This window comes from Pteronotus mesoamericanus, unplaced genomic scaffold (assembly GCF_021234165.1).
Source record: "Pteronotus mesoamericanus isolate MK-2021 breed Mesoamerican mustached bat unplaced genomic scaffold, CSHL_Meso_final scaffold_85, whole genome shotgun sequence".
NCBI classification, from domain to species: domain Eukaryota; kingdom Metazoa; phylum Chordata; class Mammalia; order Chiroptera; family Mormoopidae; genus Pteronotus; species Pteronotus mesoamericanus.
This window is the reverse complement of record NW_026555329.1, coordinates 52,301,329-52,373,417: the sequence shown is the minus strand read 5'-3', so window position 1 is coordinate 52,373,417 and position 72,089 is coordinate 52,301,329. Positions and strand designations below refer to the sequence as shown.

Sequence of the window (72,089 nt, the reverse complement as noted above, 5' to 3'; positions counted from 1 at the left end):
AAAAAAAAAACATAAAACCCTCCTTTGTGACTAGTCTGTTAGCTACTGGGCAGATAAAAGATAATAATGGGATGTCCTCTGACCCCATAACAACCCTACTGCTATATTTCTAAATCACTTTTGGACCTATTATAGAAGTAGTTCTTTGATAGTTATTAATGTAAAATTTTTTTCAAATGATTTTTATCTTCTAATTAAATGACCTCTTTGTAATGACCTCTAGCTCTTGCAGCCTGCCACGGGATAGGACTTATTCCAGATATCTTTGATTGCTCTTCAAGTTATAACCCAAGGATGGGTCAAATTAGAAGATTTTGGCTTCCCTTTGGGTGTTATTCTAGGAACCAGGTCCATTCAATTACCTCAACCCACTCATCTCTAGTATAATATATTTTTAGATTAAGAAGAAGATATTTTGTTCACTAATTGTCCTCTGGTATATGCTACCGATAAAACTCCCAGTACAGAAACATATCCAACTTTTGAGCTGAGATTTGTATAGGAAAACCATTTTTTTCAATACCCTATTCTAAAGTTGCAGCCTTACTTTAATTTCTAACTTCTAATTCTCTTATCACACCCTCAATATAGATTATGATCACTATCAGCTTCTTTCCGTTTTATTAACCAGTTTCTGCTACTTATGATACATTTTATGTTACCCTGATGAGTTATACAGGAAAGTGAAGGCTCTGGCTACCCTTCAATTTAGAACTTTATTCAAACTGTTGCCTAGTCTCCTGGGCTGTCAGCCATCAGGGGTGGATCAACAGGAATTCTCTTCACTATGGGTCACAGAAAAACCACTGATGAAATTCACTTCCAGTCACACAAAGGTCAAAGGCACTGGCTTGAGTGGTGTTATGGGTTTATTTAGAAACAGGTAGATATGTGGGTGTGAGAAGATTGGTGCAGCATGGCTCAAAGGCAAATTGTTGGTTATAATTGATTTTGAATGGCTGACTACCTGCCACCAGATGTTCATCAATTAGGTAAGCTTTAAAACCAATACAGCTGCTTATTTCATGATCACTACCCAGTGGCTGAGGTATTGTTTCATAACATAAAAACTCATCTCTGTGTAGGGTGGCCATGCTTTCAGTTTTCTCTCAACTAGTCATAATGTAGGCCTATAAATATTTTTAGCACCACTTTTATGTCTGTCAAAATGTCCCAGTTTGGACAAAAAAATCACATGAGCATTCTTCCTACGTGCCATGCTGTTCTATGCAATGCACAAAATTTAAGTTAGATATAGATCTTGCCCTATAGCACCAAGTCGTATTAACATCATACACAAAGTAGATCTTACCTCTGAATATCATTAAATTTGATAGTTGAGCTGAAAGAAAGTTTTAGATTGCATTTAGTCTAGTACTTCTAAAGAACTAGTTCATAAATTGATGAGTTAATTTTTACTGGCTTACTGCTTCTCCTGCACCAGTTTCCTCCCTTCATTTTTCTACACTGTATTTGGGGCTGGCTTATTTCCTTATTACAGGTGAAGCTCATGTGGAGAGGACCTCTTTCTCATTTGAATCAATGTCTCCCTGACAGGTGATGGAATGAACTTCTGGGTCTTTATAAAGAAATAGACAAATAGGGAGACTTCAAGATGGTGGAGGAGTGAGTGGAAGTCACACTAACCTCCTCCCAGGAACAATCTGGAATTACAACTAAATTGTGCATAAATCACCTGAAGAACAACTGAACAATAATGAGAGAGGTGACTTAAAACCTCAGACAGACAGAAGAACCTGCTTTGGCACAACGCAAGTGGTAAGGAGTGAGGTAGAAGTTCGAAATGGTGGAATAGGCATCCACGGGTGGCAGCACCAGGGGTATATTGAAACAGCCAGTTGGATCACCCTGAGAAGAGCAGGCTCTAAACCATAAGCAGGGATCTCCAGCCTGCAGCACCAGAGCACAAAAAGCATACAGATAGCAGCCAGCTGTGAATGCAGCAGGGTGCTCTCTGGCAGAGACAGGTGGCTGGAGATGCAAAGAGCCATTAGAAGGGCCAATGCAAAAATTTGTAGTGGCAGCCACTTACCCTGGGCTCCAGTGTAGGAAGGAGTAGAGCAAGCTGGAGCCACCTGAGGAGAGACTGGAGAGGGAAACTTTGAGGAAAGAACAGAGAAAGTGGATGGTGGAGTCCTGGTGCTAACTCATCCCCCGACCTGTACACAGTTGCCATCTTGCTCAGGCAGACCACTCCCCTGAGGAGCAGCAGCGTGAAAGGACACAATAGCCACTCCCCCAGGAGGCTTGGCCACAGCCAAGCATTGCACAGGCCTGGGTGCTGAGTACAGAGCGGCAGTCACAGACAGTAGATCCCTGGCTAAAGGGGACACAGAGTGGTCTAGAGATGCTTGAGGAGAGTCTGGAGACAGAGGCATTGGGGAGAGAACTGAAGGAGTAGCCAGGTGGCTCCTGGTGCTGACTGCTTCCCCATATGCCAGCAGATGTTTTGAACAAGAAGACCACTGCCCTGGAGTGGCAGCAGCATGAGAGGACACAATAGCACCACCTACAAGAGGGAGTCTGCCTCGCTCTGATTGCTGAGGGCAGAGTGACTAGATTAACAATTGGAGGAGACAGACACATTCAATAGAATCCTGGAAGCCTCTTAAAGACTGCTTAAGGTCAGAAGGGGTCAACAGTTGACATCGTCAGAGGTAGATCCAGAGGAAAAAAGGAAAAAATAAATAAATAAAAAAGCAGTCTCCTACCATAGAAGTTCACACCACAAAATCATGAGATCAAGACAGATTAATTTAAGAAGGAGAAGCATAAAAGAAGAGTCTCACAAATAATGGGAAGAAAAAGAACCACCCACCACTAGAAGGGAAAGGAGGAATCCTCAGAAAGAAAGTAAATTAAGTAGAGGCAAGTAAACTATTAGATATTGAGTTCAAAACAACGATTCTAAGGAAGCTCAGTAACCTCAAAGAGACTTACAAAAAAAACACAGGGAAATGATGCGTAACTTCCTGCAAATTATATCAGCATGAAAAAAGACATGGAAACTATCCAAGAGGCAAGACGAAATGAAAAATACAATTTCTGAATTGAAAAACACAGTAAAAGGAATTAAAAGCAGGCTCAATGAAGCAGAGGATTGAATCGGTGAGCTAGAGGATAAGGTAGAACAAAGCTCCCAGAAAGGGCAAGAAAATGAAAAGAGACTTAAAAAGAATGAAGAGGCATTTAGGGAAATTCGGGACAACTTGAAACATAATAATACCTGTATTGTAGGGATACCAGAAGGAGAAGAGGAATAAGGGATAGAGAGCCTGTTTGAAAAAGTAATGATTCAAAACTTCCCTAACGAAGGAGAGAAAAAATCACACAAGTCCAGGAAGCACAGAAGGTAGAATTGAATAGGAACAAAATGAGGTCTACTCCAAGACTCATCATCATTAAAATGGCAAATATCAAAGACAAAGAGAGAATCCTAAAGCCAGCAAGGGAGAAACAGGTAGTAACAGACAAGGGAGTCCCAATGGGCTAGCAGATGACTTTCAACATAAACAATACAAGCCAGAAGGGAATGGCAAGAAATAGTCCAGGTAATGAAAAGTGAGGGTCTAAAGCCAAGACTGCTCTACCCAGCAAGGCTCTCAGTTAAAAAGGAAGAGGAAGTAAGGAGTTTCCCGAAAAAGAATACACCGCCACCAAACCAGCACTACAAGATATGCTAAAGGGTCTGCTATAAGAAGATGAATAAAAAGAATGAAAATGAGAGGAACACAGGTACAAAGAGAAAAAAATGAATAAATACCTATCAGTAATTTCTTTAAATGTGAACAGAATAAATGTCCAATAAAAAGACATAAGATAGCTGAATGGATAAGAAAACATGAGCCACATATATGCTGCCTACAAAAGAGCCACCTCAGAACAAAGGACTTACACAGTCTGAAAGCAAAGGGATGGGAAAAATATTCCAAGCAAATAGATAGGGGGAAAAAAAAGCAAGGGTAGCAATACTTATATGAGATAAAATAGATTTCAAGAGAAAGGCTGTAAAAAGAGACCTACATGAACAATTTTTAATACTCAAAGGAAGAATCAATCAAGAAGACATAAACATTGTAAACCTATATGTGCCCAATATAGGAGCACCCAAATATAAGGAAAACCTTGGGGGACTTCAAGAAAGATATAGACAGTAACACACTGTGGATTTTAACACCCTGTCAAAAACTGATAGATCTTCCAAGCAAAATATCAACAAGGGTATTGTGGAACTGAACAACACATTAGATCAAATCGACTTAACTGACATGTATAGAATTTTTCATCCCAAAGAAACAAAATACACAGTCTTTACAAATGCTCAAGGACCATTTTCAAGAAGAGACGACATGATAGGACACAAAACAAGCCTCAACGAATTCAAGAAACTCAAAATCATAGCAAGCATTTTCTCAGACCACAAGGACTTGAAACTAAAAAAACAACCTCAAAGAAAAAACTCAAAAACATTCAAACTCATGGAGACTGAGTAGTACACTATTATACAATGAAAGGATCAATAGTGAGATCAAAGAAGAAATCAAAAATTTCTGGAAACAAATGAAAATGAACATACAACAGTCCAAAACCTATGGGACCCAGTAAAGGTAGTCCCGAGAGGGAAGTTCATAGCAATACAGGCCTACCTAAAAAAGGTAGAAACATTTCAAACAAAGGACCTAATGCTCCAGCTTCAAGAACTGAAGAAACAATAACAAGAAAAGCCCAGAATGGGTAGAAGAAAGGAAATAATCAAGATCAGAGAAGAATTGAATGACATAGAAACTTAAAGAACAATTCAAAGGATCAATCAATCCAGGAGCTGGTTCTATGAAAAGATAAATAAAATCGGCAAGCCTTTAAGCAGACTCATAAAAAAAAAATGAGAGGATGCAAATAAATAATATCAGAAAAGAAAGAGGAGAAATAACAACTAATAACACAGAAATACAAAGGATTGTAATAAATTACTATGAACAATTTTATGCCAAGAAATTTGGAAACCTCAATGAAATGGACAACTTTCTAGAAAAATATAACCATCCAACACTGAATGAAGAAGAAGTGGAAAGCCTGAACAGACTGATAACAGCTGCTGAAATTGAAGCAGTAGTCAAAAAACTCCCCACTCACAAAAGCTCTGAACTGGACGATTTCATAGGAGTATTTTACAAACTTTCAGGAAGAGCTAACTCCTGTCCTTCTCAGACTGTTACAAAAAATCCATTAAGAAGAAAGATTCTAAAACTTTTTTTATGAGGCCAGCATCATCCTCATCTCAAAACCAGATAAAGACACAACAAAGAAAGAAAACTACAGGCCAATATAACTAATGAACTTAGACACTAAAATCCTCAACAAAATATTGGTTAACTGCATCCAGCAATATATTAAAAAGATCATCCACCATGATCAAGTGGGTTTCATCCCAGGGATGCCAGTATGGCTCAGTATTTGCAAATCAATAAATATAATATATCACATAAATAAATGGAAAGACAGAAACCACATGATCATATCAATAGATGAAGAAAAAGCATTTGATAAGGTACAGCACCTATTAATAATAAAAACACTCAGCAAAGTGGAAATAAAGGGGGTATACCTCAACATAATAAAGGCCATATATAAAAGAATCTGCAGCCAACATCATACTCACTTGGCAAAAACTAAAAGCTTTCCCACTAAGATCAGGAATGAGACAAGGATATCCTCTTTCACCACTTCTAGTCAACATTGTATTGAAAGTCCTAACCACAGTGATCAGACAAGAAAAAGAAATAAAAAGCATCCAAATTGGAAACGAGGAAGTAAAATTATCATGGTTTGCGGAGGACATGATAGTGTACGTGGAAAACCCCATAGACTCCTTCAAAAAACTACTCGACCTAATAAGTGAATTTGGCACAACGGCAGGATACAAAATGAATATTCAGATATCAAAGACATTTTTATACCAACAATGAAATATCAGAAGCAGAAATCAGGAAAATAATTCCTTGTGCTATAACAACAAAAAAAATAAAGTACTTAGGAATAAACTTAACCAAGGAGGTTAAAGATCTATATGTAAGAAACTATACAACACTGAAGAAATACATTTAGGAAGACACAAATAAATGGAAGCATATATGGTGTTCATAGATAGGAAGAATTAACACCATCAAAATGTTCATACTTCCTAAGGCAATATATGGATTCCACACAATCCTTATTAAATCACCAATGACGTATTTCACAGACATAGAAGAAATATTTTAAAAAATTGTATGGAACTATAAATGACCCCTAATAGCTGCAGCAATATTGAGAAAGAAGAACAAAGTAGGAGAGATCACAATACCTCTCACCATAAAAGTCCTAGAGGAGAACATAGGCACGGAACTCTCGGATATCCCATGCAGCAACATTTTCACTGATATGTCCCATAAAGCAAGGGCCATAAAAGAAAAAACTAACAAATAGGACTTTCTCAAAATAAGAAGATTCTCCACAGTTAAAGAAAACATCAGCAGAATGAAAAGGGAACCAACCATAAGGGAAAATATATTTGCCAATGATACCTCAGACTGAAGTTTAATCTACAAAATATTTAAAGATCTCATACAACTCCAGACCAGGAAGACAGACAATCCAGTTAAAAAATGGACAAAGGACCTGAACAGATACTTCTATAAGGAGGACATACACAGAGCTCAGAAACATAGGTAAGGATGCTCATTGTCACTAGCCATCAGAAAAATGCAAATTAAAACCACAATGAGATACCACTTCATGCCAGTCAGAATGGCCATCATAAATAAATCAACAAACAATGGGTGCTGCCAAGGTTGTGGAAAATAGGGAACCCTAGTGCACTCTTTGTGGGAATGCCAACCAGGGCAGCCACTGTGGAAAACTGCTTGAAATTTCCTCAGAAAGCTAAAAATGGAACTGCCTTTTGATGCAGCAATTCCTCTGCTGGGATTATACCCTAAGAATCTCAAAACACCAATTCAAAAGAACCTATGCACCCCAATGTTTATAGCAGCATGATTTACAAAGCTAGGTTCTGGAAGCAATGTAAATGCCCATCAGTAAATGAGTGGATCAAAAAACTATAGTACATTTACAAGTGGAATACTATGCAGCAGAAAGAAAAAAAGCACTACTACCCTCGCGACGGCATGGATGGAACTGGAGAGCATTATGCTAAGTGAAATGAGCCTAGCTGTGAATGACAAATACCATATGATCTCACCTATAAGTCGGATCTAATCAGCATAGCAAGTAGACAAGGAAAATATGACCAGTAACATTGAAAGTAAGAAGAAATCGGCAGGGATGGGAGGGAGGGAGAAAGGGGTGTAGCGGGGACGGGAAGGGGAAGGGTCAGATTAAAGAACAGTTGTAAGGTACACATGGATGAAGCCAAGGTCGGGAAGGACTTAGGGATGTTGGTGGGGGTGAGTGGAGCCGGGGAAAATGGTGGCAGGTAAATTGATACAAATGTATTTGAAAAATTTTAAGAAAAGAATTATGTAAATACTATTAAAATAACAAATGATTCTCATTAAATATTTTGTAAAATAATTTTATGTCTCCAAGGAAGAGCACATTACTATAAAAAATTTCTGCCATCTTAGTCACATCACTTTATGAGGTAGTGGCCTCATTTTTCTTAACATCTTTTAAAAAAATTAAACATAATGTTGTTATACTGTGTAATTTTAGATAATTACCTATTGGATACTTTTGATTCTGGCTGGCCTAGCTTCTGTGTAACTAGAGCTATTTTTTTTTTTCTTAGTCTCTACTGAACTCTAGGAAATATAATCTACTGGCTGCAAACTCTAATACTTATTTATACTTCTTTACATTCTCTTTTAAAAATAATTTTACTTGTATTTAAATAACAGATGTACAGGGTCTTTAAAATTATATAGATCTTAAACATAATAAAATACAATAATTCCATTCTCCAGTGGCAATTACTGTCAAAATTTTTAGTTATTTTTGTTGTTACCTTTATATTCCTAAATAATACATTTAATTTGTTATTTATTGATTTTTTAAAAAAACATTGTATCTCTTTATTTTTAGAGAGAAGGAAAGAGAGGGAGAAAGAGAGAAAAAGAAACATTGATTTGAGAGAGAAGCATCGATCAGCTGCCGTTGCATGTGCACCAACAAGGGAAGACACCTGCAACCCAGGCATGCACCCTCAGCAGGAATCAGGCTGGTGACCTTTTGCTTCGTGGGACAGTGTCCACCCAACTGAGCCACACTGATCAAGGCTATTTCTTGAAATTTTTCAGTTTTAGTTTTCTTTCTGTTTTAGAATGTTTACAAAAATCATCTGCTGCTAACACACTTTTTGTTTCTCCTCACCCCCCAAATACACCACAGTTTTGTTTAATTAAAGAATTGATGTTGTATTGTTATCAATAGGAAAATATTGATATAGATCAAGCTATGTAGTATATCAAACTATGCAATACATTATGATTACACATACTTTACAAACTTTTTAAAACTTGAAATAAAACTACCTTTTTTTTGTTTTATTATTAGGTTTGTTTTATTTTTGTCTATTATTTATTTGAAACCTCCAACTTCCTCACACAGATGTAAACTCTCTCAAACATTAGCTAATTTTAAAAAAATATTGACTTTATATTAAGGTAACATTAGTTAATAAAATTATATAGTTTTCAAGTGTATAATTCTATAATACATTATCTGCTTATTGTATTATGTGTTCACTACCCACAGTCAAGTCTCCTTCTACTATCATTTATCTTCCTTTTACCCTCTTCTAACCGCAACTGTGTATTTCCTTTTGGTAATCAACATATTGTTGTCTGCATATATGAGAATATTTTTTGCTTAATTCCTTCATCTATTTTTCTCAGCTCCTGAAAACCCCTCCCCGATGAGAGTTATCAGTATGTTCTCTTATCTATGAGTCTGTTTCTACTTTGTTTATTTTGCTCATTAGATTCCGCATATAAATCAAACTGTAAGGTATTTGTTTATCCCTGACTGGCTTATTTCACTTAGTGTTCCATTGTGTAAATGTACCAGCTTTTTTATTCACTCATCTACTGATGGACATGTCAGCTGCTCCTAAATCATGGCCATTATAAATACTACTGCAATGAACATGGGGATGTATATATTCTTTCAAGTCAGTGTTTCATGTTTCTTCAGGTATACTTTTAGAAGAAGAATTATTGGGTAATAAAGTAGTTTCATTTTTAATATTTTGAGGTAACTGCATACTGTTGCCCACAGTGGCTGTGTTACAGAACAGCAAGTGGGGTCCTGCTGCCTACTGCCATGCTCTAGGCAAACTTCCAGGGGCAGAGGTTTGGCGAAAAAGGAAAGGAGTCTTTATTTAAAAGCTACATAATTTTGGAATAACATCTTTCATGAATTAGTCACTTAAGCCTATCAACTAAGGCTAAATTCTTTAACTCTTGAGTTTCTCTATCATTCCCCATGATAATTTTTAATTACCTTATTTCAGGAGATCCAAGATGGTGTCAGAGTAGCTGGCAGCTCCATTAATCTGCTCTCAGACACAGACTGAATTTGAAGTCAGAACACAGAGTGGAGAGCAAGTGAAAGCTTCTGTTTGTGAGAGTGTATGCAGACAAGAGCTTGGGGAGTGTGCAGGAGTACACAGAAATTGCCTGCCTTTGGGCCACCTAGGGCTAATGGCCCAGGCCTTCTAGGTGGACAACCACATTCCCCAGCCCAGCATTACTGGCTGCACAGAGTCGGAGAGACTATAGTTCAGCTCAGTACATGCAAGCTACTGGGGCAGCGAAAGAAGGCCCATGAGGTGCAGGCCCCAGAAATAGCACAGTGGGACTAGGCATATCCATGGCTGAATATCTCTGGAGGGTTGGGGACAGCATGCCATCAATGCCATGTGTTATAGTATAAATTAGGTGTCTTTCCAATGCCATCTGGAAAGATTCAGAGAGAAACTTCATTTAAAATTGCCAGAGGCCTGTAAAGAGGTAGCCAGCCCTGACTGCAAGAGACTTCTGTGTGACCTTTGGGGAGGGGGAGAATGAGGAGAACAGGAAACCAAGGGACCAGTGCTACAGCTTGGGGTCCATACAGAAACTCTTTTAAAAGGGGAGCTGAGGCCTACCCCCTCTAGAATACCCAGAGAAATATAACTCTGCCATCCTCTGTAAGGCCAGAGCATGGGCTGTGCCTGGAGTTCCATCTCCCATTTAAAATATTGTCTTTTGGGAAACACAGGAGCCTGCAGCCCAGTCATCCATGTATCCTCAAGGAAGAGAAAGAGAGCCAGTCTCTGCCTTCTTTCTGTTTAAATATTCTGGCCCATGATTCCATGCTTGATGCATTCAAGCAAGCTTCTCAGCCAATTCTGTCATAGACTGTATACCATTGCCTCAGGCGAAATGCTTCTGTGGCCCCTCCTGGCTCCACCTTAGTGATCTAATCAGAACTCTGTATCTGCTGCACCAGTCTGCATTCCCACCAGCAGTCCACAAGGGCTGCCTTTGGTCCACACCTTGCCAGCACTTCTTGTTTGTTGACCTATTGATGCTAGTCATTCTGATAAGTGTGAGGTGATATCTTGTTATGGTTTTAACTTGCATTTCTCTGATGATTAGTTATGTTGAGCATCTTTTCACATATCTAATGGCCATCTGTATGTCTTCTCTGGCAAAATGTCTATTCATGTCATTTACCAACATTTTTTAATTGGAAATTTTTTTTTGGCATTGAGTTTTATAAGTTCTTCATAGAGTTTGGTTATTAACCCCTTATCAGATGCATCATTGGTAAATATGAAGACCCAGAAAAACCTGGAATTTATTTATTAAAAAGTGTATATTTATTCTTACATGTTTAAACTTCAGTCACCTTAAAGTACTCTCCATTTAATGCAATAAACCTATTGAGATGTTTTTCCCACTTCTGAAAACAGTTTTTTTTAATTTAATTTATGTATTTTTTCAAATACATTTGTCTCCGCCTTCCCCCTGTCACTTTCCTCTTCCTCCTCCCCCCTCTCCCTCCCTCAATCCTTCCCCTTTGTTTTTGTCCCTGAGTCTTTGCTATATGTTTCTTGACTTGCCCCTTCCCTCCCTTTTCCCCGCGCCCACCCCTCCCTCCTTCCCTCTTGTCTCTGTTGGTTTCTTTTCCTTTCATTGCTGGTCTTATTTTCCTTGCATCTTTGTATTGTTGGTTAGGATAAAATCATATGGTATTTGTCTTTCGCCTCCTGGCTTATTTCACTTAGCATAATGTTCTCTAGTTCCATCCGTGCTGTTGCAAAGTGTAGTAGTTCTTTTTTTCTATCTGCTGTGTAGTATGAAAACAGTTTTTGAAGTTGTCAGTTTGATGCTTATTAGTGCTTCTGTCATTTTTTTTCACCTCTTCCATATCATCAAAATGTTTCCCCTTGAGGACTTTTTTCATGTGAGGAAACAAACAAACAAAAAAAAAGTAATTTGTGATGAGATCAGGTTAATATGGAGGGTGGGACACAGGGGTCATGCCATCTGTGGTCAAAAACTGCTGAACACTCAGCATGGTGTGGGCAGATACATTCATAAATCATACATCATGAAATGGACAAATGTGTTGAGTCTTCAAAACAAATTCACTAAAGCTGAACACAGATATAGATGGGTTCCTCAGACACTCACCTAGTAGGAAAAGTTTGGATTATAAGGGGCCTGCCATACAGAAGATAATTCTGTTTCGGGCCTTGCTTTGTATGTCCTTTCATTCACTGGGTTATCTTTTAATTTTGTTGATGTGCCTTTGTTGTGCAAAAACTTTTTAGTTTCATGTAGCCTCATTTGTTTATTTTTCTTTTTTTCCCCTTGCCCAATGAGATATATCAGAAAAAAATAATGCTGTGAGAAATGTCTTAGATGTCACTGCCTGTGTTTTCTTCTAGTATATTTATGGTTTCAAGTCCTGCATTTAAATTGTTAATCCATTTTGAGTTTATTGTTGAAACACCAGATAATTTGTATCTTTTGTTTTATTTGAAATTGCTGCATGGAGACTTGATCCTTCTATTCTAACATTCAGGAGGAAAACTATGCAAAATTGTCTTAGAGTTATTTAAGACAGAAGTCTGAAGTAAATCTCACTGGGCTAAAAGCAGTGTCAACAGTCTGCACTTTTTCTGGAAACTCTAAGGAAAATCTTTTCCTTATCTTGTTCAGCATCTTGAATTCTGCTTCTTCCTTGGTTCTGCCCCTCCTTTCATCTTCAGAGCTAGCAATTATACCATCTGACAATGAATTTCCTGCCTTCCAGTTCTACACTTGCAGACATTTGTCATTATGGAGAGCCAACACTGGTAATCCAGGATAATCTCTTTATTTTATGGTCATCTGATTAACAATCTTGTCTCCTTTTGCTTTGGAAACTAACATATTTACAAGTTCTAAGGTAGTACTACATGGACAATTTGGGGAAATATTATTCTGTCTCTCACAAGCTTTTGCATGCCGGTACAGGAATTTAAACATTCAACTTTCTCTTAAACATTTCCACTTAGATATCTAACTGGCATTTCATACCAAACTTAAAATCAAACTCTTGGTTTCCATATTCCATAAACATGTTCTCTATTTTTCCATATATCAGTACTTAGGTAAGTCAAAAACTTTAATTGCTAAAACAAATTATTGATACCTTACATAATCTATATTCACATAAAATCCATCAACAAATTCTGTTTATTCTATTTTCAAAATGTATCTAGAATTTGGCACATCTCCCCAACTTGTTTCATATTCTCAGTTGCTTGCATAGTTCTTAATATCATAGGTGCTAACAAGTAGTTCATGACTGAACTAATATATGAATGCCATTTTTCCCAATGACCTGATAACATATAATTAAGGCTACAAGATGGTGTGTGGCTTTCTGGTTTATTTCAAGTAAACTTGAATTCAAATAATTTTGTTTTCAATGCAAACTAAGGAATATATCTTATATCAGGATTCTTAATTGAAAACAGCAGAAATCATTAACCTAAGCAGTCAATAAATTAATTGTAAATACATGTGGCAGAAAAAAATCAGCAGGAGATTTGGAAAAGCAGGTCTTAAAAATAGGTAGGAGTTAAGGCAGCTACCTTATCCATCCTGACACTGCTGAACCCCATTATACAAATTAAGAGGTTGGGCATTGGTTTTTCTTTCCCTTTTTTTCATTTACATCTTTATGATTTCTAGAGTTTTCTTCCTAGCAATATTAGATTTTTTATAGCAATCATTGTTAATCTATCCCATTATTAAATTTATATTAAGCATGGTCAATTATAAATAAAAATAACACAAAAATAAATTCACATGATTATGTTTTACTAGAACTTCTATTTAATATTCTTTTATTAACTTAAATATCTATGATGTTATAACTAATGACCCCTTATTTTTTCATTTTTTCTTACATATAAGTTGTATTGATTACAAAAACTGAACATTACATTTGATATTTCTGAACTCCAATAACCTAAATATTTATTTAATTTATATTTTTAATATTTTATTGAATTTATTGAGGTGATATTGGCTAATAAAATAATATCGATTTCAAGTATACAATTCTCTAATACATCATCTGTATACTGTATTGTGTGTTTACCACCCATTCATCCCCCCTTTACCTTCTTTCACCTCCTCTTTCTCTTTCTCATCTTTCTTACTGGTAATCACCATACCGTTGTCCGTCTATGATTTCTTTTTTTGCTTAATCCCTTCACCTTTTTCACCTAGCCCCCACAAGACTCCCCTTTGACAGCTGTCAGCTTGTTTTCTGTTTCTATGACCCTGCTTTTATTTTATTTGTTTTGTTCATTAGATTACACATGGGAGTGAAATCATATGGTATTTGTTTTTCTCTATTTGTCTTACTTCACTTAGCATAATCCTCTCCAGGACCATCCATACTGTCACAAAAGGTAAGATTTATTTAAAAACTAAGATCCCTGATATTCAAGTATTTCCCTTTGAATAAGTAGGAAACTAAAGGACAAGATATGGTCCTTAATTCTTTATAGTTGAAATGTTCTTCATATTAGATTACAGTTATTCTAAATGGTCAAACACAGTGCTACTCCATCTTAGTTTGCAATTCATGTGACACACAGTTTTTAGTAGTGGGTCAAACAGTGATGACTAATAAAATTAATAAGACTTATTTTATGTTGGAGCTAATAAATCTTTTATCAGTATTTCAACCACTCTCCTTATGTGGCCTCATTGTTAAGATTATGCCTTTTATCTATGGAAACCAATCTCTTTCATATACAGTTTCACCAAAAAGCTTATAAAATGTGTATTAAAGCAGTATTGACTTGTCTAACAATAAAAAGTACAATTAGGCTTCCAACATAGAACATTTTAATTTGCATAAAGACCTCTCTATTTCTTTTGCTGCAAAGTATAACCAAAAGGTTATATTCTGTTCCATGAGCCACTAATTAATCTAAAATCACTAGATAGATGTACCTATGCAATATTGTCCTGTTATTTATGCAGATTATTAAAACTGAATTTATGTGTAAGATACACCAATAGGAAAACACGGTTGAAATCATTAGAAAAAATGACTAAGGACAATACATTTCTTTTACATAATATTATATAATGTAATAATTTAAGATACTTTCTGAGAGCCACTGTTTTGATAAAAATCATCCCAAAGGTAAAACTTGACATAATTTTATCACACATATTGACTGAGGTTTCTGAACTACATGATGTACAATTTTAAGAGACAACTTTTAACTATCAGAAAGAGTAATTATAAGAAACTTTACCTAAAAATTAGGTAAACTGATCTGAAATATACTTGGTTACTTTAAGAATACTAGAAGTATTTCTGATTTTTAATTCAGAATACAGGTTGTTTCCTGAGGATGTTTGATCCTTGTCATATAAATGCATGTCTCTCTTGTGTACCTGAGAATTTTAATTCCACTTTTAAAAATAATGGAAACATGTGTGACTCCTGTAATTCTTGTGCTCTTTGATCTCCTCAAGTGACTTCTAGGAGGAAAAATTCAGTGCAGGGTTATTTCTCCATTTCTTTGCAAAGGTGGCATGGAAATAATTTGTGACCACTGAAGATAAGCCTTCCCATAATTGTTAAAGAGCAGCATGGCTCCACCAGTGTAACACAGAATGATTTTGCCTCAGGTCACTTCAAGGAATGTCACATCACGTAACACAACATAACCTGATGTAGCCTGATCCAACAGGTCAGGTGCCTGTTGCCTATGTGTAGGGGAAAAAAACTTTTTATTTCTTCTCCGGAAGGGAGACAATGTCACCATGTATAACAAAATGTAAGTTCTAGCTCTGACTACAAGGAATACCAGTAGAAATCATTTCCTTCCCAATTACAGTGAACTCTGTTCAGCACTGAGTTACTTAGGGTGCATGTCATGAACAAGGATGCAATTGTGATTATTTAAAGTAAGCTGAAAGATATCTGCCTTAATTAACACAAATTTAAGAGTAGACAAAAGTTGTAGTAGAGTCAGAATGCTGTGTTCTTTTAAGTGGCAATAAAACAGGAGGAGAGAAAAACAATTATGAAACAAGTAATAGTTAATAAAATAGTATTCTTTTATAAAATAGAGTTATATTTTCTACAGAAAAAATAGATGGCCAAGCAAGTAGAGGGTTGATGATGATGATGATGATTACTACTAACCAAGATAATTGATCATAAAGTTACTAGTCTAGCACTTTTACAGGTCCTCCCCAGGCAGTAGGGCCAGAATTTGGTAACTGGTCCTGAAAGAAGACCCTTGATTGAATCCTTGCTCTGGAAATGTACCAGTGGCAGTTTGTCACTCAATGGCACAGAGAGATTGCTTTGTCACATCTTATTCAACATTGTACTTTTCTCCTGTTGCTCTAACCTTAGGCCCTCTTCCTGTTCATCTTTTTGACATAGAGAAAGAAAGAAAGAAAGAAAAAGAAAGAAAGAAAGAAAGAAAGAAAGAAAAAAAGAAAGAAAGAAATAAAGAAGAGAAAAACAAAGGAAGGAAGGAAGGAAGGAAGGAAGGAAGGAAGGAAGGAAGGAAGGAAGGAAGGAAGGAAGGAAGGAAGGAAGGAAGGAAGGAAGGAAGGGGAGAAAGAAATCTATTTGTGTTGCTTTATTCCTGAATTAAACAATGTAGTTATCCATTGTGCTGGGCACATTTAATAGATAAAAGGGGCATAGCACCCACTGCCTCCCTTCAGTAGGCTTGGCTGAATAAAGAAACAAAACAGGCATACATTACACACTTGAGACTGAGTAAATAAAAAATTCCAGGTTATTACCTGTATTTCCTAGAAAAGGTAGAGAAAGAAAAGAACATTGCCTGGAGTAAAAAAAGAAGGCCTCAGGGATTTTAATTTATTATTACTTGTTTTGAATTTAATTTTGTAATCTCACAAGGAAATCCAAGTCCATTAAAAAGTTAAAAGCACATGTAGTTCACTTGGAGTAATGAACTTTAAAAACATCTGAATTTATCTATAAAGGTAAAGGACATGTCTTTTTAAAATATTTCTTGGGCATATTAAATAATTAATTATTTAAAAATAAAACTGTAGAATTAATCGCTATGAGATCTGCAACAAAAGGTAAATTATAAAGCACTAGTATAGAAATTCATTTTTAAAAAGTTAAAACATGCTTACTTACAAGAGGGTGACCAAATAACCAGTTCTCTTTAATCATTTAGTTGACATGAACCCTATCGTATTTGCCTGTAACCTGTTAGATGTTAAGTGAAGAAAACTGAGTAAAAAGAACAGCTTAAGAAAGATATGAACAAGATTTTAGTGGGAAATAGCAGTTTCATATTTATGTTAACTCAAGGGGTGACACTCTGGATCCAGTTGTGAAAATAAGAAGAAGGTGTATAAGGGGTAAAAGTGGTGAAAACAGCTATTTATATTTTTACAAAGTAGTTTTGCTCTTTCATCAATAATCCTGCAGATTTTTCTGATGAAATATAAAGATAAATATTATGCTTACAAGTATGTTGCCATCTAAGTCAAATATGAATCACTCCAGAATTATTCATCACTTCACCAATAATTTGTTCCACTATTCACACATTTCTTACTTTAGTTCATATAATCAAGATTTGACTGTGCATATATTATAGGCAGAGAATTATAATAAACTAATATATGCATCAAGAATGAGCAATTAAACATGATGTCAGAATTCAGTTCACAATTTTATTTCAAAGGACAATTGGCTTTCAACTGAAATAAAATGTGTACCTCCAATACAAGTGTATAATTTACCACTATCCAAATATAAAATATTTAAAGTCTAAGATATACTTACTATACAAACAGGTTTGTAATGAAAACTAAAATCTTTAATCAAAAGAAATAAATTGTTAAAGTTCAAAAGAAAAAGAATTATCCAAAAAAATGGAATATTGCAGTTATTAGTTATCTGTTAATTTATTTCTGTTGTGCCAATGTTTATTGCTATGTCTACAATTTTAACCAATTACATAATAATTTAATTCAAATTGACACTGATAAAATCAAAAATCATGCTTCTCTTCTGTAAGCAATTTGGCACTCAACAATTACTGAACTATTCTGAGCTGATTTAATTGAGCACAAAACTGAGAAGTGTCCACAAACTATAAACTACATCTAAACACTTCTAGTGGAGTTTCAGTGGCTCATATTTCACTAAGATGTTTCAGTGCATGTGACATCTTTTGGATATTTCTCTCTTTCTCTCTCTCATCTCTCTCTCTTTCTTCTCACCTCTGCTGTTTCTTTTTTCTTCCAAAATGCCAAAAGAAGGAGGTGAATATAAACCACAATTAGGACTAGATCAGGACAACCACGGTCATATGAGAGTCTAACTCTACTATCATCAGGTTTTGCATCTCACACATTAGGATGATCAATTACAAACCTTGACAAAACTATAAAATGGAAGCTCCTGGAACTAAGCTAATTATTAATAGTTGGAAAATAGAATCAAAACCATGCTTATAAAGCTAATAAGGCAGGAATTCCATTTCCTCCAACTCCACTGCCCTCAGGTGAACTAAGGAGATAAACAGCATATTCCCTTCTAAATTTCACAAGAAAGTTTACTTAACCCAGTAGACCCAGTAGAACAATGGAAGAATAAGAGAAGGTGGTTCTATTTTATTTTGGCTTGAAACTTACCTCACAAAGAAAGTTTACACTATGTAAAGATTTTTAGTAATGTACTAACAAGTCTGCAGAATTTGCTGTACTTATACAAGGAAGTTAGATTTGAAAATAAAACTGTTTTTATGTTTGTGGGTGCAATGATGAACAGATGGTGAACATGTGGAATTTATAGAGGCCTTTACCTAATAAAACCTTTTGAGACATTCCAAGAATGACAACAAAGTGATGAGATGGAGCAGAATTGCAAAAGGTAATTTTCTTAACCTTCTGTTTTTTTTTTTAAAGCAGAAAACATAAAACTAACAACTTATTGCCCCTCAAATGCTTATGAATTGTGCATGAAAGAGATAGGAGCCCAAGTTCTCTAGAAACGGTGTCACTATATTATGACTGTGAAGTTCTTTATGAATTGTCTCAGAAAGAACTGGTTTATGAAGTAGATAACTGATTGGGATGCATACTCTTAAAAAGTAGAGTAAGGCAGAGTACAAGATCATGAAATATAAAAAGTTTTACTTAGAATTTTTTTATAATGGAATGCTTTCTTAAATTATAAGAGAATAATTTCTTAAATTATAAAAGCAGATACAATTTTGAATTGTGATTTTATAAAAATATATTAAATTAGCTGAAAATTAGGGAAATGTCCTTTATAAGGTGACTCTAAGCTCAAGATAGACACTAAAACCAAAATTTCTCAGGAAAAACTGATGAGATTCAGACTGGAGGAAAAACGATTGTTAGGACATCAGGCTAAGATAGATCAACATTTAAAGAACATAAATATATTTACAAATGTAAAGCAGAATAATATAGCCAAAACATATCCTACATTTGCACTAATACTTTGCAAATAATAAGATTTGTTTTTCAAGCTAATCACAAAATCGGAATTCACCCTAATGCTTAGCCCCTGCTTACTTCAGTTCAGACCACAGCAGTTTATATATTTAAACCTACTCAAAACTTTTTTTAACTTTATTTTTCAATTACACTTCATGCTCAACTCTATTTTGTAATTGTTTCAGGTGTATAGCACAGTGGCCAGATAATCAAACAGCTTACAAAGTACCCCTCTCCAATATTTCTAGTACTCATCTCTCACCATACATAGTTATTACAATATTATTGACTATATTCCCAATGTTGTACTTCATATCACAGGACCTTATTGTGACTAACAATTAGTAGCTCTTAATATTTTAACCTTCTTCACCCAACTGCTCAAACTCTCTCCCGTCTGGCAACCATCAGTCTGTTTACTCTATGAGTCCATTTCTGTTTGTTTATTCATTTATTTTTTATTTTGCTCTTTAGTTTCCATATACAAGTGAAATCATATGGTCTTATTTTACTGAGCATAATACCCTCTAGGTCTATCCATGCTGTCACAAATGGTAAGATTTCGTTTTTTTAATGGCCGAGTAATATTCTATTGTATATATGTACCATTCCTTCTTTTTTTAAAATTTTATTTTAATTTATTTTTTCAAATACATTTGTCTCTGCCAACCCCCCACCACTTTCCCTGGCCCCCTCCCTCCTTCCCTGTACCATTCCTTCTTTATCCAATCGTTTGTCAATGGGACTCCTGTTACTTCCAGATGTGGCTATTGTAAACAATGCTGCAAAAAGCATAGGGGTGTATATATTTTTTTCAAATTAGTGCTTTAGGTTTCTCCAGATATATACCCAGAAGTGTAATTGCTGGGTCATAAATAGTTGTATTTTTAATTTTTTGAGAACTTTATATACTATTTTCCGCAGTTGCTGCACCCATCTGCATTTTCACGAACAGTTCCTTTCCTTCAAATCCTTAAATATTCTTGTTTGTGGATTTACTGATGATAACCATTCTGACAGATGTGAAGTGATATCTCATTGTGGTTTTAACTTGCAGTTCCCTAATAATTAGTGACATTGAGCATATTTCAGATGTCTATTGGCCATCTGTATGCCCTCTTTGGAAAAGTGTCTATTCAGGCTCTTTGTCCATTTTTTAGTTGGATTGTTTATCATCTTAGTGTTGACGTGTAAGAGATTCTGTATAAATATTCGATATTAACCTCTTAGCAGATATATCATTGACAAATATTTCCCATTCAGTAGGTGGTCTTTCTGTTTTGTTGATGGATTCTTTGCTGTGCAAAACCTTTTTAGTTTGATGTAGTCCCATTTATTTCTTTTTCCTTTTGTTTCCCTTGCGCAAGGAGATATATCAGGAAAAAAAATATAGCTAAGAGAGATATCAGAGATTTTACTGACTATGTTTTCCTCTAGGAGGTTTTTGGTTTTGAGTCTTACACTTAAGTCTCTAATCCATTTTGAGTTTATTCTTGTGTACGGTATAAGACGGTGGTAGTGCAGGTTCATTTTTCTTACATGTACTTCTCTAAACTTTTCAATATGATTTATTGAATAGATTACCTTCACTCCATTTTTTGTTCTTTCCTTCTGCGTCAATGATTAATTAACCACATAGATGTGGTTTATTTCTCAGTTCTTTGTTCTGTCCAATTGGTCTATATGCATGTTTTTATGCCAGTGCCATGCCGTTTGGTTTGCTATAGCCTTATATAGTTTGATAACAGTTAGTATGATACCTCCTGATTTGTTCTTCTGTCTCAAGATTTCTGTGGTTATTTGGGGTCTTTTTTTGTTCCATATAAAGCTTTGGATTAAGTGTTCTAGTTCTGTGAAATGTGTCATTGATTTTTATATAGGAATTTCATTGAATCTATAAATTGCTTTGGGCAGTATGGTCATTTTAACAATGTTAATTCTTCCTTACCATGAACACAGTAGATGCTTTTATCTATTTGTACGTTATTGAATTTCTTTCTTCACTGTCTTGTAATTTTCAGAGGACAAGACTTTTATCTCCTTAGTATTTCTTTTTAGCTATGTTATTTTTCTTGATAAAATTTCAAATGTTATTGTTTTCTTAAATATTTTTCTAATAGTTTATTATTCATGTATAAAAATGAAACATTTTTGGAGATTTATTTTGTATCCTGCTACTTTACTAAATTTAAATTTATTTAACAGTTTCAAATCTTTTGATGAAATCTCTATGTTCTTACACAGTATTATACCATCTGAATATAATGACAGTTTTACTAATTTCCTTCCAATTTGGATGACTTTTGTTTCCTCCTCTTGCCTGATTGCTGTGATTAGGACTTCCAGTGCCATGTTAAATTAGAATGGTTAAAGTGGACATCCCTGTCTTGTTACTAATCTTAAGGAAAATGTTTTGAGTTTTCCTCATCAAGTATGATGTTAGCTGTAGTTTTCTCATATATGTCCTTTATTTTGTTTAGGTATGTCCCCTCTATTCCAATTTTCTTAGATTTTTTTATTACAAATAGGTGTTGGATTTTGTTAAATGCTTTATTTGCATCTATGGATATTATCATAGACTTTTCACTCTTTATTTTGTTTATATGGTGTATTACCTTAATTGATTTACAAATATTTTACCAAACTTGCATCCCCAAAGTAAATCCCACTTGATCATGTTGTGCCATTGTTTTAATGTATTGCTGGATTAGGTTTGCTAATATACTGTTGAGGGTTTTTCATTTATGTTCAACTGAAATACTGGCCTATAATTTTTTTAAAACTCATTCATTGATTTTAGAGCAAGAAAAAGGAAGGGAGAAAGGAGAGAGGGACAGAATAAACAGATAAATATTTATATATATCCAGTGAGAGACAGACAGATAGAAGGAAGAGGAAGAGAGAGAGAGAGAGAGAGAGAGAGAGAGAGAGAGAGAGAGACATCAATTTTGTTGTCCCACTTATTTATGCATTCATTTGTTGCTCTTTACCAGAGGATTTAAACCAACAACCATGGTATATCAGGACAAAGCTCTAACCAGTTGAACTACCTGGCCAGGGCACCTATAATTATATTTATTTGTGAAGTTTTTATCTCATTTTTAAATTAGGAAAATGATGTCCTTGTAAAATGAGCTTGGGAATCTTTGCTTCTCTTGAATTTTTTGAATAATTTGAGGAGGATGAGTGTTAGTTCTTTGAATAGTAAAAATACCTATAAAGCCCTCCATTTAAGGACACCTGTTTGCTGATTTTGATTATTTCTACAATTTTGTTGGTTGTAATTATTCTGTTCAGATTTTCTGTTTCTTTTTAATTCAGTTATGGACTTTAGTATGTTCTAGGAATTTATTTAATTTAGATTGTCCATATATATGCATATAGTTGTCCATAACCTTTAAATTTTTTTTTATTGTTCAAATACATTTGTCTCCATTTTCACACCACCACCTTCTCCTACCCCCTCTCTCCACCCTCCCTCCCTCAACCCTTCCCCACTTTGGCTTTATCCATGTGTCCTTTATACATATTCCTGAACTTGACCCTTTCCTTTCCTTTCCCCGCCACCTTCCTCCCTCCTTCCTTCTCGTTTCTGTTGGTTTCTCTTTTCTTTTAATGTTGCTGGTTATATTTTCGTTGCTTGTTTGTTTTGTTGATTAGACTCTACTTACAGGTGAGATCATATGGTATTTGCCTTTCACCTCCTGGCTTATTTCACTTAGCATAAAGCTCTCCAGTTCCATCCATGCTGTAGCAAAGGGTAGTAGCTCTTTCTTTCTTTCTGCTGCCATAATATTCCATTGTGTAAAGGTATCATGGTTTTTTTACCCACTCATATACTGATGGGCATTTAGACTGTTTCCAGATCTTGGCTATTGTAAATAATGCTCTTATGAACATAGGTGTGTATATATAATTTTACATTGTTATTTTTGAGATTCTTACGATATACTCCCAGAAGTGGAATCACTGGGTCAAAAAGCAGTTCAATTTTTCATTTTTTGAGGAAACTCCATACTATTTTTAGATATATATTCAATGAAATTTTTATTGAAATACCAATAGCATATTTCACAGATGTAGAACAAATATTTCAAAAATTTATATCCAACAAAATAGACCCCAAATGGCCTCAGCAATTTTTATAAAAAAGAACAAAATTGCAGATATCACAATATCTGATTATAAATTATAAGACCACTGTGATGAAAAGAACATGGTACTGACATAAGAACACACATATAAATCAATTGAGCTGAACAGCGAGCCCAGAAATAAGCTCCTGTATTTATGATCAATTGATATTTGACATGGAGGCAAGAGCTCACAATGGAGCAAAGAACTGTCTCTTCAGTAAATGGTATTGAGGAAACTTGACTGGTATATGAAAGAAATGAAACTAGATCACCAACTTAAACCATACATAAGAATAAACTCAAAATGGGTAAAAGACTTGAGTGTAAGTCACAAAACCACAACAGTCCTAGAAGAAAACATAGGCAGTAAAATTTCAGATATCTCATATAGCAATATTTTTACCAATATATCTACTAGGGCAAGGGAAACAAAGGAAAAAAAAATATGACTACATCAAACTAAAAAACTTTGCACAGCTAAAGAAACTATTACCAGAATGAAAATGGAACACACTGTGTAGGAGAACTTATTAACCAATGATACATCTGATCAGGTTTTAATTTCCAAAATATATAGAGAATGTATACAACTCAATAGCAAAAACCAAACAATTCAATTAAAAAAATAGACATAGGACCTGGATAGAAACTTCTCCAAAAGGACATGTAGATGGCCCACAGACCTACAAAAAATATGCTCAACATCACTAATCATCAGAAAGATATAAACTAAAACTGCAATGAGATATCATCTCATACTTGTCAGAATGGCTATCATCAATAAACAATGCAAGTGCCTATGAGGATGCTGAGAAAAGGAACCCTAGTCCACTGTTGGTGGAAATATAACCTTTATTTTAAAGACTATTTTGTCAAATATAAGTAGTGCTACCTGAATATATTTCCATTTGCATAAAATAATTTTCATATCTCCTTATTTTCAGTTTTTGTGTGTCTTTTTGTTCTAATGTAGGTTTCTTGTAGACAGCATATAATAAGGGTTTTGTTTCATTATTCACTCAGCTACCTAGGTCTTTTGATTGGAGCATTTAAGCCATTTACATTTAAAGTAATTATTTATAGGTATGTATTTGTTTCCACTTTACTTTCCTCTGTTCTTTTTTTTCTTCTTAAAGAAGACCCTTTAACATTTTTTATAATACTATACTGGCTTGAAAGTAACAAACTCCTTCAGTTTTTTATTCTCTGGGAAGCTGTTTATTTCTCCTTCAACACTAAGTAATAGTCTTGCAGGGTAATCTTGGTTGTAGGTTTTTGCTTTTCATCACTTCGAATATTTTTGCAATCTTTTCTTGCCCAAAATGTAGCTGTAAGAAATTAGCAGAAAGATTCTTAGGAGCTCCATTGTAGTTAATTAACTACTTTTTTCTGGCTGCTTTAAGATTCTCTTTGTCTTTAATGTTTGCCATTTTAATTATGATATATCGTGGTGTGTTCCCTTTTGTGTTTATCTTATTTGGGACTCTCTGCACTTCCTGGACATTTTTTTCCTTCATATTACAGAAACTTTTAGTCATTTTTTCAAAATTGTTTTCACTCCCTTGATCTCCTCTCTTCTCCTTTTGGTACCTTTATGTTGTGGATGCTGTTATGCTTAATGTGGTCCCAGCAGTCCCTTATACAATCCTCATTTTTTTTAATTTCCTTTTTTCTGCTTGGATTGGGTATTTTTGCTACCTTCCCAAATCACTGATTCATTCTTCTGTTTTATCTAATCTGCACTTAATTTCTTCTAGTGTATTCTTTGTTTCAGTTACTGTAGTCATCATTTATGACTGGTTTATCATGGTTTTTTTATTTTCTATTTTTGTCATTACTCATTGAAGTTCTCAATGAGTTCATCTATTCTTCTATTAAATTCCGTGAACATCCTTACAATCATTGTTTTGAACTCTGCATCTGGTAGATTGCTTGCCTCCATTTCATTCAGTGTTTTTTTTTATTTTTTCATTTTGTATTTATATTTTATTTTATTTATTTTAGTTTATTTTCAGGATTACCCCTGTTGTTTTAATTTTTTGTCTCCCCATTTTGACTGCCTTTCTGTATTTATTTGTGCACATTATGTTGATCTGTTATGTTTCTCACTCCTTGGGGCATGGCCTTCTGTAGCAGATGTTCATTGGGGCTCCCTAATCACCTGAGCTGGTTGTTCCAGGAATGGTCCTTGTGTGGATTATGTGAGTCCTCATGTTGTAGTTGATTTTTGATTGCTGTTGGCCCATTTGTGCGTAGAGATGACTTGTAGGCTGGCTGACTGGGAAGATTGATTCTGACCACAGTGTACAATATTCTGTGTGGGGGCTGGCCTCACAAAATCAGAATTCTTCCCAACGAGACCTGGTACTTACCAATACCTCCCTTTGTGTATGCCACTATGGAGCTAATTGGTTCATGCTCTGATGTTGTCTATAGCCGACTACCAGATGTCTTGGTTCTCAGGCTTCTTGGGCACAACTCCAGTGCAGGTCAATGTCACATGATTCCTGTGACTGTATGTGGGTTACCTGTTAGCAGCTACAAAGCTATCTATGTTTGGTAGCTGCTTCTGCAGGGCCTGTGGTGACATGGGAGGGACAAAGCTGCTTGCAAAGGCTGGCTTCCATATTAACAAAACTTGAAGATCAGCAAGAGGTACAAGGCACCCCAAGATCCCTTTCTGCTTTCCAGCTGCCCTTATTTCCTTATTGATTTTCTGTTCATGTTTTCTTATCTATTCAGGTATTCTATGTTTTTTTTCCTTAATTGGGGTATTTAAGCCATTTACATTTAAAGTGATTATTATGGGTACATATTTATTTCAATCTTATTATTTTAACTATGTTCTTTTTTTTTTTTTTTTTACTATGATTCTTTTTAAAGCAGGTCCTTTTATATTTCTTGTAACACTGGTTTAGTGGTGACAAATTCCTTAAGCTTAACCTGGTCTGGGAAGCTTGTTACTTCTCATTTTATTTTATTATTGTATTTTACTTTGTAATTAACTTAATCCTCACTTAATAATATGTTTACTGATTTTTGAGAGAGAGGGGATAGGAGAGAGAGAGAAAAACATTGATGTGAAAGAGAAACATTGAACAGCTGCCTTCCTATGTGCGCCAACAATGATTGAACCCACAGTCTAGGTATGTGCTATGACTGAGAAAGAAACATACAACCTTTTGGTGTATGGATGATGCTCCAACCAATGCAGCCAGGGCTCTTCTTCAATTTTAAGTGATAACCTTGCTGGATAATTAGTTTTGTTTGTATGTCCTTGCTTTTCATTACTTTAAAATTGTCATGCCAATCATTTGTCCTAAAAAGATTCTGTTAAGAAATCAGCTGGCTATGTTATGGGAGCTCTGGTTAGGTAACTAACTGTCCCTCTCTTGTGGCTTTATGATTCTCTTTGTCTTTAAATTTTGTCATTTTAATAATGATGTGTCTTGGATGGGCCTGTTTGGGTTCCTCTTGTTTGGGACTTTCTGCACTTTCTGGACTTGTATGTCTTTTCCTTCAACAGGTGGGGGAAGTTTTGGTCATTATTTCTTCATATATGTTATCAATCACTTGCTTTCTATCTTCTTATTCTGGAACTTTTATGATTAGGATGTTGTCATGCTTTATATTGTCCCAAAGATCCATTAAACTATCCTCATTTATTATTATTTTTTTGCTTGCTCTGATTGTTTTTTTTTTACTACCCTGTTTTCCAAATTCCGATTTGATCCTCTGCTTTATCCAACCCAATGTTTATTTCTTACAGTGTATTCCTCATTTCATGTACTGTATTCTCCATTTTTTGTTGTTCCTTTTTTATGGTTTATATGTTGTTTTTCATGCTCTTGAGCATCTTTTAACTATTAATTTGAATTCTATCTCTAATAAATTGCTTGTCTCCATTTTATTTAGTTCTTTTTCTGGAGATTTCTCCTGTTCTTTCATTTGAGGTCTTTTTCTTTGTCACCCCATTTTGACTGCCTCTTTATGTTCCATAATTTAGTTATAATTTCAGTATAGTCTTAGGAGGATGTGAGTGTAGCTTCCACCTACTTTACTTTTATTTTGAATTTCAATGTTCTTTTATGTTATCTCTCCATTCCCTGTAGTCTTCACAACCTACTCCTTGAAGTTGTCAGAGTCAAAGAAGCAGAAGAAAGTTTATTTAACCAAAATCATGTACAAATAAGTACTATTGCTTACCACAGTTAAGTACTCTAAATACCTAACTAGGACCATAAAATAAAACAAAATAAAACAAAAAAATGCTTATTTTATATCCCAGAATATCAGCCAGTTGATACTCTCTACAACTATCAGATTACATGCCATCATGAAAGCAATACCAACAAAGTAACAACAACAAAGTTGCTGTAGCATAGGAAAGAGAAGAAATCATAGCCCATATGGAATAGCTGATTTTCCTACAAGGAAAGTACTGAATAGTTTGCACATTAGCTGGTATATGCATGAAAAGAACAAAATAGAAGTGGAGAAGTGCCCTGGGGTGGTAGAAAAGATTATTTGGAACAGATATGATGAGAGTCAAGAGTAAAGAATGGTGATTTATAACCTTAAGGCTTTTTTCCCCTGGTGTTTTTTTTTTTTAAAGTACACTTATGTTTTGAATGATCTACCAAAACACAAGGGATTGTAATATTTTTCATCTATTCTGATTTATCTTTTTGATAAAAATCTATGAAAAATACCCATTGAGAAAATCATTATTTTAGGTATTTAGTTTACTATTGGTGTAGACATATAAAAGCCTAACCAGTCCAAGAAGAGACTGTTCATCTTTTACTCCCACTCCAATTATATCCCTTACCCTGGGAAATAAACAGAATATAACTTATAATGGCATTTCTCACAACTCATTGATCATAAATCATTGCTTGGTAGCTGATGTCTAATAAATAAGTTTTTAAGACTAATCAGAAGATGATATTGTGGTTATCAAAGATGCCATGGATTGAATCCTGGTGAAGATTACAGATGTCTTAAACTTAGTATTCCTTTGTTTATATAATTAATTTGGCTTAAATTTAAATACACTCATGACAAATATTAAGGCTTTGAAGCAAATGCTAAATACTGTTTTTTGGCAAAAATTTATACATTTAACTCTCCATTAATAGAAAAGGTAAAATAATATCAAGTAGATGCCAAAATAAAAATTATAACAAGGAGGGACCAAAACATAGGAGAGTGTGTGTCAAATAATGGTCATAGAAAGCATTAAAATTTATTAGCCAATGCTAATTATTAAAGTTACTGGAAAATTCACAAGAACTGCTAATAATTTAATTCAGTAGAGAATTGATAGCGCATGATGGTCAGCGATGTTAATGGAAAAATTTTCACACAAAAGTGTTCATTTTCTGATGTCATCTCAGAATGGCAAAAAGCTGTGTGAGTTTTGACTTGCAATGATGATGATTTACATAACTTTGTATTTCTTTACATTTTTTAAATTAATTCCTTTATTGTTCAAGAATAGTTGTCTCCATTTTTTAACCCCCACTGTCTCTGGCCCCACCCACTCCCAACTCCCACCCTCAATCCTTCCCCACCTAGGCTTTGTGCAAGGGTACCTTACGCATGTTCCTTGATTTGACCCATCTCCTTCTTTTCCTGGTTACGCACCCCCACCTGCCCTCTTGTTACCGCTGGTTTGTTTTTCTTTCAATGTTGATGGGTATATTTATCTTGATTGTTTTGTTGATTAGGTTCCAATTATATGTGAGATAATATGGCATTTGTCTTCCATTGCCTGGCTTATTTCACTTAGCATAATGCTCTCCAGTTCCATCCATACTGTTTTGAAGAATGGTAGCTCTTTCTTTCTTTCTGCTGTGTAATAATCCCTTGTGTAAATGTACCATAGTTCTTTGATCCACTCATTTATTTATGGGCACTAAGGTTGCTTCCTATACTTGGGTATTGTAAAATGTGCTGTCATGAACATGGGGGTACATAGGTTCTTTTGAATTGGTGTTTTGGGATTCTTAAGGTTTAATACCAGCAGTGGAATCGCTGGATCAAAAGACAGTTCTGTTTTCAGCTTTTTGAGTAAATTTTATACCATTTTCCACAGTGGCTGCACCAGTCTGCATTCCCACTACAGTATACTGGGGTTCCCTTTTCTCCACAACCTTGTCAGCACCTGTAGTTTATTGATTTATGATGGCCATTCTGACCAGTGTGAAGTTGTATCTCATTGTGGGTTTAATTTACATTTCTCTGAAACTAGTGATACTGAGCATTCTTTCAAAGGCTCTGACCCCTGTTTATGTCCTCCTTGGAAAATTTTCTGTTCAGGTCCTTTTTCCATTTTTTAATTGGATTGTTTGTCTTCTTGGAGTAGAGTTGTGTGAGTTCTTTATATGTTTTAGAGATCAAACCATTGGCAAATATCGTTGGCAAATACATTTTCCCAAACAGTTGGTTCCCTTTTCATTTTGCTGCTGTTTTCTTTAGCAGTGCAGAGAAGATTTTTAGTTTGATGAAGTCTGATTTGTTTATTCTTTCCATTATGTCCTTGCTCTGTGGGACATATCAGTGAAAATATTGCTGCGTGAAATATCTGAGAGTTTCCTGCCTATGTTGTCCTCTAGGACTTTTATGGTGTCGTGACTTATGTTTAAGTCTTTTCTCCATCTTGAGCTTATTTTTATGTATGGTGTAAGTTGGTGGTCGAGTTTCATTATTTTTGCATATTGCTGTCCAGCTCTCCAAACACGACTTGTGGAAGAGGCTATTTTTACTCCATTATATTAATTGAATATTAATTGACCACAGAGACATGGGTTTATTTCTGGGCCCTCTAATCTGTTCCATTGATCTATGTGTGTATCCTTATGCCAGTACCAGATTGTTTTGATTACAGTGACCTTGTAATATAGCTTGATATCAGGTATTGTGATCCCTCCTACTTTGTTCTTCTTTCTCAAAACTTCTGCAGCTATTCAGGGTCATTTAAAGTTCCATATAAATTTTTGAAATGTTTGTTCTATATCTGTGAAATGCATCATTGGTATTTGAATAGCAATTGTGTTAAATCTATACATTGCTTTGCAGAGTATGAACATTTGGATAATGTTCATTCTTCCAATCCATGAACATGGTATATGCTTCTATTTGTTTGTGTTTTCCTTAATTTCTTTCTTTAGGGTAGTGTAGTTGTCTGAGTACAGATCATTTACCTCCTTGGTTAAGGTTATTTCTAGGTACTTTATTGTTCTTGTTGCTATAACAAATGGGATTTTTTTTCCTGATTTCTTATTCTGGTATTTCACTGTTGGTATAAAAAAAATGAATTCAATTTCTGAATATTGACTATATATCCCCCTGTTTTGCCAAATTCAGTGATTAGGTAGAGAAATTTTTCACTGGAGTTTATAAGGTATTCAATGTACACTATCACATCATCTGCAAACAATGACAGTTTTACTTCTTCCTTTCAAATTTGGATGCTTTTTATTTATTTTTCTTGTCTGATCACTGTGGCTAGACTTCCAATACTATGTTGAACAGAAGTGGTGAAAGCAGACATCCTTGTCTTGTTCCTGATCTTAGTGGGAATACTTTTAGTTTTTGCCCATTGAGTATGATGTTGGCTGTATGTTTTTCAGATATGGCCTTTATTATGTTTAGGTGTGCCCCCTTATTGCCAGTTTTCATCATAAATATGTGCTGTACCTTATCAATTGCTTTTTCTGCATCTATTGATATGATTATATTATGTGTTTTTTGTCTTTCCTTTTGTTTATGTGATATATTATGTTTATTGATTTAAAAATATTGAACCATCCTTGCATCCTTGGGATGAATCCCATTAGATCATGGTGGATGAGGTTTTTAATGTATTGCTGAATGTGGTTTGCCAATATTTTGTTGAGAATTTTAGCATCTATATTCATCGGCATTATTGTCTTGTAGTTTTCTTTCTTTGGTGTGTCTTTATCTGGTTTGGGAATTAGGATGATGTTGGCCTCATAAAAGGAGTTTGGGAGTCTTCTGTCTTCTTGAATTTTTTGGAATAGTCTGAGAAGGACAGGGTCTTACCTTAGCTCTTCCTTAAATGTTGTATACAATTATGGGAAACCATCAAGTCTAGGGCTTTTGTGTGCAGGGAGTTTTTTTTTTAAATTACTGCTTCAAGTTCACCAGTTGTTATCAGTCTACTGTCACCCGGTATTTACTGTCTGTAGCTGCCTCTCTCTACTCAACTGTCAGGCTTAAGCACCGCAGGTCCAGGGAAGAGTCTCTCCTGGGGACGGGACTATTGTTTCCTCTCATGGTACTGTTGCTCAGAGAAGTGGTCAGCCTGAGCAAGATGGCTGCTACCATGGAAGGGATGACTCAGCACTGTGATCCTGATGGCCAGTCTCTCAGCTTTCCCCCAAAGTCTTCATCCCCAGTCTCTCCTCAGACATCTCTAGCCCACCCTGCCCCTGCCTTTGCTGGAGCCCAGGGTAAATAACTATAAATAAAAATTCATGTGTTGGCCCTTTAAATTGCTCTTTGCATCTCCAGGCACCCATCTCTGGCAGATAGTAACCTGCTGCTTTTTGCAGCTGACTGTTACCTGTGCACATTTTGGTCTCTGGTGCTGTAGTCTGGGGATCCCCACTTATGATTTAGAATCCACTCTTCTCAGGGGGATCCAGCTGGCTACTTAAATATCCCTCTGGTGCTGCTGCCCGTGGGTGTCCTGCCCTCCTTCTCGAGTCTCTACCACACTGCTTACCAGTCATGTTGTGCTAAAGTTGATTCTTCTGTCTCTATGAGTTTATAAGGTTTCTTTCTCACTATTGTTCAGTTCTTTATTCTGGGTGATTTCTGCACAATGTAGTTGTAATTCCAGATTGTTCATGGGAGGAGGTCAGTGTGACTTCCATTAATTCCTCTGCCATCCTGCCCCTCTGGTGTATTTCACTTTCTCCATTTCTTTGTATTAATCAACTGTACATAATATGAAATATGTACCCTCTATTGTGGCAACAGGGTTTAATCATGAATCCAAGTATATTCACAAACGTGTGTTTCTTATGACTTTGGCACCCAAAATTGAAAGTGATTACTAGCTAATTGTGCATGGGATCTCCAAGAACTACTTAGCAATATAATTTGGCCTTCAGATTTGAAATTATGAAGGATCCCACTTCTTAGCAAGAATCAAATGTCACTGGTTTTCTTAGTGCACAAAAACATCAAAAATCTCACAGATAATATGTGGTATGAAAACGTAATCTTCCCTATTTTCTAACTAAGCAAGGAACATTACATTGAATTTATTCCTGTTATATTTAATTTGCTGAGTTCAATTACTATATGGATTGTACAAGATAAGCTATCTAGCGAGATTGGTGTCTATGCAGTTAATAATATTCAGACCACAGGGATCAGTTGGACAAATGAAGGACCAGAACTGATAGCATGTTATTTGGTATTATTTGTCAGCACAGTTTTTTAACACAGTTGCCCAAGTTTATTGTTTCATAACTGTTCCTGTCCCTTCCAAATTTTGCACATTTGCCTCTCCCATCCTCCTATTATTCTTTCTTCCGTCCAACTTGTATATTTAAATTTATTTATCCTTCAATGCCTGGCGTTAATCTCACTTATACTATGATACATTTTCTGATTATCTCTTGATGCCACTTATTTGCATAAGCACTCGTTATCTGTATTTTAGATTTGATACTCATACTTTCCTATATCATTTGACATATATAATTATTTAAATCTTAGTAAGTCCAACCATTAAAAGACAATAAACTCCTTTTAACCAAAAAAAGTTTCTTAATTCTTTGTCTTATAGTGCATAAATCTCAGTGGTTTCCATATAGGAGACAGCAATAAAAACAATGAAAGGATCGTTAAAACCAGAGTCAGATATGTATATTTAAACATTAATTAGCTCTGTCATTTAAAAATTCTGAGAGAATTCCTAAGATACCTGAGCCCCATGAGAATCAGATACAGTATCTCGTTCAGTGAAATGGGAGAATTCCTGGGCAATTTACCTCACACTTTGTTGTCAGGAGCAAATGATATCACATGTATGAATGGGCTATATTCATATGTGAATGGATATATTGCAAATATATCTCATTATTGTAATGCGTTTAATACATGTCTGAGCATAATTTTCAACACAAAGTTTTTAATTCACAGTATTCAACTACAGTTTTTAGCTTTTTCCCAAGAGAAGACAGAATATAAAATCTCCCAAATATTTAAACTTGTTCAAATATAATTTAATGTAATGAGTAAATGGAAAATGAGGTGAATGATGGCAGTAAATAGAGTAAATGACCGTGATGGGAAAGAAGGTCTGTTGATCTGGAGTCAGACATAGCATGCAGCTCAGTAAGACCAGGATTTTATATTTCTATGTAAGAAGGCTTGTTTAAATGTAAATCATATTTTTAATTTTTTTATAGTTCAATTACAGTTGTCCCCATTTTTCCCCATTACTCTCCCCTGCCCTACCCACCCCCAACCTCCCACATTCAATCCTCTCCTTCATTGCCTTTGTCTATGAGTCCTTTATTCATGTTCCTTGAGGACCCTTCCCCATCTTTCCACTGTTATCCCCTGACACCCTCCTCTGGTCACTGTCAGTTTGTTCTTTATTTCCATGTCTCTGGTTCTATTTTGCTCTCTTGTGTGTTAACTAGGTTCCACCCATAGGTGAGATAATGTGGCATTTGTCTTGCACTGCTTGGCTTATTTCACTTAGCATAATACTTTCCAGTTCCATCCATGCTGTCACAAAGAGTAGTAGTTCCTTTTTTGCTGTGTAGTATTCCATTGTGTAAATGTACCACTCATTTTGATGCACTCATTTAATGTTAGGTGCTTAGGCTCTTTCTAGCACTTGGCTATAAGTGCTAGTATGTTCTAAGTATTTCATTAATTTCTTTAATTAAAAACTATATTCTTGCCCTCAAGAAACTTCAATATGAAGTGCTCATCTTGGCACACATATGAGGTCTGTCTGAAAAAATTCAGCCATTGTTAATGTAAAAAGAACAGTTTGTGCGACCTTGATGTAACCAGGCAGCCAAAGAGAGTGGATTGGAATGCACATGCATGAACAATGACTGCAGCACTGTGCTAGTCAGTGGAGGTGGTAGATGCCATTGAGTGAGCATGTGCATTGTATGACCATTGTATTCAGAATAACTGAGCAAGGATAGCAATAAATCTGCATCAAATTTTGCATTAAGTTTAAATATTCCTCCACAGAAACTATTTTGATTATTCAGAAGGCCACAGCTGTGGGCAACTGGTAATTGACACTTCATTGCAACAACATGCCCACTCATGCATCACATCTAGTGCAGAGTTTTTGGTGAAACATTAGATCACTCAGGTGACTCAACCACTCTATAGCCCAGATTTGGTGCCCTGTGACTTCTGGCTTTTCTAAAAACTATAATCACCTTTGAAAGGGAAGAGGTTTCAGACCATTGATGAGATTCAAGAAAATATTATGGAGCAGCTGATGGTGACTGAAAGAACTATATGAGATCCCAAGGTGTCTATATTGAAGAGGACAAAAGCATCATTGTCCTGTGTATAATATTTCTTGTACCTTGTATCTTCTTCAGTAAATGTCTCTATTTTTCATATTACATGATTGAACACTTTCCAGACAGACCTCATTTACTAGAATTGGAGTGATACAGAGAAGAGTAGCATGGTCCCTCCACAAGGATGTCACAAAGGTTTGTAAAACATTCCATATTAGAGAGAGGGAGAGAGAGGGAAGGGAGGAAAGAAGGAAGGAAGGAAGGAAGGAAGGAAGGAAGGAAGGAAGAAAGAAAGAAAGAAAGAAAGAAAGAAAGAAAGAAAGAAAGAAAGAAAGAAAAAGAGATGAATAGTCCTCCTATAGGATAAAAATTTGAGCTATAATATGTGAAACAGTTCAAGTTCTAAACTTGTTAAATTTTGATCTCATTATTTTTTATTTTGACTAAAAAACAAATAAAAACAGTTGTAAAAACTCCAGTTTATATGTCATGCTGAAATCATAAAAAAGTAGATTAATTATTTATTTAATAAGAAAAATTTTCATAAGCACAGGAAGTAAAATGGAAAATATATTGTTCTTTAAATAGGGTATAAATTATTTTACTTATACTTTTACAAATAATATGATCAAAGAAGGAAAAAAGTGAAGGAAAAACCAGATAAGTATTACTTGATTTGGAGAATGATAAAGACAGGGAAATCTGTAATGGTAGACACAAATTCAACAGCCTTCTAAGATTAAAGAGGTTATGTAAAATAAATGAACGATGATTTATAGTGACAGGAGTTGATTTGGAAAATAGAAGAAAGAATATCTGTAAACATATGAATTCAATCTTTTGAAATACTGCATCTGCCAGGCAAAACTCTTATTGCAAAATACCTGTGAATGCTAAATAGGCTATTACATACTTAAGGAAAAAAAATCTTGCTTGGAAAGATTAAAGGAAAGAAAGGAAAATGTTCAAGAACAATAAATGTGAGCAGAAAACTAGAGTTGACATTGTGGCTGTCTTTGGAGAGTATCCTACAAATGTTAGCTGAAAAGCTTGAGTTTTTTTATGTTCAAGAAATAATAGACGATAAGACCTAACGCCAGTAAAAGTTAGTAGTATGACAAAAGCCCTTTGAAACAAACCACAAAATCTACATGTCACATAAAGTGGTAAATTGAAAACAAATTACCAGCACAGGAATACAATAGAAATGCTTTCAGTCTTGACCTGGGTTCTGAGTGAGACAAAATATTGCTGAATATGGCCTTGCAATGGTGTTTCTCCTGACTTTGGGGTTAAATTTTATATTAACTGCATGATTTCCAAAGTTATAAGCTTAAATTTTACATTAAAGTACACCAGGGCCCTACTGAACCCTGATGCACCTAGCAAAAGCAACCAAGTTACTTTTTGGATGTATATGGCTTTATATCATGAATTCTCAACTGACTATATACTCAGCCTGAAATTACAGAATATCTGAGAATAAAATAATAGCCATATCCCACAGCTAAATTAGACTGAACTATTGAAAGAACTATTGGGAAAATCCTATAAAATTTGAGTTGAAAATAAATATATTCTTAATAATATTCAAAATCATAGAAAAGAACAAGATAATATAAAGAACAGATATTAGTTGTACAAATGATTGAATGTTATACCTGCTCTATCCCCAAATTCTTGACCACTCTCAAAGGCCCCACAGATATTGTTATTAAAAAACAAAACAAAACAAGTAAGCCTACAAATTCAACAACAGAAAATATAAATTACATATATTGATCAAAATTCACCAGCTTGGAAGTTTTGGGTAGCAACAGGCTAGGTGAATATTATCAAGGTTGAAAATTCCCCTTATCATTCATTAAATGTTGGTTTTGAGGCAATGATAAGTTTATGCTCCAGAAGGCCTCAGAGAAAACATTGTTCTTGATTTACAGCCAACTTTCAATTTAAGATAAAAGACATGGATGGAAAAAGCAACATGGAAGATAGGGAAATTTGATTTAATAAATTGATAATTTCAGAAAAGTCAATGGAAATATTCACTGGAAGGAGGTCAGTAGTGAAAGGAAGAAAACTAGAGCTTTGAGCAGGTGTGGCAGAGGTTTAAGTAGTCAGTACATGATGTGATAGCTAGCTAATGGGTTTTGCATCTGGAGAAGTAAACACAGATGATAGATTTAAGGAGCATGGCTATGATGACTCTCCTTGAAACTGGTAGATTGGAAAAGCTAAATTGTACAAAAATTCTGATGATTTCAGCCCCCAGGTTAATTTCTCATCTTTCAAAAGGGTATGCTCCCAGATTCCCTGGCATCTGTTGAGTACAATTCTCCCAACCCATGGCTTTTACCATCGGTATAATAGATGGCATAGGTGAGTGTCTTATATTTGCTGGCCTTTCAATTTGGGAGATTATTTGGATTCCAGAATTCTCTACGCTAAACCTAAACAAAGGGCTAGAGTTTGCTAGGAGGCCTAATGTTCTAAGTTCTGTAAATTAGAATGTTTCTTAGATGCACTCTGGAAAGAGTTCTTTCTATACAGATGGTTGGAGATAAGATTTTTAGGATTGATATGCCTCCTACCTGGGAGTTATAGCATCATGAGACTTCGAGTCTTTTAACTGAGAAGCCCTGAAGTAATTGTAAATGTATTTGAAAAAATAAATTAAAATTAAATTAAAAAAAAACAAAAAAGAACAAAAAAAAAGAATTTTCCTCCCTTAGCTGAGGACAGGATTACATGGATCCTGGGTTCCTTCCCACCTTACAGGGCATAAGTTTCAAAGAATAAAAAGTTGCACAATACTATAGTGTCACATATCATTATCATAACTATTGCAGGCACACTTTACTTTTACTTTGTTAATGCTGAAATAATTTTCCCTTATCTATAGTTATTTCTTAATCCTTTAAAGAGATGAATATTGTACTGTATTTTTAAGGAAAAAAATCAACAGTTGAGCTTTCCGCATAGTTGGTATATGGATTTCCATTTTCTTAGTGGCAAGTGATTTTGTGTGTTTTTGTGTGCATTGGTGTTTATAGAAGAATATGTGGACATGGATATATTTGCATGATGTTCTCAGTTCATATTTTAATTGTCCCTTTAAGGTTTTAAAGAAAATAAAGAAAAAGATACAAATAAAAAATAATTTATTAAATGGCATTTCAATTAAAACTTTTCTGAATTTATAAATGCTGAGATATTGTAAAGAAAGGATCATATTTGACTTTTCTAAAGAAATTAACCAAACTTTGCTTTCACTACTTTTTACACTAGTTCCATTTGGGTGGTCTTTTATTTCACATGGCATAGTACTCTCCTATTATATATGATAGCCACTACTGAATGTGATCTCAATGTAATACAATAAAGAGATTCCAAAGTTCCTTTCTAAACTTAGTGACCAGGCTTCTCTTACTGTGACAAATGTTTATGGATTCTTCTAATTACACGTCTGGTTTAAAGCAAAGATACCAAGAGAATACAGTTCTCTTTTGTAAAGTTCCCAAGGCTTTTCTATAATAATCAATTACCATAATGAGTTTTTTTTAAAGCTTCCATTCATCATTTTCTTAAAATATATAAACTACCAGGATAAAGATAAATAGCCATAACCAACAAACCCTGAGGCACTCTACCAAAGGTTTCCCTTTAAATCAAAATCAACTGGAAAATATGTTGAGTTTTATTTCAAAGTCAATTCTGCTTAGGTTTTAAAATACATGTAAAACAAAAAAGAAGTAAAAGAAAATCCATGACAAGTTAGCTTCACAAGAAGACAATGTATTATTATCACAATCATTGTAATTCACATATATTTGATATTTGTTAAATAGATCTTGCTAGCCAGCTTTTATATTATTAAAATTAGAAACTATTATTTTCTTGGGTTTTTCCTCAACTATTAACCTGGTATCTTTTCTTGTTCTTGACAAACAGTACCCAAATTGGGAGTTATCTGGTGAGTCTCTCTAAACCAAGGTTTCTCAACGTTGGTAGCGTTGCTATTTTGGCAGGTACAATTCTGTGTTGTGTGAAGCTGTCTTGTGTGCTGTAGGATATTTAGCAATATACCTGGCCTCCATCATCCAGCTACTAATAGCAGACACCTCCTCCTCGGAATTGTGACAAAACTGTCTTCAGACACTCACAAACGTACCAGTAGGGCAAAGGCCTCCTTTCATTTGAGAACAATGGCTCTCTATTTTCCATAAATATTACATATGAGAGAATTCAGTAAAATATTCTAGTAGAATAAAAATAGTATGAAATTGAGAAAACGAGGGCAATAATAAGATGATTCAGCTGGCTGGACCTTGGAAAGGATGAAACTGGGTGAGATTTGAATGATGATGGGAGAAATGATCATGAAGACATGGAAAGTTTTCTTATATCATTTATCCAAAATTACCCCTTTTTAAATTACTATTTCTTAAATGTGGACTTTGAAATTCTTCAGTTTGTCTTATTTTACATCTCACATCTTTATCATCAACCCAATGATGGGAAGACACCATTTCAGCTTCTACGTCTCCTCTTAACTAAGACCTGCTTTCAAAATAGTTGTCATACACTTGCACCCTATATATCCTTTATTAACTGCAATTTCTGCTCAAAATACTATTCTTCCGAGTTTTTGGACTTCCAGACCTGTGTTCATAGCCAGAAGTACTTTTTTAACTAAAGAAAAATTCCATTGCTTATCCTTGCCCTTATAGTTTATTTTCATGCTATTATATCCTATATCCTACTTGATAATGTAGAATAGAAAGTACACAAATATTTGAAATTGTTTTGAAAGATTTTTGAGTTCAGTCCTCATTTTGCCATATTCTAGGTGTGACATTTCTGAGTTTGAATTTACTACTCTGTAAAATGAAGATTCTTTCAAAGGTCTTTATGCAGCTTAAATAAAATAACAAAATGGGGGAATCACCCAATAAAATAAAATTATTTTTTATGAATTTAATAATATAGATTGTTTTCCTTTCCATTTTTGCTGCTGCTGCTACCCTGAATGAGGTTCTTAATCATGGCACTGTGGTATATATTTTCTTCCAAATTTATCTTCCTAGTCATCAGCCTTATGCCATTGGTCATGATCTCCTACTAGGTATATGAAATTACCTTCTTCATCATATTCCTTTTTTGTTTGTTTGTTTTTAGACATTTTTTTATTGTTGTTCAAGTGCATTTATCTCCATTTTCCACCCATCGTGCCCCCCTCCCCCGCTGGTCCCCACCTCCCACCCTGGATCCTACCCTCTTTGGCTTTGTCCACGTTTCCTTTATACATGTTCCTTGATGACCTCTTTCTTTCCCCTATTCATCATGTTCTTAATAAGACCAGGCATTTCTCCATTTCTCTTTTGTGCTTTTGCCCTTATGCTCTCTACCTTCACTTTTGCTCTTGCTTTTTTGTTTATCGTTGTTTCAACGAGCATTTGCATTTACTAAATATAATATATTGATCATTTGTTAATATATTTATTATAATTTGCATTTATTCATTTGTGAATTGCCTTTGATCTTTACTCATTTTTTCTCATTCTGTATTCCTTTATTTATTGGCTTATAAAAAGTCTTATATTCAAAATATTAATTCTCATCCCTGCTTGTAGAAAATTATATTTTACTTTTTTAGTGGTATTTCTAAAGAAAAAGAGACAGTGAAAAATAAAATATTGATAAAATCGACTATCTTAAAATATTAAAGATTTTTAAATTGCCCTGTTTTTCCTGTATTAAAAGATTAATTTCCTAATATTAAATTATGATTATATGTGAGTACATAGAAAAAAAGAAGAGAAATGCAACCTATTAAATAATTATTCACATCAATGAGATCATTGATGATTTTTATATTTCTTTGCATATTTTTTTAAAATTTTATTTAATTATTTATTTTTTGACAGAGGGAAAGGGAGGGAGAAAGAGAGGGAAAGAAACATCTATGTGTGATTGCATCTCGCATGCCCCCTGCTAAGGACCTGGCCTGTAACCCAGGCATATGCCCTATACCGAGAATTGAATCAGTGACCCTTTGGTTTGCAGGTCAGCCCTCAATCCACTGAGCCACACCAGCTAGAGCTCTTTGCATATTTTTAATTTCTCATAAATTTTAATGAATTTGCAATACTGCCATAAAGAAACTAAAAAAAATGTGATTTTACTTATTTTGTAAAAGCAGGTAAGCAAAATTACCTGCAACAGCAGTTTTTCTTAGTTGGGGTACAGCAAATCCTGTATGCTGGATATTCTTAATACTTGTTGCATGAATGTGATGGCAATTTAGAAAAGAAGCTTTAAAGTATTATATTTAATATTTGGAGATTCTCAACTTGCAGCATGGTAAAATATTCTGGTTACTCAATTTCTTAATAAGAGTCTGATTCAAACAATACTAGGCTGGGAACTATAAGAATTAAGTTTGAATTTTGCCCTCATACTTATTAAGAATATTTCCTTAGACAAGTCACCAAGATTTTATAGTTCATTCTTCCTTGTGTAAGTAACATATTTCTATCTCTTTCTTATATTGTGTATGTAATGGACTCAAGAGAAGAAAAAAAGAATTAGAAAACAATGCTAGCTAGTCTTAAATGGTTTATATTTTAGTAGTTTTTATTTACCTGCAAAATATTTTGTTTTCAAATGAAATATGACATGTAATGTCAAATAATCATGCATAAAAGGATACTCTTTCAAAATATTTTATATGATTAATAACATGAACAATTGTTTTCTTTTTATTTTATCATTATCCATTGACTTCTGGACTATAAACCTTCTTATTCATTTTTCCTGTCATACAGTTCAAAAGAAATAGTTGAGGTACCCCTACCCAGAATCCTGAATTCCGAACAATAATATCTGAGTTGTTCATAAAAATACATGTAAATATGTACCATCCCAATTAACCTTTAAACTGAAGACATCATCTGCACGTATGAGGGAAAGTAATAGTTATCTAAAAAGATGGGTATATGCCTTGCTGGTGTGGCTCAGTGGGTTGAATGCCAGCCTGTGAACCAAAATGTCCCCAGTTCAATAGATACATTTCCTGGTCAGGGCATATGCCTGGACTGTGGGCCAGGTCCCCAGGTGGGGGCAAGAAAGAAGCACCAATCAATATTTTCTTTCTTTCTTTTCTTTCTTTCTTTCTTTCTTTCTTTCTTTCTTTCTTTCTTTCTTTCTTTCTTTCTTTCTTTCTTTCTTTCTTTCTTTCTTTCTTTCTTTCTTTCTTTCTTTCTTTCTTTCTTTCTTTCTTTCTTCTTTCTTTCTTTCCTTCTTTCTTTTTCCTTCCCGTCCCCCTCTCTAAAAAATAAATAAAATATTTTATAAAGGGATGAATATAAATTACTAGAATTATAGTCTGCTGTCTTGAGCTAGTGTCTGGCATATCATGGATCTTATGAGATATAGTTTTTAGGTAAGTGATACTTGATTTGGTACTTATTTACAGGGGGAAATTTTCTGGGTTGCCTCAAAATAAAATATATCCTATGACAAAGACTTATACAGAACATAGAGTTTATGGAAAAAGCAGTGGTCCAGAGAAATAACTTCTTTATTTATATCATGGATTTTAAAAATGCTACATTTAATTTTAATATCATTATGAGCAGTATTTCCCTGCATGATAAGCCTCATTACACTGCAGCATGGGCAGTATTTGCCTTATTTAACAATTTTTATCAATCATTTTAAAATGGGCAGTGCACTCAAAAACAAACAAAAAAAAATAGCGGTAGAGGTGTACCTTAAAAGCTTCTTAGATATACAAAAATTTGCATTGAATTGTAAAGAATAATGACAAATATATTCAAGAAGTATTTTGGTAAATCCAGGAACAATTATATGACTTACTCATAAACCAAAGACAATGATTATTAATTGTACTTAAACTGTAATTCTTATTCATGACAAAAGTCTTTCTGCTTTTCTTTTTAACAATTATTTACCATCATCTATGTATATGGATTTGCCAAAATTGTGTAAAAAAAAACACCTTCTTATCACTTTTAGAATCTCCTTTATAACTGGTACCAAAGTGAATTTTTAACAATTTTTCATAGTGTGAAATATTTTCAATCAAGGACTCTAATCTAAATTCATTTTATTATGTGAATATGCAAAACATGCAAAGAAACACAGCAATAATGTAGAAAGTTCCACCAACCCAAAGAATTTCTTCACATATAACAAGGGGAAGAAAAATTATGAATCAAAGCCTTTTACTTACACAGAATTCTTTATTCTTCAAAGTATTACTTGTTTATGTCATTGTCATATTTTAAGTCTTCCCCTTCCTTGTCAGCTATTCATGTTTGAATTATATTCATATTTATCTCACCCTTGTTCTTATTCATATCATTTAGAACATTGTCTGTTTTAAATTCATGCTTTATAAATTTTTACTTATACTTTACATTTTATGTTGTTTCAAAATTATTTTTTAATTAGCTTTACATAAGCTTTGGCCCAGTCTCTGATTGTAAGCAAATATTTAAAATTATGTGAGCAGTAGCAGGTCTGGGGTAAATAAAAATATCTTGGTCAAATAATAAATTAAAAATTGCTTATGAAATTGAGAAAATATTTTAAATAGTATTTGCATCTCTTTTCAGTGGAAAATTTGTGATTTCATGGCTAATTGAATATTCAAACAATATATATTTTTTAAATCCATGATTACATATCCCCCCACTGAAACACGTAACTTAAAAGAACAAGAAATTTGTTAACTCACAGTTAGGCTTACATCCTTAGTACAGTGTTTTGGTGTAAGGTAAAATCTCAGAAAGAATATGCAGAACTAAAATTAACAAATATTCACATTTCTAAAATAGCAGCTCTCGTCAATTGAAAAAAACCTTCTTTTTATTTACATTAAACTATATTAGAAATTCCTTCACTCATATTTAGGAATCCAGGAGAAGAGAATTCCACCATAAGTAAACTGTCTCAGAGGTTCTTAAAGGGATAGCTTTTATTTTTTAAAGAATAATGATATAGATTCATCGACCTTATTCTGCCATACTGATGAGCTATTGGAAAATAAAAGGATTAGCATGGGCCAGTCATAAAAAGCCATATTAGACTGCTCTGGGGTAATTTTTCAAAACGGAGTACAGTGTTTTAACTGTATACTTGTGATTGACTTTAATGGGAATCATGGAGCTAAAACCACATATACCTCTTTTTTTAAAAAATTGTATCTCTAAGTGGACTGTCACTAATACTTGTACATAATAACATGGTACACTTTATTTCTAGACATATAAACATTACAATGTTTATGTCAGCATAATTATTAATTTTTGTACCATTATAGCTGGATTTTCATTCTATCCCTTGCTTCTTAATAACATAAAGGCCAAATTTTCAATGAAAGTTTTGAGAACATTTTTAACTATATTTGATTGTGATAAGACAGTGTTGTCCTAATAGAAAAAATGATTTTTATATGTACATTTGCATTAAAGTTATCCACTAAGCTTTTTATTTATGTCCTGAATACAGTTTTTTAATATAGAGCTCTAGCTTGGAAAAAAATATGGCAGTGTGATACAAAACAAATAATAGTCTCAGCACCTTGCTAGCCTACTGTAAATAAATGATTTTTACATTCTAGGACCCCATGGGCCCCTCCAGCAGACTCTTATGTGAGACTGCAACCCCCACAGATTTTTACAGCCAGAGGTTTTGAAGCTTTCTTTCCATGTGCTGGAACCCTGGGTTGTATGGTCTGTCTTGCTCCCTAGTTATTCATCCTTGCTTATCCACATGCAAGTGTTGGACCACGCAGTCCACCAGCCACTGCCTTGCTGTGTGTCCTCTCCTCCTGGCTGCCTGTCTCTGCCCATCCTACTGGTCTAAATGAACGTTTCTTCTTTAACTCCTTGGTTTTTGGACTTCCACACAACTCTATTTTCTGGCAGTTCTGTTTTTTCTTTGTTTTTAAATTTGTTGCTATCCTCCTTTTGATTGTGTGAGGAAGCAAAGTGTATCTACCGAAGCCTCTATCTTGGCCAGAAGCTAAAAAATGTTTTCTTAATTAAAAGTTCTATTAATATGTGTCTCTTCAATTATTATATTTTAAAAACATTTTTCATAGAAAAATTTGTACAGATAGTTTACAGTTTGTAGGAAAAAAAGACCTCACTTTTTTTCCAATCACACATTCATGTGAATATAAAATGATTAAACAATCTTCTTGTTTAATCTTCTGAAATGTATAAATGTTTCTCCTTAGAGGAGAGTCTATATATAGTGACTCAAGAAAATATTTAAGACACCCATGTCATAGTCAGAGCTCATGCAGAGACACAAGTAACTGCCTTGGCCATCAACTCTGAGCATGATGATAAGACAGATACTCTTTCATTATTAGTTACCTATGGGAACCATGATATCTTCTTGGGTTTTAAATAGTCCACTCAGATGACTTTCTGCTGACATAGAAATCTCAATGGCTAAGGGGCAGTAGGGCACAATGAAACATATCAACAACTCTCATTGGAGACTGAGAGGGGAAAAAAAGTGTTTATGTGGGAAGAGGGAGGCTTAGACAATGGGTTTAAACAGATTGAGGGACCATGACAGTGAAAAGTGAAGGGAACAGGAGAGGTTTGTCTACTACTGCAAGAATCAGTCACTAGCAGGACCCCAGGAGTCTATTAAAAAAGTTTAAGGGACAGGTGAAGTGGGATGGTGAACACAATTCTGAAGTTCACACCTCCCCCCCCATATCCAGTGTGTGGCTTCGAATAGATTACATGAACCTAAAGTAAGGTTACCTTGTATATTGTTTTACATTTATTTGAGTGCTTGACTAGCTAATGAATGGACCATTCCATTTTGGACTATACCACCACTTTCTTCCACAGTGAAGGAACAGAGCTTGAGTTAGGTGTTTGAGGAAAGAACGTGATAGGTTCTAAGAAAGGGGACCAGCATAACACAGTTGATCCAAGAACATGGGGAGATCTAGAATGAACTTACAGTTTTGTATTAAAATAATTTTTATTTTACAATTATAGTTGACATACATTGTTATATTAGTTTCAGGCATACAATACAATAGTTAGACAATGTATGAGGTCTGTACAGAAAAAGTCCAACTATTGTTAATATAATGAGAATGGTTTGTGCAACATCAATGTAACCTGGCAGCCAAGGAGAGTAAACTGGAATGTGCATGTGTGAACTATGATGACTTTACTGTATTAGTCAGTAGAGGTGGTAGCAGCCATTGAGTGAGTATGTGTACTGTCTGGCCATTGCATTAAAAATGACTGACTGTGTAGAGCAATGAATATGCATCAAATTTTGTGATAAGCTTCAATATCCCTCTGTGGAAATTATTTTGATGATTCAGAAGGTTGCAGCCTTGGGCAACTGGTAATTAATTGGCTGCTTCATCACAGCAAAGTGCTTGTTCATGCATCACATCTTGCAAAGAGTTTTTTAATGAAACATCAAATCACCCAGGTGACTCAGACCCTCTGTAGCCCAGATTTGGCATCCTGTAATTTATGACTTTTCCTCAAACTACAATCATCTCTGAAAAGGAAATGATTTCAGACTGTCAATGAGATTCAGGAAAATATGATGGGATACTGATGACAATTTGAACTGTGTGAGGTCTCAAGATACGTCCTTTGAAGGAGACTGAGGCACCTTATCCTATGTATAATGTTTCTTGTGTTTATCATCTTCTTCAATAAATGTCTCTATAGTTAGTATGTGCCTGGATACTTTCTGGACAGACCTTGTTGTATAACTTATTAAATAATCATCCCAATAAATCTGGTACCCATCTGACAACATACATAGTTATAGCAATATTATTGACTATATTCACTATGCTGTACTTTATATCCCTAATTTCTATTGTGTAAACATGAATTTGTACTTCTGAATCTCTTCACCTTTTCACCCATCTCTACAATCTCCCTCCCACCTGGCAACCAGAAATGCTCTCTGGTCCTGGCTGGTTTGGCTCAGTAACTGGAGCGCTGGCCTGCATCAAATGATCACCAATACCTGATCAGAACACATACCAGGGTTGTGGGTCAGGTGCCCAGTTGAGGGGCATGTGAGAGATAACCAATGGGTGTTTCTCTTGCACAATGATGTATCTTTCTTTATCCATTCTGCTCTCCCTAAAAAAAAAAACCCAAAAATCTTAAAACAATATTTTCTCTGTAGCTATGAGTCTATTTCTGTTCTCCTTGTTCATTTATTTGGGTTTTTTAATTCAATTGTTGATAGATACATATTTTTTGTAATTTTATTATTCATGTTGTTTATCTTTTTTTTCCCTTCTTCTTATAGAAGACCCTTCAACACTTCTTGTAATAGTAGTTTGGTGGTGATGAACTCCTTTAGTTGTATACTTCTCTGGGAATCTCTTTATATATTTGATTCTAAATGATAGCTTTGCTGGAAGACTAAGCTTGGTTGTAGGTCTTTACTTTTCATCCCTTTGAATATTTCATGCAAATCTCTGCTAGCCTGCAAAGTTTCTGTTGGGAAATCATCTGACAGTCTTATGGGAGCTCCCCTGTAGATAACTAACTGCTTTTCTCTTGCTGCTTTTAAGATTCATTCTTTGTCTTTATCATTTTCCATTTTAATTGCAATGTGTCTTGGTTTAAACCTCTTTGGGTTCATCTTATTTGAGACTCTCTGTGCTTCCTGGACTTCTATGTCTATTTTCTTTGTGAGGTTAGAGAAGTTTTTCCATTATTATTATTATTTTTTACCTAGGTTTTTAATTATTTGCTTCTTTTCCTTCTGGACCCCATCATGCAAATATTGGTACACTTGAAGTAGTTCCTAGGCTCCTTATATTACCCTCAATTTTTTTTTATTTTCTCTCTCTCTTTCCTCTTCCAAGACTATGTTTTTTATTGATTTTAGAGAGTAAGGGAGAGAGAGAGCAACATTGATGGTGAGAGAGAGATCAATCAGTTGCCTCCCATAGATAGTTTGGGGAATCAAACCCACAACCTAGGTGTGTGCCTTGACCAAGAATCAAACACACAGCCTTTTTGGTGTATAGGACATTTCTCCAACCAACTGAGCCAGCTATCCAAGAATGGAATCTCTTTTTCTTTTTGCTGTTTTCTTTGGATGCTTTCTGCTTCATTATCTTCTAAATCTCTTACTTTATCTTCTGCTTCATCTATTTACTGTTTTATTAATTTAAGTTAATGTATTCCTTCATGATTGTTTGTTATATGTTTTCTAATTCTGTTTTTACATTTCCTCACTCTTTGTTGAAATTCTCACTAAATTCATCTACTTTTTCTTTAAGTTCATTGAGCATCCTTATAATCAGCGTGTTGATTCTGCTTCTAGTAGATTGCTTGTCTCCATTTTGTTTAATTATTTTTCTGAAGTTCTGTTATATTATTTGGGACATCATTTTTGTCTCCAAATTTTGGCAGCCTCCCTGTGTTTGTTTCTATGTATTATGTAGAGCAGCTACATCTCCCATACTTGGTAGAGTGACCTTATGTAATAGGTGTTCTGTCGGGTCCAGTGGCATAGCTTCCCCAAGCACCCAAGTTTGGCTTTACAGGTAGGTCTCCTCATGTGGGTTGTGTAAACCATCCTGTTATAGTTGTTCCTTGATTGCCATTGGGATATCAATGAGAGGAATTTACTTCCAGGCTGATGGCTGCAAGGACTGGCTATGATCATCAGGCTTCTTATGTCTTCTCCCACCCTCTTAAGGAAAAAAAAAATTGGCCTTAGCTTTTGGGCCTCTCTGCTGTATTTCTTCTAACTTCTTGCCAGCTCACTGCTTTCCTTTGAGCCCTTTTGGGCTTGGGTATATTAGCTTTCATTTCCTTGATCTTTATTTTTTCTTGTGATTATTTTTTGGGGGAAATCCGTTTTTTCCTTCTAAGAAAGAATTTGCCTTTTTCCTCCTTACTTTATCTTCCAACATAAATAACAATAATGGTAACAGAAAGCAACTGCTAAAGTAAGTTAAAAAAGAAAAAAAGCTAGCACCTCATAAAGGAGCAACAATGATGCCACCACAATCTCATTAAATCTTTATTCTCTAAGGAAAAACAGACAAAGCCCATATCATGGAGCAGAACTTACTTCAGCAGGGTTCTTTTACCTTCTGAGTCTTCCCTTTCAGTGTGTCTCTTGTGGAGGTGGTTGGATAGTGTTTCAACATGGTATGAAGCTGTTCACCATACACACTGGCTCTGGGGCCACTTGGGAGTTTTGGGCCAAGGTCAGCCATCACCTGCGTTCTGCCCAGGACCATATGGCATTAACTAAAATGCGATCTGCAGATGGATGCTTTTTATGCTAGGCTTGGAGGTACTCAGGAGAGACCAACCTGCAAACCAAGACTGACTGCCACTAGTGCCAGGTCTGGGTCTACTTGGGCTTGGATGCTGCTTGTTTAAGAGATTTTTGGAAAACCTGATGCATGAGTTAAGACAGGCCATTTGTATGTAAGAGCCACTGAAAATATCCTGCATGATCATGCAAGCTGGGTGGGCAGGTTCTCAGGGAATCACCAGGGAAGGGCAAACTGTGTTAGCCAAAACTTCTCTCTGTTCAAAAGCTGTCCCTCCAGCTCTTACACCGATGCCAAAGAACTCAGTTCCTCCTACTATGTGTTCGCTGTCTCTTGAGCTACTGCCCTAGCCTTGGAGCTTAGAATGAGTGAGTCTGAATTAAGCTCTTATGTGGGATCTTTAAGAGGAATGCCTGGGACTCCAAGAACTTTCTATCCCACTTATCCAAAATCCTTGCTATTTTATTACAGATAGAAGTTATGGAGACCTCTTTTCCTGGCATGGGAACACTGGGCTGGGGGACCTGGTGTGAAGCTGAGATCCCTCTCTCCTGATGGGGAATCTCCACAGCCTGAGATATTCCTCCCAATTTTTATTTGCCATATATGGGTACAGGACTGGGCTCTTCTGCACCTCCACATTTCCTTCCATTCTCAATGTGACTTCTTCATATCCTTTGTTGTAGAAATTTTCAGCTAGATTTCATGCAGTTCTGAATAATTGTTGTTCTGCAGTTTATCTGAAATTTTGATGTGGTTGTGGAAGAATATAAGTACTACATTTATCTACACCATCATCTTGACCAGAATCTAGAATAAACTTATTTTAAAGAAATTCCCTTAACTATATTTAGTGAGGATTTTTATCCACTTCTGGTATTGAAAACTCTTACTAGAAACACACTCTAAATAATTTAATCATTTGTATGCTTAAAATAATTGTATAATGGAAAGTGAATAGTTGTTTCTTGGTGTAGTTGGGTAAATCATTTATAATGAATATTGTTACTATCTTCATGAGTTTATGAGGTCCTATTTATTACATATTATACAGCATGCCTTGTATATATCATATACAACTAGGCTGTATTATTATAGAAGTGCCCTTTACTCACAGAATTGAATCAGGCAAACAGCAATTTTGTGTAATAAAACTTTTCAATGATTATATTTTTCTGAAAGTGATACTTACACTTGTAGACTAAAATGTCATTAAGGTAGATTAATTTAGGTAAGTTATCAATTTGTGTCAGGATAAGTGAACTCAGCATTAAAATGTTAATCTACAAAGACTTATTGGGTGACAAAAAGCACTATCACCTAGTCAACTGTCATTTGACTAGACCTGTAAGACACTTTTTCCCCTCTCCCGCTACTCTATTTCTTGACTTGTTCTAAGGAGAAACAGTTCCATGGAGAACTGTATAATGGTTAATATCATGTGTTCTAGAATATTTTCATGTGTTAAATGCCTCTTTCACCCCCTCTCTAGTTGTATGACTAAGTGAATTACTTAGCTTCTCCAAGCGTAGTGAAATAAAGGTAATAATAGAAGTTACTTCATCCATGTAGACTGTTTACCTTAGTGGACAGCACATAGAAAATATTCATTAAATATCATCATTATGATTGTACTTCTCTTATGACTACTTTTCCTTCTCTGTGCACATATGATATAGTGCTTTCCCTATCTGTTTTCATTTATATCCCTAGATTCTCAGTTTTAAATTTGCTTTCGTTACCTAATTTAGTTCTTGCATTCCTGACCTTGATTTTTATTTTATTTTATCTTTTGCTCTATAAGCAACTGGTATTTTTCCTGCCAAACCCAGCCCTAGCAACACGACCTTGTCCTCTGACATTTGATAATTTACCTTGGAACTTTTGAACTCACATTACACTCTGACATCTAAAAATTCTGCTGTACAAAACAACTAGAAGTGGTTCAAGTCCTTCTGGTTCACACTACTGACTGGATGCACAAATGTTTTATTAACTTTTTCACAATTTATATAATAATAACATTTACAACATTCTTTCACAGGTCTGGCAGGAAAGCTCCAGATAAAAAGTTCTCATTGGAAACATTTTTGACACAGTTGTTCCATCACTTATGATAAGTTACCCTGAAGAATAATTCCAAAGTAGGTTATTAATTATCATGACATTCCTTAGTCAGAGATTATAATCCCAATCAAGCATGCAATCTAGCAAATATCTATATTTGGATGCAGAAGACAAAAAAATTAATGCAGTGATTCCCTGCAATTCTGTCATTGACATTTGGAAAAGATTTCTATAGATGATTGCCACAATAGCTCCATTAATCTCTGCCTCATGATCATCTTTTAGTTTATGGTTCTTGCCATTATTTTTAAAACCTAGATAAAGATACATTACTTTGTAAAGAATTATGCACCATGAATATTTGTGGTAAACTATTTACAGAGGTTTTGTGAATAGCAAATTCAACATACCAAAAGGGTTAATACCATTTTGTTTTCTGAGGGGAAGCCTGTCCTGAGGAGTTCTGATCATGGCCAAAGAAATGAGTTGTCCCAAAAGCAATCTATCTGGCAGGGAAGAGGGTGGTGATTCCCTCTAGTGGAGAATGCACCAAACCCTTCCCTGAAGTGGCTTTTTTTGGAATCAGTGTGTGCACGGGTATACAGCAGGTATGAAAAGCTTATCAATCAATGCCTAAAGGCTATATTTACAAAAAAAACAGAAATGGACCACAGATAACAATTGAAGGAACACAGAGGTTAATCTCAGGTCAGGGTTTGTTAGAAATCCTGACACCAGATGGTCCTTAAGGTATGGCTCCTAAATTTAGGATTCACTCCTTCTGTTTGGAGCTTAAGCACCTGGTTTATATTAACAGAGCTATACAAAGCAAAGCAGGCTTCGAAGAGTAGGATGCAGTCTTCAGGCCTGATTCCTCACAGGAACCCTCAGTGCTAGCATCGGATCATGCCTGCCTCCTGCATTCCCAGCATCCTGGTCAAGATTTACAGGCCTCTTTTAAGGCCTTGCTTGCATGGGACTGCAGTTTTCGATACCACACAAAGTGGTCCCCAACAGTTTTCTAAGCTTTACAAATATTTTACTCAAAATCTGCATGGAGTCGGGAATAAGGAAGGAAAATGTCTATTATGCTTTCTTCCCAAGTCTTCAAAGCTCTGCACCTGTTGCCAGAATTTGAGGTTGAAATGAGTATGGAAACAGTGTATTTATTAGGGATTAACACCATTGGAAAGGTTGAGGCAGAAATAGGGTTGGGCAGAAGGAGAAAGACCTAACAATGCCTTGATCAACTCCTGGAAAATATGTCCCATGAAGTTGGAAAGACTTAACATTTAAACTTCTGCTTATATCAATTATTGGATGCAGGTCAGTTTCAGAGAAGTAAATATTGGCCCTGACAATCAAAAGGTGTCTAGGCCGCATTTCTTGCAGCTAGGCAACAATTCATTTCTTGAGGATCCAGGCAGTGAATCTCCATGTCCATCACAATGTATTTCATATCTGCTGGCTTTTGGATAACTGATCAATAGTATTTTGATATATGATACTTAGAACAAATCATTGTGCATAGTATGATGTATTCAATTTATTCTCCCTTCTCAATCCCTTTTGTACTAGTACTATCCCTCTTTTCCCTCTACATGATTTCAGAAGAGAGAGAGGGCAGGCTCTGTGCTAGTCTTCTTCCATAATTTCTTTTTTTCACTTTGATTTAATCTTTATTGTATTTTTTTCCAATACCATTTAATCCCCTTATACTTCCCTCCCCCAAGCCATCATCACAATGTTGTCTATGTCCATGAATCCTTTTTCTTTTCTGCTCAATATCTCCAACACTTAACCTGACCTCCCCTCAACTAGCTGTCATCTGCCCTCCATCTATGAGTCTGTCCATGCTTTGATTATTCAATTTGTTCATTAGATTTCATTTATGGGTGAAATCATATTGTATTTGCCTTTCTCTGACTGCTTTATTTCACTTTGCATAATGTTCTCCAGGTCTATCTATACTGTTGCAAAGGGTAAAATTTTTGTTTTTTTATGACCACCTAGAATTCCACTGTATAAATGTCTCATGATTGCTTTATCCACTCATCTATTGATGGATACTTGGGATGCCTCCATATCTTGGTGACTATAAATAACACTGCAATGAAAATAGGGGTGCTTATGTTCCTTTGAATTAAGGTTTCGGATTCCTTTGGATATATTCCTTGAAGTGGGATGGCTGGGTCATAAGGCCTGTCCATTTTTTATTTTTTAATGTATCTCCATACTGCTTTCCACAGCACTGCCGCAGTCTGCATTCCCACCAACAGTGCAAAAGACTTCTCCTTTCTTCACATCCTTGACAGCACTTGTTGTTTGTTGATTTATTGATGATGGCCATTCTGACAGGTATGAGATGATATCTCATTGTGGTTTTAATTTTGCATTTCTCTGATGATTAGTGACATTGAGCATGTTTTCATATGTTTATTGGAAATCTGTATGTCCTCTTTAGAGAAGTGTCTACTGAGGTCTTTGGCCATTTTTTAATTGGTGTGTGTGTGTGTGTGTGTGTGTGTGTTGAGTTTTGTAAGTACTTTATAAATTTTGGATATTAACCTCTAATCAGATGTATTAGCAAATATGTTCTCCCATTCTGTGAGTTGTCTTTTTATTATGTTGATGCTTTCCTTTGCTGTGCAAAAAATGTTTAGTTTGATATTCTCCCATTTGTTTAATTTTTTTTCTTTTGTTTCCTTTGACTGGGGAGATATATCCAATAAAAAATTTCTATGTGCAATGTCTGAGATTTTTATGCATACATTTCCTTCTACAATTTTAATGGTTTTGCATGTAACATTTGATTCTTTGATTGATTTTGAATTTATTCTTGTGTGTGGCATAAGAAGATGTTATAACTCCATTTTTCTGCATGTATCTGTCCAATTTTCCCAACACCATTTATTGAGTTAACTATCTTTAGCCCATTACATGTGCTTGCTTCTTCTGTTGAATATTAATTTACTATAAAGATTTGGGTTTATTTCAGAGCGCTCTATTCTGTCCCATTGATCTATATGTCTGTTTTTATGCCATGATCAGGCTGTTTTGGTTACTATGGCCTTGTAGTATAGTTTGATAGTTGGTAGCCTGATTACTCCAACTTTGTTCTTCTTTTTCATGATCTCTGTTGCTATGTGGGATTTTTTGTGGTTCCATATAAATTTTTGAAATATTTGTTCTAGGTCAGTGAAACACCTCATTGGAATCTTGTTAGGAATTGCATTGAATCCATAGATTACTTTGGGTGGTGCAGCAATTTTATTTTTATTTTGTTTTTAATTATGTTTATTCTATTGTAGTTGCCTAAATTTCCCCCCCTTGCCCTCCTCCATCCATCCATCCCACCAGGTCCCCCTCTCCGACAGTCAGTCCCACTCTGTTGTCCATGTTCATGGGTCATTCATACATGTTCTTTGTCTAGTCCCTTCCCCTTCTTTCCACTATTGTCCCTCTTCCCCATCCTCTCTGGTCACTTTCAGTCAGCTCCATATTCCCATGATTGTGGTTTATTTTGTTCATTAGTTGATTTTGTTGAATAGATTCCACTTATAGGTGAAATCATATGGTATTTGTCTTTCGCCGACTAGCTTATTTCACTTAGCATAATATTCTCCAGTTCTATCCATGTTGTTGCAAAAGGTAGGAGTTCCTTCTTACTCTTTCTTTTTAACGCAGATTGATTTTATTTATTTATTTTTTAAAATATCAAAATCCATTATAAAATATTAAAAAATTTAAAACCATTATAAACTCTCAGCAATTAAACCAACATGACTCCAACACAGAAATAATCAAGTAATGAAATAAAATGAGCGTTCTAGAAACAAACATATATATCTGTCTAACAATGTAATATATAATTAATTAATATTTCAAATTGATGGGGAAAATAAGGCTTATTCAACAAATAAGGTTCATTGACCACTATTACTTAAATAAGGAAAATGTAGAGCCCTATTTCACACATTATACAAAAAAATATTCAGGTGAATTAAAAATCAGTATTTAAAAATCTAAGGAGTTTTAGGAGAAAATACAAAATAATATTTTCTTACCATGAAGGAACATATTCAAACCCAGAAGCTATAAAGTAAAATATTGACAATATGATTATATTAAACATTTAAGAGTATACAGTACTATACATATAAAAAAAGGTTAAAGGACAAGTAATAGAATAGGAAAGTATTGTCAACACATCAAAAAAAGGGTTAATAGTTTTTTTAAGGGAAAAAATTTTACAAACATTTAATCAAAAAATGGATAAAGAATAGGAAAAAGTCACTTAAAACTTTTTAAAAATAATAGAAATAGGCAAGAAATATACAAAAACAGGTCTAGATTCAACAAATAAAAAGTAACAATTAAAATAGCACATCATTGTCACAATCACATTAAGTATTAAAAATCTTAGTAATATCAAGTATTGGTGACTGTGAAAGGAACTGGGAATTCATAGATTAATTTTCTTCATTTTTTAAATGTTTTTATTGTTCAGATATATTTGTTTCCATTTACTGGCCACCCCTCTCCCCTGATCCACCCATCCCATCTTCCCCCTTCAATCTTTCCCCAAGATGTCTATGTGTCCTTCACACATGTTCCTTGACCTGACCTTCCCCATCCCCTCCCCGCTACTCACCTAATACCCTCCCTCCAGTCCCTGTCGGTTTCTTCTTTCTTTCAATGTTGGTAGTCATATTTTTCTTGATTGCTTGCTTTGCTGGTTAAGTTCCACTTTTAAGTGAGATCATATGGTATTAGTCTTTCACTGCTGGACTTATTTCATTAGCATAATGCTCTCCAGTTCCATCCATGCTGTCGCGAAGAATAGTAGCTCTTCCTTTAGGCTGTGTAGTATTCCACTGTGTAAATGGACCATAGTTTTCTGACCCACTCACTTACTGATGGGCACTTAGGTTGCTTCCACCACTTGGCTATTGTAAATTGCGCTGCTATGAAGACTGGGATGCATAGGTTCTTTCAGTTGGTGTTTTGGGATTCTTAATATATAATCCCAGTACTGGAATGGCTGAGTCAAAAGACAGTTCCATTTTTAGCTTTGTGAGGAAATTCCACATTACTTTCCACAGTGGCTGCACCAGTCTGTATTCCCACGAACAGTGTTCTACATTTTCCTTTTCTCCACAACCTCGCCAGCACCTATTTTCTGTTGATTTATTTATGATAGCCATTCTGACTGGTGTGAAGTGGTATCTCACTGTGCTTTTTTTTTTTAATTAATTAATTTATTTTTTCAAATACATTTATCTCTGCCTACCCCCCACCACTTTCTCTTGCCCCCTCCTTCCCTCCGTCCCTCCCTCCCTCCCTCCCTCAACTCTTCCCCTTTGGTTTTGTCCATGAGTCCTTGCTATATGTTCCTTGACTTTCTCCTTCCCTTCCTTTTCCCCCGCCCTGCCTCGCTCCTTCCCTCTTGTCTCTGTTGGTTTCTTGTCTTTTCAGTGTTGCCTGGGCAGTCACTGTGCATTTAATTTGAATTTCATTGATGGCTAGTGATGATGAGCATCATTTCATATGTCTTTGAGCGCTGTGTATGTCTTCCTTGGAGAAGTGTCTGTTCAGGTCCTTTGCCCATTTTTAACTGGGTTGTTTGTGTTCGTGGAGTGGAGACATGTGAGTTCTTTATATATTTTGTAGATCAAACCCCTGTCTGTGGTATCATTGTAAAATATATTTTCCCATACAGTTGGTTCCCTTTTCATTTTGCTGATGTTTTCTTTAGGCATGCAGAAGCTTCTTATTTTGATGAGGTCCCACTTGTTTATCTTTCCTTTATGTCCCTTGCTTTAGGAGACATATCAGTGAAAAAATTGCTGCGTGGGATATCTGAGAGTTTCCTGCCAATGTTCTCCTCTAGGACGTTGATGGTGTTGCGACTTCTATTTAAGTCTTTTATCCATCTTGAGTTTATTTTTGTTTATGGTGTCAACTGATGATCGCATTTCAATTCTTTGCATGTAGCCGTCCAGCTCTCCCAATACCATTTGTTGAAGAGGCTATTATTGCTTCATTTTATGCTTCTGCCCCCTTTGTCAAATATTAGATGCCCATAGAGACCTGAGCTTGTTTCTGGGATTTCTGTTCTGTTCCACTGGTCTATGGATCTGTTCTGGTGCCAGTACCAGATTGTTTTGAGTACAGTAGCTTTGTAGTATAGTTTGATGTCCAGTATTGTGATCCCTCCTACTTTGTTTTTCCTATTCAAAATTGCTGAAGCTATTCCGGGTAGTTTATGGTTCCATATAAATTTTTGAAATGTCTGTTCTATTTCTGTGAAATACGTCATTGGTATCTTAATAGGGATTGCGTTGAATCTATAAATTGCTTTGAGTAGTAGGGACATTTTGATGATATTAATTCTTCAATCCATGAGCACGGTATATGCTTCTATTTATTTGTGTCTTTCTTTCATTCTTCAATCCTGTATAGTTTTCTGCATTACAGGTCTCTTACCTCCTTGGTTAAATTTATTCCTAGGGACTTTATTTTTCTTCTTGCTATATCGAATGGTATTTTTTTTTTCTGATTTCTTCTTCTATTTCATTGCTGGTGTACAAAAATGCCTCTACTTTCTGTACATTGACTTTGTATCCTGCTGTTTTGCCAAATTCACTTATTAGGTTGGGAAGTTTTTTGGTAGAGTCTAGAGGATTCTCTATGTACACTATCATGTCATCTGCAAACAATGATAGCTTTACTTCCTCTTTTCCTATTTGGATGCCTTTATTTCTTTTTCTTCTCTGACCGCTGTGGCTAGGACTTCCGATGTTGAAAAGAAGTGGTGAAAGTGGACACCCTTTTCATGTTCCCAATCTTAGTGGGAAAGCTTTTAGTTTTTGCCCATTAAGTATGATGTTGGCTGTAGATTTTTCATCTATGGCCTTTATTACATTGAGGAATGCCCCATTTATTCCCATTTCGCTGAGTGTTTTGGTCATAAATGGTTGCTGTACCTTATCAAATGCTTTTTCTATGTCTATCGAGATGATCATGTGGTTTTTGTCTTTTCTTTTATTTATTTGATGTATTACATTTTTTGACTTGCTGATATCGAACCATCCCTGCATGCCTGGGATCAATCACACTTGATCGTGTGGGATAATCTTTTTAATGTGCTGCTGGATGCGGTTTGCCAATATTTTATTGAGGATTTTAGTGTTTATGTTCCTCAGTGAAATTGGCCTGTACTTTTCTTTCTTTGTAGGGTCTTTATCTGGTTTTGGGACTGGGGTCATGCTGGCCTCATAAAAAGAGTCTGGGATTCTTCCCTCCTCTTCGATTTTTTTGGAATAATGTGAGAAGGACAGGGTTTACTTTTTCCTTAAATGTTTTATAAAATTCTCCTGTGAAACCATCCGGCCCTGGGCTTTTTGTGCCGGAAGTTTCTTGATTATTGCTTCAATTTGCCCAGCTGTTATCGGTCTGTTCGAGCTTTCTGTTTCTTCCTCCTTCAGTGTTGGGAGATTATATTTTTCTAAAATTTGTCCATTTCATCAAGGTTTTCAAATTTCTTGGCATATAATTGTTAATAGTCCTTTCTGACAATCCTTTGTATTTCTGTGGTATCAGTTGTTATTTCTCCTCTTTCGTTTCTGATATTATTCACTTGAGTCCTCTCCTTTTTTTTCTTGATGAGTCTGCTTAAAGGCCTGTCAATTTTATTTATCTTTTCATAGAACCAGCTTCTGGACTGGTTGATCCTTTGAATTGTTCTTTTCATCTCTATGTCATTCAGTTCTGTTTTAATCTTGACTATTTCCTTCCTTCTACTTGCTCTGGGATTTATTTTTTCTTTTGTCTCCAGTTCTTGAAGTTGTAGTGTTAGGTCTTTTATTTGAAATGTCAGTTTGACAATATGTTGTTAAGGATTTTAGCGTCTATGTTCATCGGTGATATTGGCCTGTAGTTTTCTTTCTTGATGATATCTTTGTCAGGTTTTCAGTATATTTAGGATGATGTTGGCCTCATAAAAGGATTTCCGAAGTCATCTCTCCTCTTGGATTTTTTGGAATAGTCTGAGAAGGACAAGGGTTAGGTCTTCCTTAAAAGTTTTGTTAAATTGTCCTGTGAAACCATCTGGCCCAGGGCATTTGTGTGCTGGGAGTTGTTTGATTACTGCTTCAATTTCAGCATCTGTTATCTGTCTGTTCAGGGTTCTGCTTCTTCTTCATTCAGTGCTGGAAGGTTATATTTTTCTAGAAATTTGTTTCATCAAGGTTTTCAAATTTCTTGGACTAAAATTGTTCATAGTAATTTCTTACAATCCTTTCTATTTCTATGTTATTATTTTTTATTTCTCCTCTTTCAATTCTCATATTATTTATTTGAATCCTCTTCCTTTTTTTTTTTTTATAAGTCTGCTTAAAGGCTTATCAATTTTGTTTATCTCTTCAAAGAACCAGCTTCTGGATTGGTTGATCTTTGAATTGTTCTTTTAGGTTCTATATCGTTCAATACAGCTCTGATCTTGATTATTTCCTTTCTTCAACTCACTCTGGGCTTTGTTATTGTTACTCCTATTCTTGAAGCTGGAGAGTAAGGTCGTTTATATGAAATGTTTCAATCTTTTTTAGTTAGGCCTGTATTGCTGTGAAATTCCCTCTCAGGACTGCCTTCACTGTGTCCCATAGGTTTTGGAATGTTGTGTGTTCATTTGCATTTGTTCCAGAAACTTTTTGATTTCTTCTTTGATCTCATTATTGACCCATTCATTGTTTAATAGTATGGTATTCAGTCTCCATGAGTTTGAAAGTTTTGGAGTTTTTTTACTTGAGGTTTATTTCTAAGTTCAATCAATGTCGTCAGAGAACATGCTTGTTATGATATCAGTTTTTCTGAGTTTATTGAGTTATGTTTTGTGCTCTGTTATGTGGTGTATCTTTGAAAATTTTCTGTGTACATTTGAAAAGAATGCATATTTTTCTTCTTTGGGATGTAAGGTTTTATGTTTGTCAGTTAAGTCCATTGCTCTAATGTATTTTTCAGTTCCACAATATCCTTATTCATGTATTGCTTGGAAGATCTGTCCATTGTTGACAGTGGAGAGTCAAAATCTCGTACTATCAGTATGTTACTATCTATATGGTTCTTGAAGTCCTCCAATATTTCCCTTATATATCAGTGTCCTCCTATTTTGGGTGCATATATGTTTACAATGTTTATGTCTTCTTGTTGGATTCTTCATTTGAGTATTATGAAGTGTCCTTCTGGGTCTCTTTTTATGGCCTTTCTTTTGAAATCTATTTTGTCTGATATAAGTATTACTACTCCTGCTTTTTCACCCCTATCTATTTGCTTGGAATACTTTTTTCCATCCCTTAACTTTCTGTCTTTGTACACCCCTTGTTCTGATGTGGGTCTCTTGTAGGCAGCATATGTATGGGTCCTGTTTCCTAATCCATTCAGCAATTCTAGGTCTTTTCATTGGGAGATTTGATCCTTTTACATTTAAAGTTAATATTGATAGGTACTTATTCTTTTTTTTCCCTTTTTACTTGTGTTCCTCTCTTTGCCATTCTTTTTCTTCATCTTCTTAAAGTAGTCCCTTTAGCATATCTTGTAGTGATGGTTTATTGAAGGTATATTATTTTAGCTTTTTTGTTTGTTTGTTTGTTTGTTTGTATGGGAACCTCCTTCCTTCACCTTCCATTGTAATTGAATGTGTCCTGGATAGAGTAGTCTTGGCTGTAGGCCCTTGCTTTTCATGACTTGGAATATTTCTTTCCATGCCCTTCTGGCTTGTATTGTTTCTGCTGAAAATTCATCTTTCTGCTATATCGCAGCTCCCTTGTATGTTACCACTTGTTTCTCCTTTACTGCCTTTAGGATTCTCTTTGTTTTTGATATTTGCCATTCTCATTATGATGTGTCTTGGAGTGGGCCTCATTGGGTTTCTCTTGAATGTGACCCTCTGTGCTTGCTGGACTTGTGTGGCTTATTCTCCCCTCCAATTAGGGAAGTTTTCCATCATTACTTTTCCAAACAGGTTCTCTATCCTTTGTTCTTCTTCTTCTTCTTCTGGTATCCCTATTACATGGATATTATTATGTTTCAGGTTGTCCTGCATTTCCCTAAATGCCTCTCCATTCTTTTTGAGTTTTTTTGCATTTTTTTGCTCTTCCTAGGATTTTTTTTCTACCCTGACCTCTAGCCCACTGATTCAGTCCTCTGCATCATGTAGCCTGCTTTTGATTCCTCCTAATGTGTTCTTCAATTCAGAAATTGTATTCTTCATTTTGTTTTGATTCTTCTTGATAGTTTCTATGTTCTTTTCCATGCTGATATAGTTTGCAGTAAGTTCCTCATTGTTTCCCTGCATTTTTTTTTTTTTTTTTGTAATTCTCTCTGAGCTCACTGAGCTCGTTGAGCTTCCTTACAACTGTTGTTTTGAACTACATATGTGATAGTTTACTTGTCTTTATTTCATTAATTATCTTTCTGGGGATTCCCTCATTACCTTCGATTGAGGATTGTTTCTTTGTCTTTTCATTATCTGCGAGACTCTTTTTTACTACTGCCTCCTAAGTTGATCTCCCTTGACTTCTTGGGTTTGTAATGTGATCTTTTATGGTAGAGGATTGCTTTCCCCCCCCCCGGATCTGCTTCTGATGATGTCAGATTTTGTCAATGTCTGATCTTAGGCAGCCTGTTCATGACTTCCAGGAATCTACTCTCTCTTGCTTTCTCCTTCAGTTGATAATCTAGTCACTCTGCACTCAGCAGTCAGGCTTCAGACAGGGTAAGGCTGAGTAATTCCTGCAGGCAGGGCTATTGCTTCCTTTCAGAATAATGCCATTTAGAGAAGAGTTTACTGTGTGAGAGACATGGCTCATGCCGAATGGGGAATGACTCAGCTCAAGGTTCCTGATGGCTGTTCCTTCAGCTGACTCCCCAGAGCCACCAATCCCAGACTCTCCTGAAGTGTCTCTAGTCCTGTCAGCCCTCATTTTGCAAGAGGCCAGAATAAGTTTTGTGTGTTGGTCCTTTAAGAGGTTCTTTGTATCTCTAGCTGTCTCTCCCTGGCAGAAAGAAACCCCTGATGCATTTTTCACAGCTAGGTGTTATTCAAAGTCCTTTCTGGCTCTGGTGCTGTAGACTGGGAAACTCAGCTTGGGGTTTAGACCCCACACTTCTCAGGGGGAATCCCACTGATGCTGAAATATCCCTCCAGCCCTTTAGCTCCCACCCATGTGAGCCCAGCAAGCCCTCTTGCCTCTCCTCTGTACTCCCTACCAATCATGTTGTGCTGAATTGGTTTCTTCTGTCTGTGGTTATAAGTCTCCTCTCCAGCTAATGTTCAGTTGATTTTTATGGATCATTTTTCCATAATTTTGTTGTAATTTCAGATTGGTCCTGGGAGGAGGTTTATGTAGCTTCCCCTTACTACTCTGCCATCTTGGATCCTCTCCTCTATTTATTGAATAATTTCCTTAGGAAAATTAGAAAGGATCCAATAAAGTTAAACGTCATATTATCAATATGAGGATAGATCCTGAACACAGATGATACAAAGTCTGCCTATACTTTCCACATATTAGCCACTGTACTATATTGCCTATACAGGAAGTTACTCAAACACTAGATCCATGAAGATCAGTAGTTTAATCTGCCATGTTTATATACTGACACAATAATTATCAAAGCAATCTCTAAACACAAGCTCTATTTTGCTAGTAGTACTTGTTACTTCCTTGTTTTTCAGCAGAGATTTCCATACAACATACTCACATTTATTTTTAAAAATGGATGACAGTTACTAGAATTGTGTTGTTGGTAAAAATATAAAAAGAAGTCTTGGAATTTTTGCAGTATTTTGCCAATAAAAGATGATATATAGTTTTAATACTTCAGGTAACTTTGTCAAACTTAAGCCCCGCATGAATTTTTTGCATATTCCTGGAGAGTAGTCTTAAAAATATATTACTTCTATGAATTAAATTATTCCATGTAGGTCCACTATATAAAGCCTTTTTTTCATTCATAACTTACCTTTTGAACATAGCCATCTTTAGTTTCTCTTTCAGCTGGGTGTGTTACAAACGTAAAACATAAATCCAAGGTATAAAACACCTGTTGTCCTGTCTTTGTCCAGTTTAAATTTCTATGACAGAATCACAGATATGTTCATCTGAAATATACATATACCTCAGTGGAGACTCTAGGTAAAGCCATGGAATAACAGTTCAAAGTTTTCCACAGTCAAATGACAAGCCACTCCCAAGCCTGGCCCATTTACAGATTGCACTAGAAAGGGCAAGCAAATTTTGGTCTTTTTCTCTCATTTATATGTTGAAATGATTTAGAGAGCAGAAGACATAGAGATATTTTTATAACAATTAAGGTCAATTTTGATAAGGAATGATCATAACTTGCTTAAATTTAAAACTCTTGACTCATTATTTTGACAAAGGAATCCAACAACATGAAGAATAACAATAACAACAAAAACATGAAGAATAATCTAATTGTCAATTCCCAAATTTAAGTGCTATTTCTTTGCACTAATGCTTCATAGTATAGGACTGGAACCATTTAACCACTGCAAGCCAGAGTACACTGAGACATTAGTTGCTCACTCATTTTGTAATTTATAATGTGGAGTGACAAGCAATTGGAAAAAGAAGGATTTGTCCTTTTCATAGTGTAAAGAACAGTCATATCAATATATTTAAAAAGTCATTAGCTACCTGTTGTCTACTGTTGCTTCATTGTTTCATATCATTCTCATTTAGCCACTTATGAGCCAAATTCTTTTCAGCATAAGTTTAACACCTAAATCCATACATTTTTTTTTATTTCCACATATGATGATTTTACAGACTATTGTTAACTGACATATTCTTTTTTTGCTTTCTCCAGTTCAAAAATATAGAATTAACATTCTTAGAATAATTATTTTTTTAATTAATAAGAAGTGCTATGTTAAACCTACACATATTCTTTTCCTTTGTGTTGTATCTCTGATCTGATATTTCCTTCTGGTAGCCATGCTACACAGAACTTGACTAAACTTGCTGGCTATATTCCTCTTTATTTCTCACATTGGACCTAGGTTAATTAGAGTGTTTTGCCTTTCTTCACAGGAGTCCTGAACTTTGGAAGGTCATACAAATAGCTGTCCAGTGCAGAAGAATAGAATTTTCTGTCATCATGACCATTTCTCTCATCTTATTATGCTTGAATTATAATGTACTCTAGCTATTGGTTTCTGAGCATCCATCAATTATCCATGGTTGGAATAGAACAAGTGACGTAGATGGGATACTAAAACTGTAATGTGTAGCTCCCCTCCCTCCACAACTATATTGAAGTAGAATCTCTACAGATGGAGTCTGGGAATCTGCTTTGTAACAAATTCTTGTAGTAACTCTTTAGCATGTGAAAATTTGAAAACCATTGAGTCATTAGAGGATACTTAACCTATTTTCAGTCTATGACTCAATATCAGAGAACTCTGAATAACATAAAGACCCTGTGGACATCTGGTTACAATGACTCTGTTGGTAGCTGTTCTGAAGTACCTTCTGATCTTAACATTTAAGAGTAAAAGGGAAAATATAAAAAGAAAAAAATACAGCAACACAAAAGCTGGCTCAAAAGCCAACATCCTTGAACCAGGAAAGGAACATAAATTTAAATTAGAATTTGGCTGAATGAAAATATCTTCTGTGTTCCTGAGCCAGAAGCTGACAGAAGGAGTAAGGGCTTAATTCCCATGTCCCAGCCCTGCTGTACAAGCAGGAAATATCCAGGGCTTTAAGCTCATTAAGGAAGCTAAATGAATTATGGTTTTTATGCATATAATGGACTTAGGGGGATGCACAAGGATAAAGAATTGTGCCCAAGAACTAAGACAAGAGAAAAAAAGGAATACCAAACCAAAAACTAAATAAAAACTAAACCAAACAAACATAAATGCCTGTGCAAAATGATGCTGAAAACCCACATTCTAAAAGAAATAAAGAAATTTTATGCAAAGGAAGACTGCCATCCAATCTAATTAACCAAATTAACAATTAAAATATGAATTCACTTTAGATAAAAGTAATGTAAAATGCCAACTGAAAAACAAAATAAATGTAGTATATTTATTATGTTAACTTCATGGACCCAGAGAAAGAAATAGTCCTGTAGTCTACCTCTCGTATAGAAATGATCAGAATTTGAAAAAAGTCTATGTAATTACTTGAATATTTCCTGTGCTTGCTTAACTCTAACAATGTTTGCCTGAGATGTTTTCTTTCAGGGCCAGAAAGTAAAGATAAGGAAGCTACCTGAAGCTCCTAGAAAGCACAGAGACAGGTTGAAACTGACTGAAGACCTCTCCAGTGGCCTTAGTGTATTATACCCTTATTATAATACTAAAATCTGAGCCCACAGTGGGGCTTATGCATTCAATGAATGTAAAGTCATGTTTGCTTACTGTGCCTGCTCACCCTAAACATACCTCAACATGCCATAATATAAGCATCTAGCCCTATACTACCTCACAGTTTTAGGGAGGCATTGCTTGAGGAATAATCCCCAGTATAATACTTGTTTTCTGGCTGGCAATAAAGTTCCTACTAACAAAATGAACTTCGAGTGTTTTTTTACCAAGTGGTCAGATCCAAGTTTGGTTCAGTAAAAATCTCTGTCTCTCTCTCCCTCCTCCCCTCACCCTTTGTCTCCACTTCTTATTGTGTGGTATCCAAAGTTCTCAAAAAACTGTCAGGACTTATCTACCTGTATCATAGTTATGTATAACAGTTCTGTTAATACATGGTGAATTCTGTTTCATCACAACAGAATTCAGAAATATTAACAAATATTTAAAAGGGGGACATTATCTCTTTTTTATAAATATAATTGCAATGAAATTAATGCTCAATCCCACATCAGGACACATGCCTGAGTTGCAGGCCCTGTCCCTGATTGGGAGGCATGTGAGAGGCAGCCAGTCAATACTTCTCTCTCACATCAATCTTTCTCTCCCTCTCTTTCTCCCTCCCTTCTACCCTCTCTCTAAAACCAAATAATACATACATACATACATGCATAAATACAACAACAATTTTACTTGCTTGTTGAGTTACTCATTAACCTCATTTATTTGTCTTCCTTAAGGTAAAACTTGCATCTTTAATTATATCATGATATATACAGCCATAAAGTGTTTTGTTCATCACTTGTCTTCAGGTGTGGACTAACAATTTGAAACAAAGTCACTCTAAGCATTCTTATTGCAGAGCCCACATTATGCATATTGTGCCACTTCCTTTGGAAATGTAAATAATACAACTTTTTTGATTTTTCGTGTCAGAATCAACTATACATGGTTCAATAGTAAATCATATCTGAAACTGATTGCAGAGGAAGTGACTAGAAGATAAAGTGGCTGAGGACACTTAACCATTCAAAGGCAGCAACATGAATTATCTAACCATAAGTGATATTTTTTAATGTGAGACATAATAACCTCATGCCTCTTACTTGTAGAATATCCAGGACTTAGCTCCATGAAGGCATTGATGAGGAGATACATATGGTGGCCTGAACTGGATTCTCACATTAAATAGGACAAGGGCATGTAACACATGATGGGATATAATAAAATATTTTAGAGTTACCTAATTTTTCATGAAAAGTAATGACAAAAGTATGTTTAAAAATTCTAGATTCAATTAATTTTTATCTTAATCATAAATTCCACCACAGAAATCTTCAGCTCTGTGATAGTTTTGTATGTAATACTTACATTGCATACAAACATATATATTGCATATATTGCCTAGCTCTCAAATTTAAGAAGATTATAAACAAATAGTTTATCATGTTTTATCACCTTGAGTCAAATGAGAAGAGTGAAAACTATTGTGGGCAGCTAAGGATGTCCAAGAGCAGTTTGTAGAAAGAAATTAATATATCTTTGCTTTCTCCTTTCCTTCTTCCTTATTATTATTTTTTGTTTCCTTTCTTCCCTATTTTCTCCTTTCCATCATTTGTTATTCAAATATTCACTGAAAAAAATTATTTAAACATTTAATTTTTTAGTCTTTAACTATGTGCTGAGACTATAAAAAACAGAGGCAATTTAAATTTACATGGTGTTGCTTTCACAAGGACAACTAAAAGCTCCATTTGATATGAAGAATGCACCACATTCTTCCAGGAGTAATGAGAAAAATTTAGTAAAGAATATAAGGAATTACCTGAGACATGGAGGATTAGTACAATTTTCCATGCAGAAAAGTAGGGGGAAAATTTTTCCAGGATAGAGAGGTGATCTGTGAAGAAGACACAAGCATGCGTTTTCAAGGAATCACAAGAAAGTCAGCTCTTTTTCTTAGTAATAGTACTGCCATGGTTAATTTTATGTGTCATCTTGACTAGGTTATGTTGCCCAATTGCTTAGTCAAACTCTAGTGTAGATGTGCTGTGAAATTGTGAAGATGGTGGGCTTCTTCCACTCAGTTGAAGGCTCTAAGAGCAAAAATTGAAGTTTCCCAGAAAAGGTGGAATGCTGGGAATTCTTTCTTCAGACTGTGACATAGCAATTCTGACTATATTCCTGAACTGCAATCCAGCTTGCTGGTCTGCCCTGAAAATTTCAGATTTGTCAATTTCCGCAGTCCCATGAATCAATTTCTTAAAAATCTCTCTCTCTCTCTCATCATCATCATCTCTCTTATGTTCTTCACTTTTATTAACTTTATTTTTATTTTTGATGCTATTACAGATGTCCCCACCCCTCACCTCTTAGTCTACTCAAACCAACCCCTGCCCCCACTGGCCATTGCCACACTGTTGTCGGTGTCTATGGGCTATGCATTGTTTTTTGGCTAATCCCTTCACCTTCTTTCATTCAGTCCTCCCCTCAAACTCCTCACCCTTCTTACAGCTGTCAGTCTGTTCCATGTATCCATGCTTCTGTTTATATTTTGTTCATCAGTTTATTTTGCTCATTATCTCCTTTAATTGTATTGGTATATTTATCTGGAAATTATTACTTATATAAATTCTAATACATAGCGAATATTAGCTGTGCTATATACATTTTATAGCTTCTTCAATTTATTCCTTATTGTATCTGTGTAAGTGAGGTAAGGACAGACAGAAACAGACTTACAAAAAGAAGCAAAAAAAGAAAAAACCTGCATAAGCCCAGTCAGTTAGAGATGAAGCTGTGATATGATCCCAATTTTGTGTGAATCTATTGACTTCACTTTTAATTAATATGCTACTTTTTTAGGATATAAGTTGTGGGGAACTAATAAATAATATTTGAAAGTGGGATAATAGGTAATATTTTCATATGAAAATGATCAATCTTCTTTAGATTGAAGAGAAATTGGAAGAGAAATTGGAAGAGAAATTGGAGGCCAAAAATATTTATTGCAACTCATGAATTAGTCTTTTTGATAAAACTATCCAAAGCAGAAATAGACCCATTTGAAATCCCTATGTCAGGTGGCATGTCTTCAGTGTGTCTGATATGCTTGTTTTCTCTAAAATCATTTGACCTGATTGTTCGTTAAATCTAAACACTGTTTATTTTCCTCAATTCTTTCAGGTTGACCAATGATGTAAAATAATGAAAGCCGTTTGTTAGACATCACAATGTTTATTAAAGGATTGTCATGTGAATGAAAATGTGTGTGTTTCATTAATGAGTAAATAATAACCTATAAAACAATGAGTTCAGCTCTGCTGAAACATGTCTGTCACAGACACTGTCCTCTAGGAACTTATAATCTAGTAAAATACATTCAAAAGAATTATAATACAAATACAAGAAATGTTAAATGAGAGTTGGAGATACTTCAATATTCTATTATTAGAAAGATATCACCATATCTTCTATTGTTAAAATCAAGGAGTACACATTTTAGGTATAATTAAGACAATCTTTTTTATCTTTTTTTGTTAAATACTGCATTGATTTGGGTGGTTCTAAAAAAGAGTGCATTTTACAACAATTTAGTACTACTTAATTGAGAGTTCATATTTCTTTTGCTTGTCTTATTGTTTCCCAAACAACAGGAAAGGCTTTGATGTTTCATATCACCCAATTTTTTAGGTTCCTGTCTATGGACAGCTGATCTTCTGTTTCTTGTTAATGCTTTATTTCTTCTCATGACCACCTTAATTTGGTTTATAAGCCAGATTCATCTCCTTACTGTTCTATTGCATGGGTATGGAGACAATGTTAAATGGATGTAGCAGAAGGATGTGTTTTAGAGCACCAATATCCCCATTTACTTACTGTATGACCTTGGACACAGATTACCTTAAGAGGTGCATGATGATCAGTCTTGGGGAAAGAGTCATGTACCACATAATGACATATTTGTCAATAATGGATCACCTATATGATGGTGATCCTATAAGATTATAATGGAACTTAAAAATTCCTATCACCTAGTGACACTGTAGTTGTCATAACATCATAACACGATGCATTTCTGATGTGTTTGTAGTAATGCTTGTGTAAAAAGACCTGCTATCCTGCCAGTTGTATAAAAGCATAGCAAATACAATTATAGGACATAAGTCTCAACAATAATAAATACCTATGTTACTGTTTTATGTATTTACTATATGCTATACTTTTTATGATTAGAGTATACTCCTTCTACTTATGAAAAATGTGACCTAAAACAATATTCCATATTATGCCAGTAGCCTCATAAATTTTATATTTATCGGGTCTCTTGATTTCATAATTTTTGCTTGGTTTAATCTCATTTTGTACAGTACTATGCTGTACAGGTTTGTAGCCTAGGAGCAGTTGCTTACACCATATAGCCTAGGTGTATAGTAAATTGTACCATCTAAGTTTGTAGAAGTACACTCTGTGATGTTTGCATGAAAAAAAGCCCAGACATATTTCTCAGAACATACCCTTATTGTTAAGTAGTATATGACTACATATTATAAGAGTTCAATTAATAAATATGCATTCAGTTAAACTCTTTTGGTGGTTTCTCTTGCACACTGTATAAATTTTCACATGATTTAATACTTTAGTATGAAAAGACATGATATATGCAATTTAGTCCTACCTGTCTTAGTTTACTAAGGCAGTTATAACAGGATGCCACAGACTGGGTAGTTTATAAGCAACAGAAATATTTTTTCAAATTATTAAATTTTATTTTTTGCACATTAAAACAATTTGCTTTTGAAAACCATTACCATAAGTTAATTGTATATTATTAAAGAATCAGTTGAACAGAAAAACCTTCATAATGTTCCAAGATATTTGTGTATGTTCAGGGATATTAACTATAACACAGTTAATTAAAACAAAAGTCTGGAGAGTACTTAAATATCCATCAAAAATTGTGTTGCACATTAGGCAGAATTCAAAACAATTATTTTTTAAATAAAGTATATCTATATGTACATTGATAAGGGGAAATAATTGCAAATTTATAGGGTACTATGTTAAATAGAAGGTAACATGTTACCAACAAATACAAATCATGTGACTATAAGTTTTATATACACACACATACTATATCACTAGTCACATTAAAATTGCCTGCAAAGGTTTCTAAAAAAAATGTTAACAGTAATTCTCTATAACATCATCATTTGAATGAAAATTTTTTTAACATAGTTTATTTTTATTGTATTTTGCCCTATACATATATCCCCTTAAACTCTATTCCACTTCCAGATACCACCTCAATGTAAAAGTTATTCTTTTATTCTGTTTTTAATATTAATTTCTAAAAGTTAATATGTAGGGAGAATCCACAGTAAAACTTAGATAACATCAAGTAACTTTTCTATTGTTTTCAGTCAATTAATGCATGACTGTTGTAGACTGTTATAAAATGCTTAAAATAATACCAGAATTAACTACTGTTAAAAACAGAATTTTTTTTTCTCACAGTTCTGAAGGCTGGGAGAATAAGATCAAGTCATAGGTAGACTGGCTGTTTGGTAAGAGCCCACTTTCTCGTTCATAGATTGTCTTTTCTTGATGGGTCCTCACACGGTGAAAGGGGCAAAGGAGTTCTCTGGGTCTCCTTTATAAAGGCACTGATTCTATTCATAAGACTTCCATCCTCAGGGCCTAATCATCTCCCAAAGGCTTTACCTCCAAATACTGTCTTACCGGGGATTAGGTTTTAATATATAAATTTTGGTGGAAAAAAAAATTCAGTCTATAACAATGTACTTCCAGTCATTCCCAGAGCCACTTTGACATGAACCTTCTGTGAAATGAAGACTAGTTCATTTATTCCCCTACCAATGAATAATTTTCCCCCATTAATTTTAGTTATTTACCATATATACATAGAGATTTTGTAAGGTCTAAAGCTTAAGCAACTTGGGAGGTCTTCTGTACGAAGAAGGAAAGAAAGAAAAGAAGAAATGGAGAAAGGGAGAGGGAAAGAGATAAAAATTATAAATACAACATCAAGTATAAGTTTTGGAAGGGGCCTATGCCCCATATACTTTATTTTCTTTCAAGTAAAACTGCCTCCATTCATTGCAACATTTAAAAAGCTGTATCTTTTTGCTTTTCAGTACTTATTAAATATAACCCACTTTCAGCTCAAATACTACCTGATCATTGAAGATTGGCAATTGATTCAAGTCCAATGCAGTATTTTTTTCCTCTGAAATTTTGTAGTACATATTATCTGTACTTTTAGTCTATGTTAAAGACTGATTTAAATACTTATTTAAGTTTACATGCACATATGATTTTATAAAATGTTTAATTTGACTAGTAATACCTTGGGTATTTGTTCTGTTCCAACCTTGGCTCCCAACCTAACCACTTTTTGTGTATATAGGTGCTAATTATTTGTTCGTTGATTCATATAAAAAATGAGATTTTTAAGATCATTTTTCAGTCAAAATATAGGATAAATTTTATTGTTTT

At 34.9% G+C, this 72,089-nt stretch overlaps 1 non-coding gene and 1 pseudogene across 1 annotated transcript; both read left to right on the top strand.

Moving 5' to 3' along the window:
* The first annotated feature begins 15,769 nt into the window (after positions 1-15,769).
* LOC129063575 (small nucleolar RNA SNORA30/SNORA37 family) lies at positions 15,770-15,898 on the top strand. Its single transcript, XR_008528362.1, has one exon. It is a non-coding gene; the product is annotated as a small nucleolar RNA SNORA30/SNORA37 family (small nucleolar RNA).
* Positions 15,899-34,877: 18,979 nt separating this feature from the next.
* On the top strand, positions 34,878-34,971 carry LOC129063564 (uncharacterized; annotated as a pseudogene).
* Positions 34,972-72,089: the final 37,118 nt, after the last annotated feature.